General features: G+C 45.7%; 5 protein-coding genes and 1 pseudogene across 6 annotated transcripts; 1 reads left to right on the forward strand and 5 right to left on the reverse strand.

The window, feature by feature from the left end:
• Positions 1–6049: 6049 nt before the first annotated feature.
• Positions 6050–10491, reverse strand: LOC136551731 (cyclin-D2-1-like). Of its 2 annotated transcripts, none has more exons than XM_066543272.1 (6): positions 10007–10491; positions 9702–9788; positions 7665–7763; positions 7336–7540; positions 7113–7243; positions 6050–7030 (listed from the first exon to the last, which is right to left on the reverse strand). In XM_066543272.1, the coding sequence occupies exons 1-6, from the start codon at positions 10262–10264 to the stop codon at positions 6833–6835; spliced, it is 978 nt and encodes a 325-aa protein (XP_066399369.1). In that variant the 5' UTR covers positions 10265–10491; the 3' UTR covers positions 6050–6832. The 2 variants fall into 2 exon arrangements, with proteins under 2 accessions (XP_066399369.1, XP_066399368.1); XM_066543271.1 differs by having other exon boundaries at positions 7665–7766.
• Positions 10492–24411: 13920 nt separating this feature from the next.
• On the reverse strand, positions 24412–26065 carry LOC136549804 (protein PLASTID REDOX INSENSITIVE 2, chloroplastic-like). The gene is made up of 3 exons (XM_066541209.1): positions 25689–26065; positions 25476–25577; positions 24412–24752 (listed from the first exon to the last, which is right to left on the reverse strand). The coding sequence occupies exons 1-3, from the start codon at positions 25917–25919 to the stop codon at positions 24564–24566; spliced, it is 522 nt and encodes a 173-aa protein (XP_066397306.1). The 5' UTR covers positions 25920–26065; the 3' UTR covers positions 24412–24563.
• A 210-nt stretch (positions 26066–26275) lies between these two features.
• LOC136549805 (succinate dehydrogenase subunit 7, mitochondrial-like) lies at positions 26276–30926 on the reverse strand. The gene is made up of 3 exons (XM_066541210.1): positions 30723–30926; positions 29388–29490; positions 26276–26521 (listed from the first exon to the last, which is right to left on the reverse strand). The coding sequence occupies exons 1-3, from the start codon at positions 30843–30845 to the stop codon at positions 26478–26480; spliced, it is 270 nt and encodes an 89-aa protein (XP_066397307.1). The 5' UTR covers positions 30846–30926; the 3' UTR covers positions 26276–26477.
• A 799-nt stretch (positions 30927–31725) lies between these two features.
• Positions 31726–38159, reverse strand: LOC136551732 (mitogen-activated protein kinase kinase kinase 3-like). The gene is made up of 17 exons (XM_066543274.1): positions 37518–38159; positions 37382–37423; positions 37227–37292; positions 37040–37150; positions 36875–36955; positions 36694–36771; positions 35810–35892; positions 34681–34762; positions 34507–34607; positions 34340–34379; positions 34196–34255; positions 34058–34101; positions 33818–33956; positions 33051–33266; positions 32649–32971; positions 32443–32510; positions 31726–32357 (listed from the first exon to the last, which is right to left on the reverse strand). The coding sequence occupies exons 1-17, from the start codon at positions 37956–37958 to the stop codon at positions 32275–32277; spliced, it is 2058 nt and encodes a 685-aa protein (XP_066399371.1). The 5' UTR covers positions 37959–38159; the 3' UTR covers positions 31726–32274.
• A 21973-nt stretch (positions 38160–60132) lies between these two features.
• Positions 60133–64109, forward strand: LOC136551733 (DEAD-box ATP-dependent RNA helicase 22-like). The gene is made up of 7 exons (XM_066543275.1): positions 60133–60561; positions 61381–61668; positions 61982–62104; positions 62413–62840; positions 63050–63377; positions 63580–63732; positions 63822–64109. Exons 1-7 carry the CDS (start codon positions 60232–60234, stop codon positions 63903–63905), a joined length of 1734 nt encoding a protein of 577 aa, XP_066399372.1. The 5' UTR covers positions 60133–60231; the 3' UTR covers positions 63906–64109.
• Positions 64110–64591: 482 nt separating this feature from the next.
• Positions 64592–65092, reverse strand: LOC136548649 (uncharacterized; annotated as a pseudogene).
• Between the last annotated feature and the right edge of the window lie 4713 nt (positions 65093–69805).

Here is a 69805-nt window from a genome sequence, read left to right on the forward strand (position 1 = left end):
AAACACCATCTATCTGTTAGTGTAGTTGGTTCACGGTTAGTTGTTATGATGATAGGCTCGTAAATTCTAATTAGAAAGCTTGGTATTATGTAGATTCATATTTATAGGAATATTTGTGGATAATTGGTGACAACTATCGACATAAAAATTTTACAATAGGTTCTCTGGGCCATTATGTACTTGCTGTAAATTTTGTAGCCTTAGAATGAGTTGTTAGATAGAGTAGCTATTACCTTTGCTTTATCGTATATTGCGTAAATTAGCATTAGGAGTAAGAATACATGTAGTTGCTATAAGAATGAATGTCACGTTTCATACTTGTTAGTGGTGATGGTATGTAGCTTAGCCTTTAGTGGGTAGACCTCACTTAGTAGTCTAATCGATGTACTTTTATTTTAAGAATTTTGGTTGCCGTATTATTAAACGTTGCACCATCATTTCATGTAGATCACAAACTGGTAGACTTCATGTCCGTCGGCGAGCCGGAGTACGACGAGGTGATCGAGGAGTACGAGGAGGAGATCCTCGTGCAGGAGGAAGCTCAGGAGCCTGTTGGTGCTGACCCTACTGACCCGGCGCCTGCCCAAGGCAAGCCCCGGAGCATAACCCATATTTTTATGATCACTATATATATATGTGATGTGCATTTAAGTTACAGGCATTTTATGGAAACTACCTGCATAAACTTACTTACCCATGAGTCCGACTAGTACTGGTGGGTGTAAGGAGTTGTGTCCTGTAGCCAACAGGGCATGACTTGGTTACAGTTTTTCTCTGTCCGTGTCGATTAAGGACCGGTCGTTGTATATGGCTCTAAGCAAGTCACAGATTTATTGTCCCGAGTGCATACTTGGGTATGGGCACAGGGAAGACTTGTTGCTCTCTTATCACAGATCCAGCTCTTTCCGGACCGACTGATTGGAGGCGGGGATGGTGGAGGTCCTTGCACCACACGGAGTCCGGGACTCAGGAGTGGGGGCTTGGAGTCCTAGTTTGGACGGAGACCTGGACACCCGGGACAGGAGAGTGATGGGTTAGTCCTGCTTATGCCTAGGGCACAAACGGGGCATGTGTTTTCAGGGCACCTAGCTGGGCACATTGATTCGCGAATCGCCGAGAAATCCAGTACAACTTGTCTGCGGTTTAGCACCGTAGTAAGAACTGGAAGTGGAAAGGAGAAGAGATATAACTGATTGCTCAACTCTTACTTGAAAGTAGAACAGGTGCTTATATAGACTGGCTAGATGATAATTTAATACGGTTGATAATAATAATACATAAATAAGGACCCACTATTAGTATTGCTTTCTGCTAAAGAAATCAGCAAACCATAAAGCCTATCATATTCCTTGGAGTCGGAAAATTATTCCCATAAGTCGAATAAGTCTTGCGAGTACATTGTGTACTTAGGGTTTATTTACTCCTATTGCAGGTGATGCTTGAAGAGTACCTTTGTCTGGAGGATCCTTCTGGTGGGCTCAGACGGAATCCTCGCCCCTACCGCTAGATGTTATTTTTAAATTCTATTGTTATCTTTCCGCACTCTGGTATTTGGTATTATAATAATGTACTTTTTTAAGAAACTCTGATGTATGAAATGAACTGGTATTGTAACTCGTTCTCATTATTGGATCCTTGGGAAAAATATGGATCTTTCGGATTCTCCCTCGGGGTGCGCCCGATGGGCACCGCTCGCTGTAACCTGCTTTCGGGGTGCTTAGTGTCTGGTGGAAGACGAGCGCCTCTTAAGTATGTTGTTTTGGGCGGTTCTGCCACATTACACTAATGAACCGGCAAGGCCATCTAGGGTAGTCGGCCAAGATGACTCTGCTGTAGAGTAGCTGTCTTCACTGCGTTCCAAGAGTTTCGTTCCTCCATTTTGCGCACCGCTTCTTTTGTTGGTTTTCGATTGCGCTTGTGATCGTTTCTCAACTATCTAGTCACCCGTTGGCTTTGAGAGTTTCGAGTCGGGCTCTTGCTTCTTCGTGATAGAAGTGGAGAGCACTGTTTGGGGTTTTCAGTGTTGTGTTGGCTTCTTGGGTGTTGTGGTGCCCGAGGCCATTTGCAGTGTTCGGTGCTTTTGGAAGGTGATTTTGGGATAGTGGCCATTTTGAGAGAAATTTTTAATTGGCTCCTATTCACCCTCCTCTGGTCACCTTTCTCGGTCCTTTAGGATCAAGGGTTGGTACGATGTTGTAAGTTTAAGGACCTATATGACACTCAGGAGACAAGTTAAGGGAGAGGGGCTAAATTGCATTCGGAGAGTTTGAAAACCGAATGATACCATCTCGGAAACAAGTTTATAGTCCTCTCGTGTATTTTACTCTCTTGTTAACATACATCATTTATAATTTTTAAAGGCACAATCCACTCAATGGGCCTAAATAGGAGAAGTACCAAGGTTGTCAATATCCCGATCTATTTCCTGCAATCTTATGATCATGCCAAATTGAAATGATACCCATACTAACTGGTATCTTAAATTTTATATCCTATATCTAAAGGCTCCATAGAATCCTACATAAAATTTTATAGTATCCTAATACTATGATCCTACGATATTACACATGATAGTGGTCGCATGCCCTAGTCACTGATTCAATCAAAACTTACAAAAAAACCGATGCTCTCATCACTGAATAGACCATCGCCAATATGAGCTACATATCTTATCCATCTTTATAGTGCTGGCTTTAGTCTTTTTATATTATATACATATACACACACACACGATACGTTACGCCACAAGCATTTCCATATATGCTATGCTATACTTTAATCAAGATCTTCTTAATAAGTATTAAAATAATAAAAAAAACAAAAGAAGTGCTGCTGCACCCCGTGCTGCCGGATGGGGTAAGCTGCCTCCCCACGCCGCACGAAGGAAACCACCGCCCCCCGCTCCAAGTATTCTCCCATATCATGCAACCTTTTGACCACTCCATCGGTCGGACCCGGCGACCACACTCGGCACCACGCCGACGCATCGCCAGCCAGCAGCCACCACTCCCCTGCACCTGCACTGGCCAAAGCACGCAGCTCGTGCGATCGCTGCGACGGGACGAGCTTGCTCGACGCCACGGCCATGCCCCGCTCGTGAGCGCACGTATGCGGGACCAAAAGGAGCCAGCCAGCACTTCTTTTGATCCGCCTTTCCCAGCACCGCACAGCACGGCCTCTGAATCCTCCGATTGATTTTATCTGAAAGCAAAGGCGCATCGTCTTCTGCAGAGCTGATGATGCGCGCATTGTGCCGCTGCAGCTCTAGCACTGGCAGTCTCTGATTTCTGACTTGCTGCCCTCGCAGACAGGCCTGCAGATACCGTTTGTATAAAGGTCTGCGCAGCATTTGCAAGCATCCTGTGCTCTTCTCAGCTGTCCTCTGAAGTGAAATACAGTGCCTGGACTCCTGGAGAATGTGAAACTGAAACAGCATGCGCTGCCCTCGATCATTCTCTAGCTACGTTTACATACAGAGATCAGATCAGGGGTAGACAATAGTACAATACACATGTTTCTGCAATCTGAGACAGAGGCTTTCGTCGGTCCGTCTTTTTTGGGCTCGGACGGACGCTCGGTCATGGGATTCCAAAGCTGCCTGTGACCATGGCCTTTTCTTCTGCTGTGGCCTGGTGACCAAAGTGCAATGTTGAATCAGCAAAGCTGTGTTCTCAAAGCCGGGGCTCCATGCAGCAACAACACTGGATTCAGTCCTCGACGCCATCTGCACCGTTCGATCCGACCCGGAGTCCGCATCCCTGCATCTTGACCGGCCAATATTTTATTTTAATGAAATGATGAAATTCATTTCGAGCCCTCAAAGTCGCTTTCTTTTCTCTCCCTCTTTTCATGGGAGAAAGATGATGTTTTTTCACCCCTCCTGGAAAGTGAAGGACTCCTCAAGATCTACCCTCTGACAAAAGAGCAGCTGCAAAAAACTGCAGCCATCGCCGGTGTCTGTAGCAAAGCAAAGAAGTTGTCTGATACCAGAATTTTCTCCATCCTCCAGCCAGCCAGCCATTCAGCAAAAGGAAATAAGACAAACAAATACGCCGAGTGAGCGCATCACATTCACAGATCAGTAGATCACAGGCACAGCAGCAGAATGCAAAAAAACAAAACAAAAAAAAAGATTCGATGTCCTGTGTGGTGGGGCTCCAAGGTCATGGCCTCATTTGTACATTATTAGGGCAAAGTATGGCATGGCATGGCCTGCCACAGATCATCAGGTATTGGTGCCGTGCAGCACCCCCATGCCATGGCCATATGCAGCAACCCCTGTCTGTGTGCCTGCTCTTGGAGTTGGAGGTCCATGGTCCATGTCCATGACATGTTGCCTCAGACAGATCCAGCTTGCACATTGGTTGCTAGCTGTATTGGGTCTGGGTGGGTAACTCCCTTCCAGAAACACTGAAAAGAAGGATCAAAGGATATGACAAACTGCCCCTGTTAATGGGTACTAGCACAATGATTCCCATTAGCCACTACTGTTGACCACGATTCTAAATGCTGTTGAACAAAATGATGGGGGTTGTTTTAACTTTATATATATATATTGTGTAATTCTTCCTAGGGGGCAGGGAGTTTGCAACTTTGCATAGACTGGTGCCCTGCATGTTCTCAGGTTGTGGATATTGTATTCTATATATAGATCAGTTCAAAATGCTAATTCCCTCATCTTAAACGAAAGCATATAGGAGATCCTTATTAGCATGCATCTAGCTTAGCTAGCAGGAGATTTAGGTGGTGTTTGGATGCAGGACTAATATTTAAGAGGTGTCTCATCAGATATCACATGGGGTGTCGCATAGGGTGTTCGGATACTAATAAAAAAATAATTTACAGAATCGGTCAGTAATTCGCGAGACGAATTTATTAAGCCTAATTAATCCGTCATTAGCATATGTACTGTAGCACCACATTGTCAAATCATGGACTAATTAGGCTTATAAAATTCGTCTCGCAAATTAATCTCAATCTGTATATTTAGTTTCATAATTAGTCTATATTTAATACTCCATGCATGTGTCTAAACATCCGATAGGACAACGACTAAAGTTTAGGGGTGAAACCAAACAACCCCTCACAACAACTCTCTCTATATATTAATTGTCTAGATCAAACTTATAACAGGTAGAAAAGCAGAGTACTGAAGCATGATTGAGCGAGCAATTCTTGTGATCTTGTTGGGGGCAATAAATAATACGCAAAGTTGAGTCATTCCTCGCAGTGCATGTCTACTTCCTACTGTGCTTTTTATGCATATAGCGAGCACCTAACCTACTCAGTTATAAACTTTCAACAATCATGTGATGATGTACAGTCATTTGTTTGACATTGTGGCCTTGTTTAAGTTCCAAGTTTTTTCACTCTCTCTCCATCACATCAATTTTTGAACGCTTGCATGTAGCATTAAATGTAGGTAAAAAAAATAACTAATTGCACAGTTTAGTTGGAAATCACGAGATGAATCTTTTGAGCTTAGTTGGTCCACGATTGGACAATATTTACCAAATAAGACGAAAGTGCTACTATTCATCGGGTTGAAATTTTCTTCAATCTAGGCCTTGTTTAGATTGAAGAAAATTTCAATCTGATGAATAGTAGCACTTTTGTATTATTTGATAAATATTGTCCAATCGTGGACCAACTAAGCTCAAAAAATTCATCTCGTGATTTCCAACTAAACTGTGCAATTAGTTGTTTTTTTTTACCTACATTTAATGCTCCATGCAAACGTCCAGAAATTGATGTGATGGAGAGAGAATGAAAAAACTTGGAACTTTGAAGGAAACTAAATAAGGCCCTAAACAAGGCCTGTGTGTTCATTGGCAAGGGAATTTTCAGTGTCAGACAACCCCTTAGCCCCTCACTGTGGCTGAGGTCTTTTCTGTCACAGAGCGACAGTGGTAGTGACAAAAAAATATGTGCAAGTCTGACCAGCTGCAACCTCTGATCTGACTGAGAATAACGGTGCAGGAACACAGTGCTAAACCATACAGTACAATCCAGCAGCAGGTAAAGTGAAACACAAAAACTCTCTCTTCAGTTTTTACTCTCTTCTCAAGCCAATTGAAATGGCAAAATCTTTATTGATGCACAAACAAGAAAGAAGAGATACAAACAATTAGCAAGGGGCCCCCAAAAGCCCCATGCTTGGACACTGTTAGCTCTGGAGATGGACAAATATTTCCCTCCAGAGCAGCACCACACTAGGGCATATCCATGTGCCTCCCCATCACAGCAAATTAGCATGCCCCCTCAGCAGAAGTATCAACAAAATACAAACAAACCACTCGGAAAGAAACAATTTTTGCCCTCATGAATATGAACAGAACTTTGCAGGCAGGGCTGCATCTTGGCAGGAGCCCTGACCGTCCGGCCCTTTGAGCACCACATTTAACCCTACCAATCATCACCCATCCACCGCAACTCATTGCCTCTTTCCCCCTCTCCTTCTCCATCTGCCGCCATGGCTTCCTCGCTGACCAATCAATGGTTACTCTGCAGCTCTGCGTCGGGGTTGAAGAAGCCCCACAGATTGTTGCACAGCACAGAGAAACACGGATGTGTCTGTTGTAGCTGCCTTTCTCTCTCGTCACCTTCACGTACTGCATACTGGCTGGCGGTGCAGAGGCCAGAGGCCTTCATGATGGCCGAGGCGTAGAGATCCAACCCCAAAAGAAGAGAACAAATGGCAAAAGAAAAAAAAAGAAAGAAAGAATCACAAAGAAAAAACGACAACAAACTGCAAAGAAATCGATCAAACCCTGTTAATCTGCCCAAAAAAAAACCATGTAAATAATGCTATCTACTTGCGTCCTTCAGTGTTTCACGTGGCCGTCGTCGGCGACCTCTTCCTCCTCTTGGCCGGGGGAGGAGAGGAGGTGGTGGTGGAGGTGGAGTGCGAGGACAGCACCTCATCCGAGCAGCACAGGTTCACTGCTGCCATGGTCGTGCTGGCTACCCTTGTCTGGACGTTGCCTGTCACCAGCTGCCGCATCAGTCTGTAACAGCTGCTGATCCCTTCCTGTAGGCAGAAACAAAAATTTACGTACGTATATGCTTCCAAATTATAAAGTTACAAAATGACATGTCGTTGTATGGAGTACCTCTGCAAGGCCGATGCACCAGCTGACGGCAGCCCCAGGGCTGACGGACTCCAGCGACGGCGTCTCACCGGTGGCACAGAGCACGGCCGCTGCCGCCATTGATGACGGGCAGTGGTCCAAGAACTCGATGTCTGTGGCAGCAGTTCACAGTTTCGCAGTTAGTACATTGGAGGTTGGAACTGCATCATGCACTGCAGCGGCCCCAAGCAGTGCATTATATTACCATGCATTGCAGCCAGAATCACTTGCGTGGCCCGGGCAATAAGGCACCTGGTGTGCCTCCCTCCCGGATCGACCTTGCACGCGAAGAAGTCGATGAAGGTGAAGGGAGTAACCGACCGGAGCCGCCAGTTGAGCGCCGTCAGGACGATGAGCTCCATCCGGCCGACCGTCCCGGGGTCGAAGTCGTATCTGCTGGTGCCCTCCACCTGCAATGCAATGCACAATGTTCATCAATCTTAATTAAGAGGTCATGAGTACTGGGATTAAACGTGTAACCATAGGTGGCATGCATGGCAAGAAGTACTACTAGTGTCCTACTAATTGCCTTGCCTGTAGGTCCAGGAGGGAGGGCACGAGGGTCTCCTCCATCTTGGCAGCCAGGGAGAGGCAGGTCACGGCCAGCAGCTGCATCGCCCACCCGTCCTCCTGCTGCTGCGTGCATTCATGGACAAACGCACAAAAACACCGCAATGAATATGCTGGAGCAAGGATCCACGAAACCAAAGGACAGATTATGCATGTTCCATGTTCTTGCATTGCATCTCCTGTTCTTTTATTATGTGAAATTCCGAAATTATTTGTCTGTTGGCATGGAAGCAAGGACGCCTAGCTAAGCTAGGTCATACATGTAGGGCAATCAAGATTTTGACAGGGATGTTCACATGGCAACCACAGAGAGCAGTGGTCATGCGTTTGTGACCACCGCTCTCTGTGGTTGCCATGTGAACATCCCTATCAAAATCTTAATTGCCCTACATGTATGACCTCCCTTGTTTAAATCCAGGTGTAAAGTTTTGAGGTGTCATATCGGGTATCATATGGGTGTGTCGCATGGGGTGTTCGGATACTAATAAAAAAAATAATTTACAGAATCTGTCATTAACCCGTGAGACGAATTTAGTAAGCCTAATTAACTTCCATTAGGACATGTGTTACTGTAGCACAACGTTGTCGAATCATGGACTAATTAGGCTTAAAAGATTCATCTCGCAAATTAGTCACAAACTGGACACTAAGTTATTTTTTAGTCTATATTTAATTCTTCATGCATGTGTCCAAACATTCGATGGGACATGGAGTAAATTTTAGGGGAAGGAACTAAACAAGGCCTTACATATTCAGAGTCCTCATAAGAGTTATTATGCTATAATAACACGAGGAGACGGAGGACATCAGGAGCTAGTAGCAAGTTAGACAAGAAACACTGTTACATTAGCACTCTAACCAACCATTACCGTTGAGAACAAACACATATGTACGGCTTTGAAAAAGATATGTTACTTCCAACAAAGGTTAGTGAGGTCTTGAGTTTCAGTCAAAGCAGTCTGGATAGGATAACCCTATTATCTTAGTGTGAATCCCTGAAGTTTCAGAGGGTGACCTCAGCATGGCATGGCCCATGCTTGATTGCTTGCTTTTACAGTGGAGTCCTAGTATATATATTCTATGGTTGATTGTTGTTTCATCTAAACATACATATAAAAATCCAAGAGCATGTGTTCAGTTCAGGAAAACAGCAGCAGCAGACAGCACAAGGCAACAAAAGTCAGAAAAATAGTGCTGCAGTTTCAACCAGAGCAGGTGCTGCATATGACTTGGTGCCTATACAGTGAAAGATGCGTGAGTGAGACCACTTTGCAGTGTTTACAGCTAGCTTGCAGCAGCTTGTGTGTTCTTTTCCTCTCCTTTGGTTCAGATCAGAATGAATTCAGATAAACTACTCCTACCACCACACCCCGACGAAACCCCACAGCTAGCGCACAGTCACAGTTGCAAGTCTCGCTCACAGGCAGGGCCATGGATGGATGGATGGATGGATGGAATAAAAATGTGGATAGAATGGGACGAGGTGATGGATGGCGAGGCACAATGATAAGGTGTGTTCCACACACGATGATAAAAGCGTCAGGCTTGCGCTAAAGCACGGCTGGCGGCAAAGGCAAAAGAGCCCTCTGTCTTGAGTGCATAAACAAAATCCCTTGACTCCTGTAGCTGCCCCCCTAATTCATTCTGTTAGGGGTAGGAAGGTAATTATACAGATGCTTATAATTGATTAGTTAATCCACGCGGACACGCTCCTCCAAATCCTTTCTTTTTCCACACCAACATCAGCACTAGTGCACTTTGAGCATCGATCAACTTCCCACTGACAGCCACACTGTGTGAGTGTGTGTAGGTGACACCATATATTTCCACGGCCACCACCATGCTCATATGTATGAAAAATAAAGAATTATGGTGCTCGTGTGTTGCTAGCTGATGATATTTATAAGGAAGGATGTAATTTAGTAAATAGCCAGTGTGTCGTCTGTGGTGAAAAGAGAAACGGCGGCTGCGGCGGTGGGGGCCACAACGCAAGGAGCTTACCGGCAAACGGTGGAGGGAGAGGAACCGGTCCATGTAGTTGACGGCGAGGTAGGCTGTCAATGGAACAAATCCATAGTACTCTTGCACCTGATGGCGATGAAGAAGAAGAGAGACGAAATAACAACACGTATATAAGATAGATGATATGAGATTGCTTGCTGAGTTAATATATATACATGCATCTACAAACCAATAAGACTAGACTACTAGAGCATCACGAAGAGCATGGTGAGACATGGACAAAGCAAGCGAGAAAGCTATAGCATGCATGTGAGTGTGTATGGCCTCGCGACAGATCGCGTCACCTTGAGAATCCATGCAACCGACTCGGCCCTGACGGCCGGGTCGATGGACCTGGACCGGAGCCTGTCGGGGTAGTCCGGCCTCGGCGAGTACTGGGCCTCGCCGCCGATGAGCTCAGCTATCGAGGCCGCCGACTCCTCCTCGACCGTGGAGCAGCACCCGTCATCGTCGTCGTCGCCGCCGCCGCCGCCGTCCCCGGCGGCGTCGAAGACGAAGGCGGCTGCGGCGTCCTCGGCGCAGAGGTAGGCGTCGTCCGGCATGCCGCCAGCCCGGCGTGGCGGTGGGTCCGATCAAGTCACTGGGCGGCCATCGCTGCCTGTCGTACCCGAGGGGAGCTAGTGGGCGGCGCGCGAGTGGTGGCGCAGAGACTTGCAGCGAAGTGGAATGAACAAGTGATGAGGATAGTAGGAGGCAGCGTAGCGTCAGATCAGCGTGAGCGATCGATGTGAGAGCACTTACTACTGGTAGTAGAGGATATCTATTTAAAAACTAGCTCCCCTAGCTACTGCCACTACACTGGCTTAGCTAGCTATCGTGAGCCTAGTTTATTAGGCAACGAATAGTATTTTTCTCTTATACTAAACCAGTTAACGGTACTTTCAGTCATAACTTATAAGTTAAATCAGCCTAAACAAATAGGACGCGTATGTGTGCTGTGTATATATGGAAGTGCTCACCATGCAAGACAGCATGTATATATGGTGAGGTTTTGTGCAAATTTATCCTTGTGCGGTTTGTGCTAGCTGTATGGTACAAAGGAAATCGATCGACCGAATGCAGCCTGTTCGTTTTGGCTGAATTGGCTTATAAGCCATAGCTGAAAGTATTATTAGCACTAGTACAGAAACAAACTGTACTCCCGGTTGAAAAACCCCTTCAGTCCCGGTTTTTCAACCGGAAGTACGAATCCGGGACTAAAGGGCCCCTCCTTTAGTCCCGGTTTCTCGCCCGGGTTGGTAATACCAACCGGGGCTAAAGAGGCCTCCCGGCCTGGCCACGTAGGCCGGCCCTTTAATCCCGGTTGGTATTACCAATCGGGACTAAAGGTTTTCTTTTTTTTTGTTTCTATTTTCAATTGATGATTCGTTTTGGTTTTCGAATAGGTTTTTGAATACGCATTCTATGCTGCTAATAATATACGTATTCTACACGCTTATAATGTTCGAACATTTTATACAAACTAAAGTATGAAACTAACGTATATATTACATGCATATACATATATTGTACGTTATTTTATGTACATATAATATGTATATATATATTACAAATAAAGCTTGTATTGTATATTCTATCATATCCTTGGGATAACAAATTCACTCCATCTGATTTGGCTTTCATGTTTCGTTCATGTCATTGTAGAACTTGTTGGCGGGGTTTAAGACCTGGTTATTAAGAAATCCTGCTATGGTCTCTTGAATTGATTTCAATTGATCACATCGTATGATTTTTTCCTTCAACCATAGAGTCTTCAATAAAAGTTAAAAGAAAAATATTAATATATATATATATGTGTGTATTGGTCACGTGATTACTTATATATATATGAGCAATAAAAGAAATTATGAATATATGAATATATTTATATAACGTACTTTGAGGATCTCTTCAGGAGTTCTTTTTTAGTACGTCATGATAAACTCGCAAATATAGTATCCGCAGTAGTTGGTCCCATGTTCTTGCCTCAGAACCCACTTTTACGAGAAAAAAGATCCGGTGAATTGAAAGCATGCATGGTGTTAATTGAATTTTATATATAATATATATATATAGCTAGTACTTACTTTGTGTGCGATTACATCCAGTGGCGCTTTGTAATATTTTATGTGGTGTTCCTCAATGAAACTTTTCTAAACACTAAGCCCAATAAAATAAAAAATTAATTTAGCCTTTAATAATTATTGCAGTTAAGAGATCAGGGTATATATAGTTGCTAGAGAGACCAAATTACCCTTGGATAATATTTATCATGTCTTGATACTCTGTTTGCTCTTTTCTTAACGAGTCTAAGATGCTCAACCGACTATTGGCCATATCGATGACTATCAATATCCAGTGATTGTTGCATATATTTTTATACATAAATATGATCGACATTAACTAGAGTCAACATATATATATGGGAGATAACTTAGCTAGTAAGCAAATAATTGAACAAATGTCCATATGATCGACATTAATTATTTAACACTCACTTGAAATTGTAGGAGAAGAGTATGTCCTTGTTTTGTTGGTTCACTAAGAACCTCATGAGATTTTTTTTGAGTTCAGCTTTCCATTCAGGCGGGGGATTAGGGTGTTTGAATACGACATTTGGATCAACGAAACCAATAGCATTATCCTTTCTCTTTCTAAGTTCTGTCATCTCATATCTACATATATAAAAATGTAGTGTGAGGATATATAATTTATATATATACATGTAGCTTTATATATATATACTTTAATAGTAGAAAATAATCATACTTACAGACAATAGCAGCTAATGAGACTTTTGTCGAGAGAGTCTAGGTGGCATAGTTGGTGTAATTCTAAAACCTCGACATATATAACGTCATCGCCACGGAAGTAATGTTGGTTTCTAACTCTGACAGAAACAAAGGTCGTCTCTCCCCGTTCACACGCCGCCATGTACCACTTGTTTAGCAGGTACATTTGCGTACCCAGTTCACCTAAGGCCTTAGGGTTGTATAGACTCTTTTTATGTTCAAATTTCTTCCAAGGATCCACTTTCGAAGCAGATGGTCCTTCAGTGAGCACTTGAACATGGTCCAAACCAGTATCCTCGTAAAACTGAACCAGGTCCTCAAAAATCGACGTCCAGTAAGTCTAAGTTTGAACCATATTCATTACGAATGACAAGAGGGGGGACTGATTGTTGCGATTGCTGTTCGAGTTGTGTAATACCTTTCCCTGCTCTAGTCTTTTTCTGCGCCGCCTCAAATAACTTGGTGAGAGAGCGGTCGTAGTCCGATTTTAGCAGGGTCTTTTGAGATTCCCGCTTTTTCTGGTCCACCTTCTTTCTTAGAAGATCTGGAGGTAGGTAGAAGTACGGTTTCTCTGGGTTCTCCCTCGCTTCTCGTTGCTTTCTTACTTTTTCGAAGAAATTGTTCATATCTTTTTGTACTGCAATATTTAATTCCTTTTCACTTTTCTCGTAAGACAGCTTTTGGGGAATAACTGGATTAGAGGAGGCTTTCTTCTTTGCTGGCTGGTAGGCCAATGGCTTCGTTTGCGGGGTGGACCTCTTAGGAGCTGGCTGCTTCTTGGTCATCAAGGGAGGCGGGGCAGCCGTTGGAGACCTTGGAAGTGTTGGAGACCTCCTTGGATGTGGCGGCGGTGGCGGCATTGCATAATCATTGTCCGGAGCACTATGATGATCTAGAGATTGAATAATTGGACTTAGGTTGGTGGAGGCCCTGCTGTGTGAGTACAAAAAAATAATTAGGTATAAGAAATTATTATTATTAATCATGCATGTCAATAGAAAATTAGTGAAAAAATTATTTCGTTCACTTTTGTCCGCACCTATTGTCTGGCAGTTGAGGAAGCGGCGGTGGACTAGAGACCCCGGGAATAATGATGTAGCGCTTGCGCCATAGTATGAATGCCTTCTCTACTTCTCCTAGAGTCTTCTCCCCATCACCTCCTGGAATGTCAAGAGCCATATCACTAAAACCTTTGTTAACTCTATCCACTGAGACGCTAACATATCCAAGTAATATTATTACCCCATGGATTTTTGGTGTCTTAGTAGGATCTGAAGGAGAAAAAACACCGAGAGCCACCATGATTGTGGCATTCTCTTTTGGAATATGTAGCTCACATGATGTAAACGGTGCAGTGATGTCATCCATGGAGAAAATGTAGCATTGCGTCATTTTGATTTGGCAACTCCGTAGAAGCACAACTGCTTTTCAACTAATCAGGGGTGCTAATATTAATGTTGATTCCTGGATCTGATGCCTGCCTTTGGGTACTCATTTCTATTTGCACTTGCTTTATGATTTCCTCCTGCATCCTAGCTTGCATATCTTTTTCATGCTCCTATGCTTGAAGCAATACCTCCCATGACTCATGAACATATTCCTCTAACCTCCTGATCCACACTGCTTCCTCATCCTTCTTTCTCTATCGGCTTCTGTAGGTATTTCTATCGTTAGGGAAACCATGTCCCCAAGAAATATTCTGTCCTAAATCTCTCGTTCGGCCACTGTGTTCAGCAGTCCTGATGACATATGTCAGTTCATCCTTCTCTCTATTGGGCCTAAACGCACCAATAGCTTTAGCTTGTAGAGCATAAGAAAATATTTGTGTTTCTCTTTTGAGTTTTGGGCCATAAATCAGCTTTCCGGTCTCTAGGTCCAGTCTTCCCCCATAAGCAAAAAAAAATAATTCTTCACGCGTTTGGGCCAATTGAGTGATTCTGGTGTGATACCCTTGGTAAGAATGTCCGCTTCCATTTTTCCCCACTTGAAAATAGCAGTCGCTTAGCCACCTGATCCCATGCCATGGTGGTATACCTTCTGTCGGGCATTCTCTTGGTTCCTTCTCACCCGTTTCTCATCCTCTTTCGATGTCTTGTACTGTACAAAATTATTCTAGTAGGGCCTCAACTTCGCGAGCGGGCCCTTAGTATTAAAATTGGGCGTTAGGTTCTTCTTGACATATTTCGTGTATAGGGATTTCTTCTAAGTCTGGAATTATGTGGCCATCTTCTTCATAGCCCACTTTTGAACTAGCTCCTTCAATTCATCATCGTTGATATCATCATAATCATTCGCTTGCAACGTGAAATGTTGAAGGATATCATCCCAAATTAAATTCTTATCAAGATCAGAGACAAAACTAACATGAGGCTCGTTGATCTTTTGCTTCCATTCACGGGCACTGATCGGAAGTTTGTCCCTTACAAGGTACCCACAGTGTTGCACGAATTTCGTTGCATGTGGACCAAGTGGTTCGCCTGTCTCGATATTGAATTCCGATATTATGTAGTGCCTCTCCAATGGCTTTTTCGGGCCTCGAATATTTTTGCTTTTTGCCGTTGTGGTCGTCGATTCAGAGGGCTACGTATAAAAAAAGAATAAATAAATATCATGTGTACACATAATAGATGATAGATATTCAAATATATATATATATATATAATATTCAAATATATATATATAAATATATATACCTCACCAGTATTTTCTTGCACAATATTTTCTTACTTATTTTCAAGAGCCAGGTATTGACTCTCGTCATCTACATCCTGCTGGTTACCATCGGCAAATTGAGTGCCGGTGTTGATAATATCCATCATTTCTTCATCCATATCTCTCGGGGCAACCATCTAGCTTTTACACCACTAGATATATCTATAAAAAATAAAAAATATATATCTATAAAATAGATCGAGTCGTGTGCTTAAAATTAATTAAATAACTACACTCAAAATTCAAGTCTCCAAAGCATAACTTTGATTTCTTATTTTCTAGAAATATTTATTAGCAAGTGATATATATAACAAATTTATATATATAACAATATAAATTTAAAACTCTCTAATATATATAACAAATTTATATATATAACAATATAAATTTAAAACTCTCTAATATGTATAACAAATATATATATATAACAATACAAATTTATAACTCTCTAATATGTATGTATAACAAATTTATATATATAACAATATAAAATTATAACTCTAATATATATGTATAACAAATTTAGCTATATAACAATATAAATTTATAACTCTCTAATATAGATGTATAACAAATTTATATATATAAAAATACAAATTTATAACTCTCTAATATATATATATATATATAACAAATTTATATATATAATAATACAAATTTATAACTCTCCAATATATATATAACAAATTTATATATATCAATACATAGTACGGGGCCGACGACATTGGTGGCGGCCGGCGTTGGTGACGGTCGGCGGCGTTGGGGCGGTCGGCCGGCCGTCGTGGAGGTGGCGCACGGGGTTCTGTGGCGGCGTTGGTGGCGCGTGGGGCAGTCGGCGTTGGGGCGGGCGGCCGGCCATCGTGGAGGAGGTCGGGTGGCACGCGAGGCGGCCGGTTCTGCGGCGGCGAGAGCCGTGCGGCGTCGAAGAGGTGGTCACGGGCAATGGTGACGAGGGCGGCGGCGGCGGCAATGGCGATGGGCGACGCAGATGAAGAGTGAGGAGAAAGAAGAAACGGCTGCCTTATATAGGGAAGGGACCTTTAGTCCCGGCTCTTGTAAACGCCCGGGACGAAAAGACCTTTAGCCCCGGGTGGTAGATCTATCTAGGACTAAAGTTGGGCTGCAGTTTCACTTTCCACCTATTTCAAGCTCCATTTGTTTTTTTATATATTTATTTCTATAAAATGTTAAAGTCTTGTTAATTGCACATTAAATTAAATACAAGGCATAAAATTGTTTTAAAAGAATATGGATTTACTTTTGTTTTATTGCACATAGGAAAATTGTGTGACCTAAATTTTTTTGTTTTTTCTTATAAATATTGAAACATAATGTCATTAATAATTACTATTTCATTAATGCAAAAATGTAGTGTTTAATTTAAATCATTAAAACTTTTGTTTTCGATTGGAAATTTGTTTTCACATCATTTTAACGTAAATCTTTTCATTTTTTCATCACTCATTGTCCAAAAGCGACATGGAAATCCCACCATCAAACACAAATTTAATCTGAACATAGAAAAAAAAGAAACACCTAATAAACATCTCTGAATTCACAATTATTACACAATACCTCTAATACACACTATTAAACATCACTATATATATCAAGCGGGCACAGTAGTGAACTTCTTCTTAACATATATCCTTTGGTTATAATCGCGCTGTAACCATAGAGTGTCCTCATCATTTAGCTGGATGCTTGGGTCTTTGTTCACTGTGAAGGGTGGAATTCGGTCATCATTTTTATAATCTTCTAATATGTCTGACTTATCTTCAATTCCGACGATGTTTCTTTTCTCTGAAAGAACTATGTGATGCTTTGACTCATTGATTGGGTCGTTGTTGTTTTTTCCTCTCTTCGGTTTTATAGACATGTCCTTGACATAGAACACCTGATTCGCATTCTTGGCAAGGACGAATGGTTTGTCTTTGTACCCAATATTATTGAGGTCCACGGTTGTCATTACATACTGGTTGTCGACTGCTACCTCGCCTCTAGTCACCTTTATCCATTAGCACTTGAACAAAGGTACCTTAAAAGTAGGTGCATAGTTTAGTTCCCATATCTCCTCTATGTGGCCATAATATATTTGTTTATTTCGATTAAGGTCGGTGGCATCTATGCGGACACCACTGTTTTGGTTGGTGCTCCTTTTATCTTGGGCTACTGTGTAAAATGTATTCTCATTTATCTCGTACCCTTTGTATGTGAGGATATGCCACGATGGCTGCCTAGCCAACAAATACAGTTGCTCATCAATACTCTCATCACCCTAACATTTTTTTCGCAACCCGTCACTGAAAGTTTCCATGTGCTGACGTGTAATCCAAGCTTTAGACTTCCCTGAAAACTTGGATCGGAGCAACTCTTTATGTGTCTTGATATACGGATCCACCAAGGAGGAGTTTTGCATAATTGTGTAGTGTGCTTTATTAAAATAATTGCCCTGCGTACCAATATATGGTTTCTTCCCTAGTGTCCCTTTTCCACTTAGTCTCCCCTCGTGTCACGATTCAGGAACACCAATTGGGTCAAGGTCAGGAATAAAAGCAACACAAAACTCAATGACCTCCTCTATTCCATAGCCCTTGGTGATGCTTCCTTCTGACCGAGCACGGTTGTGAACATATTTCTTTAGGACTCCCATGAACCTCTCAAAGGGGAACATGTTGTGCAGGAACACAGGACCGAGAATGCTAATCTTCTTGACCAGGTGAACTAGGAGGTGTGTCATGATATTATAGAAGGAAGGAGAGAACATCAACTCAAAGCTGACAAGACATTGAACTACATCATTCTATAGTTTAGCTAGATCCATTGGATCGATTGCCTTCTGAGAAATTGCATTGAGGAATGCACATAGCTTCACGGTGGCTAGACGTACATTTAGAGGTAGAATTTCTCTTAATGCAACTGGAAGCAATTGCGTCATGAGCATGTGGCAGTCATGGGACTTTAAGTTTAGGAATTTCTTCTCTGGCACATTTATTATACCCTTTATATTCGAGAAGAATCCAGATGGTACCTTAATGCTTGCTAGGCATTCAAACATGCTTTCCTTCTCTTCTTTGCTAAGAGTGTAGCTAGCAGGACTTAAGTAATAGCATCCATCATCTGTCTTCTCTGGATGCATGTTGTCTTGTTCTTTCAAACACCGTAGGTCCTGTCATGCTTCAAGTGTATCCTTAGGCTTCCCATACACACCCATGAATTCTAGCAGGTTCACACAAAGATTCTTCATCAGGTGCATCACGTCGATCGTGCTATGGACCTCTAGGACTTGCCAATAGGGTAGCTCCCAAAATATGGACTTCTTCCACATGGGTGCATGACCGTCGGTGTCGTTCAGAATAGATTCGCTGCCATATGCCTTTCTAAATACTACTTTCACATCATTGACCATATTGAGTACATCCTCACCAGTTCGGTTGTCCGGCTTGGTCTGATGGTCTGCCTTACCTTAAAAATGCTTGCCTTTCTTTCTTAGGGGGTGATTCGTAGGAAGAAATCGATGATGGCCAAGGTATACGACCTTTCGACATTTTTTCAAGAATATACCTTTAATGTCATCGAAACAGTGTGTGCATGCATTATATCCCTTATTTGATTGTCCTGAAAGATTACTTAGAGCAGGCCAATCATTGATTGTTACGAACAACAATGCTCGTAGATCAAAGTGTTCCTGTTTGTGCTCATCCCACACACGTACACCTGGTCTATTCCACAAAAGTAGAAGTTCTTCAACTAGTGGCCTTAGGTACACATCGATGTCGTTGTCATGTTGCCTTGGGCCTTGGATAAGCACTGGCATCATAATAAACTTACGCTTCATACATCACCAGGGAGGAAGGTTGTAGATACATAGAGTAACAGGCCAAATGCTATGACTACTGCTCTGCTTCCCGAAAGGATTTATACCATCCGTACTTAAAGCAAATCTTAAGTTTCTTGCATTATTTATAAACTCTGGGAATTCTCTATCGATTGCTCTTCACTGGGACCCATCAGTAGGGTGTCTCAACATATTATCTACCTTACGGTCTTCTTTGTGCCATCACAACAACTTTGCATGGTCTTTATTTCTGAACAGACGTTTCAAGCATGGTATTATAGGAGCATACCACATAATCTTGGCAGGGATTTTCTTCATGGGACGTTCACCCTTAACATCACCAGGGTCATCTCGCCTGATCTTATATCGCGATGCATGACATACCAGGCATGCATCTAACTTCTCATACTCCTCGCCACGGTAGAAGATGCAGTCATTAGGATATGTATGTATCTTCTGGATTTCTAATCCTAAAGGGCAGACTACATGTTTTGCTTCGTACGTAGTGACGGGCAATTCGTTATCCTTCGGAAGCATCTTCTTTTGGATTTTTAGTAACTCCCCAAATCCCTTGTCAGATACATCATTCTTTACCTTTCATTGCAGCAATTCCAGTGTGGTACCTAACTTTTTCTGCCCCGCATCACAAGTTGGGTATTGCAATTTCTTGTGATCCTCTAGCATGCGCTCGAACTTGATCTTCTCCTTTTTACTTACGCATTCTCTTTGTGCGTCACGAATGGCCTGACCAAGATCATTAGCGGGCTCATCTTCTGCCTCTACCTCTTCTTTAGCTTTCCCCATTGCAGTATTATTGAAGGCATCATATTCAGCAATAATGTCATCATCGTCCTATTGTTCTTCTTCACCTTCTTCCATTACAACCTCGGTTTCTCCGTGCTTTGTCCAACAAATATAGTTTGGCATAAAACCCAACTTCAACAAGTGTGAATGAAGACTCCTTGAGCTAGCATATTCCTTCAAATTCTTACATATGGCACATGGACAGCATATGAAACCATCACGTTTGTTTGCCTCGGCCACACGTAAGAAAGAATGCACGACCTCAATGAACTCTTGGGAGCGGTGATCAGCATTGTACATCTAATGCCGGCTCATCTGCATTACATGACATACATACCATATTAAAACTTAGAACATAATTAGTTAATTATACGACATGCATACCACCACACAAGGTATTAATTTATGAAAGTCTCGCTACAATATAGACAATCCCAACTATCACTAAAAAACTAAAGCTAAAATGCACTTCAGCAGCATAAGGATTTCGCGACCAATCCCAACTAAAACAGATAGATCATGCGTTTGTTCAATATCTATGGGCTTCTTCCACAGGATCACTGCCTCATCAGCCGCCGTAGCCGCCTATGCAAGAGAGTTTTGCACGTGTTCAACATACGCTTCCTCCCAGTACTAGCCTGAACATCCAGTGCCATTCCACTGAAATTAAAACAAAAAATTAGAACTTTAATCACAATCATCATGAAAATAAGTATAAATTAACCATAATCATCAAATACGACAAAATAACTCACATTGCAATCCGAACACTTGTAGAAGATACGGTCCTTGTTGGGACACTCATTTCTCATCCGGTACTCTATCACAATCTTCTCCTCACACTTGCCGCATCAATGAGAGAAAGGTCCGACCTCAGTCGCTTTGGAACCCGATGAGAGGCCGAGGACCCAAAAGCAGTTGTCATTTACTCTCTATACTCATTTTTAATATAATATAAATTTCTTATTTTATAAACAAATAAAATTAAAAAAAACTCTAAAATTCTCTATATCTCTAAACCATGAAGTGCGCTATGCATGCTAGAAATGAAAGCTGAATACTAGTTTTAAATAACTACTTTAACCTTTCTTCATCCAAATATGCAAATTTTAAAGTGATTTTGAGCTTAAATGTCTTACAAATAAAAAAATCCATCATAAAAACCACATATATCTAATCCACAAAATGAGATATGCTACTGATAAAACGTGAGAGTATAAAGTTGGTAACCTTTAGAACCGAAAAATCGATGGAGGAATTGAAGAAATCTTGTGATTACCGGCAATGAGGAAGAAGAGAGGCCGGCAATGAAGCAAGAACACTGAGCTCGAAGTGGCTCGGGTTTGGGGAGGAAGAAGGGATATGTAGGAGGGAATCTTTAGTCCTGGTTGGAGACAGCAACTGGGACTAAAGGTCTCTTTCTAGTCCCGGACGGAGCCTCCAGACGGGAGTAGACTTTTACTCCCGGTTGAAAGGACCAACCGGGAGTAAAAGTTAACCTTTAGTCCTTGTTGGTAGGTCCAACCGGGACTAAAGGTCCCCTACAGCAAAAGCCTGCCACAGTAGCCGTTGGACAGGGACCTTTAGTCCCAGTTGGAGCTATCAACCTGGACTAAAGGTTTCTCTAGTCCCGGACGCGAAAAATACCGGGACTAAAGTCAAATTTCGAAGTGGATCAAATTTCGAAGTGGATCAAAAGTCGTTTCTCTACTGGTATGGCTTGTTTGATGTGAGAGAAAAATATTGTTTAAGCCGTTGATTATAAGCCAGATATAAGCGAATAAGCCGAAACGCACACGCTGACGATCGACGGATAATATAAGCAGGGAATGATGGGTAAAAGGAACCGTGTCATCCCCCTCTTATACATGTGCACGTGCCATCCATCCTCTCTCTCGAGAATTTGCCAACCAAAGGCCCCGCATGCCAGTGACGCCGCGATCAATGACAGTTCCGAAAGGGAATAAATAACAGGGGACCCAGTGGTGGTGAATTATATCTTCCTGTCGCCGTTAATCCTTTCTTTCCAGACAGACGTTGATTTTCGCGAGCGTGACCGCTGCCTAGCTCTCGCGACTTTGATCGATGGTCGTCGTCTGGTCACATACACGGAACAGCATTCGCAGACGAGCGAAATTGGGCTTCTCTCCTGACTCCCAAGAATGTGACATGTTGTTGGGGCCAGGGGTGAGGGTTGGCATGCCTGCCGCCTGCAGGCTGAAGCGCGGCGGCCATGATCATGATTGGAGCACGGATGGTCAAGATCTACTCGAGCCAGGGGGGGAGATCCGATCTGATCCATCGTCTGTTGGGTTTGTCGATACGGCCGGCCTACTGCTCGTACCATAGGAGCAGACGAGCAGTACTTGTACCGATCCATATCCATCCGTCCGTCCGATCGGCCCGGGCTGAGGAACAGGAACAGAGAAGGATAAGACACAGTCGCAGCTCACAACGCAGGGAGGGGAAATGGGGAATGATATGCTTTGCTGGCTCGCCGTGTCGTATACATGGCAGCAGCATGGGAACACAAGGCCTCCGATCCATGTACGTACTAACGCCTGCGGCCTGCCTCTGCACAGCACACAGCACGGGTCCTCGATCAGTTCCTCACTCCGATCCTCACGGATTTCATATGAGCAGCTCAGCTGTAATTCAAGTGTATGACAGTATGTACAGAGCAACAGATACACTTGACTGATGTGAACTTATTATCAGCTTAACCCCAACACGGGCTTATGTATGCGTATCAGCGTATGTATGCGGTATGCCCGTGCAATCGTATGACTGATGTGGACCAACGAGTATTCACACCTTTTTCCTCCGATTCCTTCCTAGAAATATGTCCAGCCTTTCGCTGGTTGGTTTCAGCTACGGCTTATCAGTCTGTCAACTGTGTTTTTCTCTCACACCAAACCAACACCAGTCAGACTTATCAGCTCAGAAACCAACCAGCAAACAAGCCAGTCTACTCACTTATTATTCGCAAAATGTTTGTCAGGAGCTCAGGGCCCGAAAAGAAATGCAGGATGAAATGAAAGTGCACCAGGCAACCCATTTACAGCTACTGTAGATCCACATCCATACGAACGGACGGAGTGGTCACCAAATATACGGACACAGAGGTACCTTGTTGGGGTTCAGGTATGCTTGCGATTTTGCGAATTTATGACTCTGCAATGAACGAACCAGCCAGTATGTTACATAGGAGCCTGTACAAATAAATTCACGTGCCCTAGCCCTACCACCACGTACCAAGAACGATTCAACATCAATCTCGCGTAGCCGGGCATGAATTGCAGCCAACTCTGGCCGTCGATCTCCGAGAACCGACTATCCACGGCACAGATGCGAAGAATAGAAAAGGGAAAAGTGGAGGACCATGTCTGCACGTATATCTTACCGTCACGTACACGGGCCCGGGCCGCCATTAGACTATTTTCGACAACGTCACCTAAAATACAAGACACATTTTATATTTGGGTAGCACTACAGGCAAAGGGTTTAATACCCATTTTTTGTTTTTTTCAGCAACAGGACCAAAAGAGAATTCTTTCTGTAAATGAGTCTCCAGGAGAGAGGATACTTATATTTAAGTTGTGCCTCTGTTGTAATCCAAAATGAATCTCCCATATATGTATTATATTGAGGCTAATATAGTACCATCCACGACCTATTTTAGATTAGGTTTACGTATGGGTATGGGTCATCGGAGACCGTCTTTATAACTGTTCACAGGCCACGGCACGGCACGCCATCTCCAGGCACCAGAGCTGCCCAACACGATAGCCACCCGCCATAACTCACTCCATGGATCGTGAAGCTCCGATCCGGCCAACGCACGGCCGATCCGTCAGGCAGAGGCAGGGCAGAGCAGGGAGGCGGCCATTTTCAGAGACGCCCCCGGTGCTTCCTCTACCTCGCATCATCATTCAGCTTCCAGGCCCTTTGATGGCATGGACCCGGCCGCCGGACGGCCAACCCATCCTTCCGCCTCCGTGGCACCGCACCAACATTGAAGCGGACGCCATGGTCTTCAAATCTCCGGCTCCATCTCCATCTCCATCCCCATCTCCATCCAGTGAACTGTGAACACGACCCTTTTGCAGTTTGAACAGGCGTTGACCCGGTCAGCGGCTGTCCGTCCGTCCTGGTCCTGCGAGGGGCAGCATCCAGAGTGAGTTAAGCGAAGGACCTGTGGAAGACATCACCGGGGATTCCCGTGCTTACGTCGCAACAAGGAGTGACTTTAATTTTGGATTGGTGGCAGGCGCCATCTGCAAGCTTGCGATTCTTGTGACCTGCGTGCAAACGTGAGATGGCAAAGGATCAAAGCCGGCTCGTTTCGGCTGAAACGATCGTGGATTATTACTGCTGGCTGGTTTGGTGTGAGAGAAAAATATTGTTCTGACTTATAATCCACAATCGTTTACGATCAAACGAACAGGCTTCGAGTGGTCACAGTGGTAATGGCAAAATGGCCTGCCTGCCACATTGGTAAATATAGTGTGTGCAACTAGTTACTGGAAAAGTTTCAATCATGCACTTTCAGAAGAGAAAAAAAAAAAGGAAAACCACGGCTTCATCAGAACAAGGGGGACCAAAATTTTCTGTTACACAAGAGCTTGGAATGACTATCTAGAGTTCTACACCTCTTAAGTCTACAGTCAAATGGTGAAAGATGAAAGGTACAGGCACACCCAACAAGAACTAGTGCTAGTATTCTCCAGTCCAGGCCTTCCAATCCTTGTCGATGTTCTTTTCAGCCCATGCTATTGCTGCCCGTGCCGCTTGAGGTGCGCCAGGGAGCCCCCTCTCTTTGATCTCACCCTTCATGTCCAGGAATGGGTGAACCAGGAGCGTCCCAGGTCCACAGTAATCATTCTCCAAGAATGTCCCTAAGATCTGGCAGTGAGGGTAGCCATATGTTAGTGCTTTGCTATAGTTTTAACTCGTGTACAAGTGCAGTGTTATCATATCTAGTAAGATGAAGTTGTTCTGTTTCCTAGATAAAAAAAAAATTGACGAACATTGTGAACACAAACAGTTCAATGATTTAATCTAAATTAGGTTGTAATAACTGGTGAATGTGCCTCATTCTTCTCACATGAATACCGTAGCTGCAAACCATTAACTTACAAACAGTTGCCTGAATTTACATGCCTAACACCATATAATTTGCATGCTTCACTGTCTATGTAATCTGCAAAAGGTCTTCTACAGTTTGATGGAACCTAAGCAAAGACTTTTTGGACTGCACTAAACCGCCAATATCTAGCACAGAAGTAAAAGAAACATATTATGCATACAATTCTGAACTGCGAACTGTCATGGACAAACAGTTTGCATCCTTCAGAGTTCAGAGACGATACACCGACTTTTCATGCCTCATTCCACAATTAACTCAGGAGATCTCTAAGGTCCTCACTAATTTCCCCAACACATTCGTTCGTTTCGATGCTAATTCGTGCAAGCAAAATTTGTGATTCCAACTCCTGACTCAATTCAATTCATATAAAGCAAGAGCTCTAACTCCTGACTCAATTCAATTCATATAAAGCAAGAGCTCTCGCCATTTCTAAGAATCAAACCAACTATGCATTTGGAATTCAGGAATTGGATACATGCCTCGGTGCAGATGTCAACGATCTCCTCGACATGGTCCCCGAAGTAGTCCTCTTTCTTCTGCTCCAGCCGCCATGCCATGTGCTCTCTGAACTTGCTCGTCTCCTGAAACGCCCCCACAAAAGAATGTTAGCCATGAGGGAAAATAGCAGCAGCAGCAGCAGAAGTCTTGGTTCCGACTCAGTTGGAGGAAGTGGAAGGGCATGAGAGGCTGACCTGCTCGGCGAACTCCGGGATGGGGTCCGGGAACTTGTAGTCCTCGTACCCCGCGTTCTTGGCGCGGCGGCACACAAACTTCCCCGGGCGCTGCCGGCGGCTGCGCAGCCGGAGTCCCATCGACGCCGAGCGCTGCGCGTGGGAGACCGACTGCGCGGGCGAGCAGGAGCGGTGAGGCAGGAGTTGAGGGTTCAAGGCAGCGGCCGCGGCCACCCATGCCCTCGTCGCCATCGCCGGTGAGCGCCCGTGCTCGCTTTGGCTCCTCCCCGAGGCCCCCGGACACGGTTTGCACTCCTTATCTGTTCGGGGCGTTCCTTTACCGAGATGTTGATTGGGCTGTGCCGTCAGATCCCCAAATGGAAGGCTGGGATTGCGTCATTGGACTACTGTAACCTGTCTGCTATAGCTGGACACTTGCATTTGGGCGAACACACATCAGCCGAGACTGCAAAAGGAGCTAGAACACAAATCCGCCCAGTTTTGTTCGGTGTGCAGTTCGACAAACCACGTCTGTTATAAATTTATGATGTGCGGCAGAACGCACTCCTAGGTGATAAATAAAAGCAGGCAATGCTCATTCATCACGATATGAAATGCTTCTGACACTTTGTTTGCAACTAGGCCAAAATAGAAATGCTATTTGCCAATCAAGGTAACCTAGTTTATTCTATTTTACATGGTACGATTAATCAACAAACGAGGCTAAAAACACGAAGTGATAGAATGCCAGTTTATGCTGATGGATCACTTCCCGGAAACGACTGTGCCCCCACATGATTGTGTTTTCCTTCATTTTGTGCTTGTCGCCAGCACAGCAAGCTCGTAGCTGCAAGCTGCAGTCACACAAACATCAGTCAGCATCTGTTAAACACAATAAACAACAACAACAAGAAGAGCCTTTAAGGCCCAAATAAGTTGAAGTAGGCTAGAGTTAAAACCCAACAGAAGCGTTCAGACACGTGAATAACTGTTTTTCAAGCACTCCTATCTAAGGCTAAGTCTTTGGGTATATTCCATCCTTCCAAGTCTCCTTTTATTGCCTCTACCTAAGTCAACTTCGGTCTTTCTCTGTCTCTCTTCACGTTACTATCCTGGCTTCGGATTCCACTACGCATCGGTGCCTCTGGAGGTCTCCGTTGGACAAACCATCTCAACCAGTGTTGGGTATGTCCAAACCATTTCAACCGGTGTTGGACAAGCTTTTCTTCAATTGGTGCTACCCCTAATCTATCACGTATATCATTGTTCCGAATTCGATCCCTTCTTATATGACCCCAAATCCAACGCATCGTACATATTTCCGTGACACTTATCTGTTGAACATGTCGTCTTTTCGTAGGCCAATATTATGCACCATACAGCATAGCAGGTCTAATCGTCGTCCTATAAAACTTGCCTTTTAGCTTATGTGGTACCCTTTTATCACATAGGACACCAGATGCTTGGCGCCATTTTATCCACCTGCTTTGATTCTATGGCTAACATCTTCATCAATATCCCCGTCTCTCTGTAGCATTGATCCTAAATATCGAAAGGTATCCTTCCTAGGCACTACTTGACCTTCCAAACTAATATCTTCCTCCCCTGAGTAGTAGTGCCAAAGTCACATCTCATATACTCAGTTTTAGTTCTACTAAGTCTAAAACCTTTAAACTCCAAAGTCTCCCGCCATAACTCCAGTTTCTGATTCACTCCTATCTGGCTTTCATCAACTAGCACTATATCGTCCGCGAAAAGCATACACCAAGGGATATCACCTTGTATGTCCCTTGTGACCTCATCCATCACTAAGGCAAACAGATAAGTGCTCAAAGTTGACCCTTGATGTAGTCCTATCCTAATCGGGAAGCCATTCGTATCTTCATCACTTGTTCGAACACTAGTCACAACATTGTTGTACATGTCCTTAATGAGCCCGGCGTACTTCGTTGGGACTTTATGTTTGTCCAAAGTCCACCACATAATATTCCTTGGTATTTTATCATAAGCCTTCTCCAAGTCAATAAAACCCATGTGTAGGTCCTTCTTCTTCTCCCTATACCGCTCTATAACTTGTCTTATTAAGAAAATGGCTTCCATGGTTGATCTTCCGGACATGAAACCAAATTGGTTCATAGAGACCCGCGTTATTGCTCTCAAGCGATGCTCGATAACTCTCTCCCATAGCTTCATAGTATGGCTCATCAACTTAATTCCCCGATAATCAGTACAACTTTGAATATCTCCTTTATTCTGGTATATCAGTACCAATATACTTCTCCTCCACTCGTCAGACATCTTGTTCGATCGAAAAATATGGTTGAACAGCTTGGTTAGCCATACTATAGCTATGTCCCCGAGGCATCTCCACACCTCGATTGGGATACCATCCGGTCCCATCGCCTTACCTCCTTTCATCCTTTTCAACACCTCTGACCTCAGATTCTAGGATTCTCCGCACAAAGCGTCTATTCGTGCTATCAAAAGAGTCATCCAACTGAAAGATTGTGTCCGTATTCTCACCATTGAACAATTTATCAAAATACTCTTGCCATCGATGTCGGATCTCATCCTCCTTCACCAAGAGATGCTCCATTTCATCCTTAATGCACTTAACTTGGTTGAAGTCCCGTCTTTCTCTCACGAACCCTAGCCATTCTATAAATGTCCTTCTCTCCTTCATTCGTACTCAAACGTTGATAAAGATCCTCATACGCTCTACCATTTGCCACACTTACAGCTCGCTTTGCAGTCTTCTTTGCCACCTTGTACTTCTCTATGTTGTCCACACTCCTGTCATGATACAGGCGTCTATAGCATTCTTTATTCTCCTTAATAGCCCTTTGGACTTCTCTTTCCACCACCAAGTACTACTTCTGATGCAAAAGGCACTTCAGAAGAATAGTTCACATGCAGCTTTCTGATGAGGAGATGCGTTATGACAATTCATTTTTTTTATTAAAAAAAAATCTCAAACGCCATTATATAAAATAGAGGGTGTATAAAGGATAACGCTGAAACCTACTGCTTACAGTCTAGAAGTAACTGCAGGTACTATGACCAATTTATCAATTAATTAGTCTAGAAGAATAAACATAGCAAAACCTCGTGTTGGGCATGCAGAATGCTAAAATGCAAAATAGTATCCTGATGTAATGTCCACACACTGCGCCGCTGTGGTAGGCAACTAATAGTAATATGGATACCCAATGAAAATATGCCTTATGATATATTATATCCCAATGTTCGTAAATGCAACTGGGTGATAACTGATAAGCATTGGTCATCCACCAGAAACAACATTGGCCACTACCAGGTGGTAACTAATCACGTGTACCAGAGACAAGAAATCAAATGGCAACCCACCAAAAACCTTAACATCAGAAACTAGCAAACGAATCTGTTGGTAGTGGAAATCTCAATATATAGGATAAAAAATACTGGAGATTCAATTCAGTAAGTTGCGTATCGAATTGTAAAGTAAGAAATATACAACTATCTCCTACCAATATTAACTTCCAGCTAGATTTTTTTTACTTCAAAGGTATAAAATTCACTAGGCACAACTTTAACTACATCCTTGTATCACTGAAATAATAAGAACACAGGTATACACCACTAGGAGAAGCAGTCAGCATGAATTCACATGGTGCATCAATAACTTTGTACAGGCCCCAAAGATTTAAAAAACTGAAACCAAAATCAACTACAAAGACATACCAAGTACAACAGCAAAAGTGAGAGCATTCCCAATCTTGGAGACCTGTTTCACACTGTTCTTGTATGATTTGAACCTCTTCAAAGCAACATCCTCCTCCAAAAGCTGCCAAATAGCAATGCAATGTTAAAATACTAAAGATGAGAAATAACATGCTTCAAGATAGTAAAAAACTAAAAAAACACATATAACAAGGAAACTCAGACAAAAAATATGACAATGAAACAGCGGTATGGTGTATTATAATAAGCTAAATACTCATTCCAAGGTGTAACATGAAATATCTAGCAGAAACAACAACATTGCACAACCTCGATCTAGAACTCTTGTATCTGAATGGTTGATTCCAACATAATTGCAAAAGCCAAATACATGAAGACATAGAACGCGATCAAAATCCACATAGAAATATGATATTCACAAAAGACTCAGGGTATAAGTACTGAAACCCTCCATCAAATGCCTCTCAAAAAAAAGAAACCCTCCATCAAATGTACTCCCTCCCATCCCAAATTATAAGACGTTTTGGCTTTTCTAGATACATTAATTTTACTATGTATCTAGACATAGTGTATATCTAAGTGCATAGCAAAAGTAATGTATCTAGAAAAGCTAAAGGTCTTATAATTTGGAATGAAGGGAGTATATACTGGTTTCACTGTCTTTTAAAAGAGATGCGAATTTCACCATGATAAAGAACACTGTAGGCAGTAAGATGTCAACTTCCCAGCATCAGAATTCTGAGATAGACATTATCAGCACTTATGAAGCTACAGCCTACAGTGACTGGAAACACCACGCAAGAGATGAAGTATAACACCTATGCCCCATATCCATCTGAATTATTCACAAGGTATAAGCACACCAAGACACTACCCCCCTTTAATCCACATGATCTGATGCATCTGCTACCTAGTAGTATGGCTTGCCTCAGTCCAGCAAAGGCCACATTTGGACGATCCTCATATACTAATGGCAGGGATTGCAACCCTAGCAACCATAACCAAAGCAACGCAAAGCACCTCGAGGTCAGCCATCCTGGGCCAGAGGCCAGCCGCAACTTCTATACACGATCTCCAGTCCCACGATAACCAGCACCCACCCCACGTTTACAGGAAAGCTCCGAATCACAGCACCTACGCCCACCCGTCCCACCCAGATCGAGCCGACGCAGCTCGCAACACGGCGAGTGCAGATCAGACCTAGAGGCGCGATCTAACTCCACAAACCCACGAGTTACGACGAGAATCCCTTCTCCCACAAGGCCACCACACGACCCCGCGATCGAAGTACCGAATCAAGGAGGAGATGGCGAGAGAGTGGGGGGAAGCGCTTACCGCTTTCTCGCGAGCGCCGAGCTCGACGTGGTAGCCGCGGCTGGGCTGGAGGCGATGGTGCGGCGGCGGCGGCGCGGAGCGGAGGCGGGAGCGGAGGGAGGAGAGGAAGGCGGGCTGGGCCATGGCGGAAGGAAAGAGGAGATGGGAAGGCAGGCAAAGGCGGCAGGCGCGGAGCAAGGTTGAGAAGTTGGTGCGAGGAGATCGACGCGACGCGACTAGTCCAGGCCAAGGCTATGTGTTTTCTCGGTTTGGTCCCTGAGCCCCCGGGTAATTTTGCGTTAATCCATGTTCGTTGCCCTTGATGGTGTGTACTGGTGTCATCTGCCCGTATTGGGACAGCTGAGGTCCATGTATTGGAAAAAGATTATTTGTGATGTGCCGAAGTATTCCCCTAATATTAAAAAAAAACACTATCGGTAACTATCAATACCATTTTATTGGAAACGAATTATTGATAAGTTGCTAGAGATGCTATAACTGAGCTGTGCGAAACAGCAAACTACCGAAGGGGATCCTTTGGCCTCTTCGCTTTGACTATATCCATCCATACGGGTTTCCAAACCCTTTCCAACGAATGCACCAAGAAGATGCATGCAGATTTAACTGAGTATTGTGGGAGCATCCATTTCCCATGCACAATAACCATCTGGAAGCATACATGATTCATACACCAGTTACCAAAGATTATCATTTTTTCATGGCCAAACTCGCCTATGTAGTTTTAGAGGATACGTTATGTAAACCACAATGAAGACATGAAAAAAAGAGAGGCAAGACCTTAAATCGTAACCAGCATGAACAACATAATTATAGAAGGATCCAATCCTTCAACACAGCTACTAGAGCGAAGCAACGAGATAAGCAACAGGAACATCAGCAGCTTCGGTACAGTAACTGTACAGCGCACAAGATTCACGATTTGCACCCTGTTCGCTGATACTGAAATTTAGTTTATACTGATGTTTATGCTGAAATGTTGTGAGAGAAAAATATTGTTCCATGGCTAAAAAGTAGTTCTGAATAAGCTCAAACGAATAAGGCCTTGATTGCAAATATTAACTGGGATTCATTCAGCAAGCAGAAATGCAGAATGACCCGTAACTCAGCATCGCTATCTTATTGCACACTTTCACAAACAAATTCCATACAAAACCAAGCCCCACACCAATCTGGGCTTACAAACACAAAAATTTTACAACACTTTTTTCTCAATATAAACCATATATAACCGAAGCCGGACGTATAGCACTGCATCGAAAAGAATGAGAAATGCGGCCTTAAAACCTGGAAACTGTCTGCACGACGTCCTCCAGGCAGCAGCAACACTGATCCTGAAACGAGCGTGATGAGTGCCCTCTGTACCAGTCCACTTCAACGTAAATCTGCCACTTGTACCAGATGGTTCTGCAGTCATAGCTTGGCTAATACCGCCAATGGTAAGGCGCTGCAGGCTGTACTGCTGTTGCTGCCAATCTCTGGCATTGTGTAGTTACTATCAGCTGTTGTGTCTTCTGTGGGATGAAATAAAGAGACGATAAATGCCGCTGTCTGTTCAATGGTCAGCATGACACTCCTTTTTCACGTTGGAACCTCTATTTGGAGATGGTGTTTTGCCACAGCCTGCTAATCTCATCACTGTAGGAGAATTCATATATAACTTTTTGTATCAGCATGGGGAGGAATTATCAATAGTGCATAGATAATGAAAACTTATGTTTACCTCTCTCCCTCTCAAGTTCCTGGTCCAACTCTTCTTTCCACTTCCTCTGCCTTTCGGTGAAGCTGATGCTGTTAACAGAAATACTTCCAATTAGATCATGCACAGGCCTTGGCACAAAATAAACGAGACTACAAGTGCTTCAGTATTGGTCAGGATATTGTGGAATAAACTCAGTTCCAAAACATAGTATGGCATAGCAAACAAACCTTGGGCTATCTTGGGCATCAAGATGGATTTTGTCCACAGACTCATTAAGTTGAGGAGAAGCAATTTCTCTCAAAATTCGGCTGCTCTCCACCACACTGCTTCTTGGAAATTGCTTGTTGCAGCTTTCGGGAGCTGTGTTATTCAAAGTATCGCATGCACCACCGCGTGTCTTACTTGGAGGTGACTTTCCTCGAGGGGGCAATTTTGGACTAATTGGGAGTTTTCCCTTGGAAGTTTGATCAGCTCCCTGACAACTCCCTCGATGCACAGTGTTGTAGAACTCCTCATACAAAGGTGTTTGTAGCTTTTTCAGGTCAAGAGCCTGCAAGAAAAACAGCAAACAGCATTTAAGCACTAGCAGTGAACAACTGAATTTGTGCAATCTAATAAATACTAATTACCTTCTCCTCAAGAAATGCCTTTATTTTTGACTCCGTAAGTACATCATCATCTTCACAACTTCCCTCAACAGGGAACGTAAAATCATTCTCAGTTATGCTGCTTTCAGCATGTTTGGCCAATTCACCAAGTTCCATTGGTTGATGAGAATTTTGCTCTGGGCTTATGTCAAACTTGTTTTCCCAGTTATCAAATGGTTCTGACATAGGATTATAGCTCTGGAATTGACAAAGTGGGAAGTCAACACGAGGATGTAACATATTTGATTAACAGCAAAATTATGGAAAATTCCCAAAACCAGCCCATTTGTATTTTGAGATACTACCCCATATGACATTTTGTTGCAAATGGCCACCTGCCTAGTTCACTTGTTGCAAAAACCACACCACTATACATGTGCGTAGCGAATTTTGCTTGTTTTGGCCAACGTGGAGCCACCATGATCCATGGTTGTGGAGTCAAGTTTTTCTAGTGCTTTGATTGTGCTTACTCATCATGCACGGTGAAGAAATTTTGCAAACAACAAAAAACCAATGTGATCATGCTTAAGTTTTGCATCTGTGATAGTGGAAGCTCTTAAAAATGTCATGTTTGTACTTTTATAAGAATCTAGCTTTAATAAAGACTACATTAGCGGTTGTACAGTGGGGTGGTTTTTACAACAAAAAAAACATGCAGGAAGGCAGTGGAAAAAGCCACCCCATATGCACATCACAACAAATGTGGAAGCAATACTTTGAAAAGCCAATGGCTGAAGAAAAATTCTTACAGATCCAACTGCTGCATAGTCATCCTTGTCAGCAAACTCACACATGTCATCATCATCACAGCTACCCTCCCATAAGGGCTTGATTTTTGATGATTTATTGGAGTTCATAGTGGACCAGTTGGAAGAATGATTCAAACCCCTGGAAGCAGTTAAATAATTCTTAAAGCCATAGATGGAAAAAAAAAAAAGAAATAGATGGTGAAGAATCAAGTGAGCACATGAATTACAGAATTCACTTACAAGCCATTTGGCATATCATCTGCAGGAATCTCATTAAAAGAGTCCTGTGTCATTGTTTAGATGAAGTTATTAAGTTACAAAAGTGAATGGAAGTCCAGAAAAAGAGCAGGAAGCAACATCAGACATGCTATATCAAACCTTGTGTGCAGCATGATTGAGTGGCTGCAGGTCATCCAATTCTCCAGTGACAAAAGGATGCTGCAAAAAAATGTTTCAAGAAGTCCAAATTACCACGCACAATCAGCATAGACTTGCTATGATTCAGAATTGGTGAAAATATACCTTTAATAAGTCTGGTGCAGTAGACCTCAGCTCTGGTTCCCTAAAAGAACAGAGAATCAAGGCACCAGACAAAACATTAGAAAATTGGGTTTTCATTTGCAGGAAGTTTCCAAATACTTTTGGAAGACATATTAGTGAAGTGAAAGTTATAACAGTAATAGGCATACTTCTGCAGGCACTTCAGCAGAAAATCTTTGGCTTCTGGCGATAGATGTTCAGGTATAGGTGGATGCGACTTTGTGGTTCCAACATGAAATAGAAGAGCAACCTGAAAAGATTTTCTTAGTGCATGAAATAAGAGTTTTCTTGAATTTGCTTAGGGTTTATGTGATAAAACTTACCTCTTGATACTGCTGACTCCATGGTGGTTTGCCGGTGGCCATTTCAATGACTGTGCACCCTACACTCCATATATCCGCAGAGCTGAGAGAATGGAATAGTAAGGGTGGGTGTGCCAAACAACAACAACAACAACAACAAAGCCTTTAAGTCCCAAACAAGTTGGGGTAGGCTAGAGTTGAAACCCAGCAGAAGCAATCAAGGTTCAGGCACGTGAATAGCTGTCTTCCAAGCACTCCTATCTAAGGCTAAGTCTTTGGGTATATTCCATCTTTTCAAGTCTCCTTTTATTGCCTCTACCCAAGTCAACTTCGGTCTTCCTCTGCCTCTCTTCACATTACTATCCTGGCTTAGGATTCCACTACGCACTGGTGCCTCTGGAGGTCTCAGTTGGACATGTCCAAACCATCTCAACCGGTGTTGGACAAGCTTTTCTTCAATTGGTACTACCCCTAATCTATCACGTATATCATCGTTCCGAACACGCTCCCTTCTTGTATGACCGTAAATCCAACGCAACATACGCATTTCCGCGACACTTATCTGTTGAACATGTCGTCTTTTCGTAGGGGGTGTGCCAAACAAGATTAATAAAAAGAACATGGTTCTGTAGTTTTCAATTTCAAATTACAGTACATTACTTTCTTCCTTGGTAAAGGTCATACATCTGTAACAATGAATCAAAACAGTAGAGGATTGATAAATCTTAAAGTAATAAATACTGTTGCTGTTTCCTGCCACTTTTCTGTATTTGGACAACAGAAGTCGCATAACTAGTCATTTAGCAAATTTGATTGGAAGTGATATTCAACTCGTACTGGGGACAATCTGTGTAGTTCAGGGAGGACATTTAACATATATAATCCTTACCGGCAATGTTTTTATTCTGTCCTGGAAAACTACATATTACACATAACTTAAAGCAGTACTAATAGTAGCATATTTTCAAATCAGCTCCACGATTTTCTTTAAGAAAATGTATTATGTTTCCAAGATATAAGTGAGGCCTGAACATTCTTAATTCTAAACAAGATATTATTGTTGATATATCATTATAGCAAAACTAAAAAATATGCCTTATTTAAATCCGGAAAAGCGATAACCAAGGTAGTGGAAGAGTTTTAGACATACAAGCTATGCCCACTCCCAACAATGACTTCAGGTGCCATCCAATACGGTGTGCCTTTCATTGTTTTGGCTGCTGTCACAGTAGCCTGACAAAGCATGGCATATTGTTGTAAGTGCATTCACATAGGAAATTAGGAATATCTTGAAGAAAGAAAAAACATAGTAGCATCATATATTCAAATAGAAAAGATGCAGCAGGAAATCATGTTAATACAGAAATGATACAAGAAGTGAGAATGAGTATTGGCAAATGCTGATTGTTGTGATAAGACAAGTAGAAATATGATGATCAGATGGGTATCGTTTGCTATTCTGAAAATAGACCACATCAGCAACAGACTAGACTGCCTATTTTCAGTAATTTAACAATGCCACTGCCCACTGATAATAACAACAAGAAGCACTTTTGTCCCAACCAAGTTCGGGCAGGCTAGAGATAAATCCTAGGAGAGCCTTAGCATTACGAATACAAGAATAGAGTTATGAGCATCCACACTTTGTTTTGCAGGCCTTGCTACAGACCTACAGTCATATGGTTCCATTCCATGAGATTGTTACATCCTACAGTATTCTAGGATTTCCATGATTGCCTGGTCTTTCCCTAACTCACGTGTCAGGAGCTCTTAGCACTGGGTATACCTTTTCCCCTCCTAGCACATGTTTCTATCTCTACTGTACTCAATTGCAACTAGTTTGGCAAAGGGGAAAAACAGGTGACTCCCTAATCTAGCCTTGCATGGGATTTGCTCTTCCATTATTGATGAGATGGAAGACTCTAAGTTTCTCTTCTGACTAACCCAGTCTTATTGCCCAAGTTTGCTAACTTCCCTCGATTACAACTACCTTAAGAGCACACTGACTCACTAAGCATATTATTTTTATCTTACCAACTTCGCCACTTGCTTAGAAGCCCCAAAATCAGCAAGTTTGATGCACCCTTTATTATCAACAAGAATGTTTGCACCCTGAAATTTGGCAAGTTTCCAGGTTCAATAGAATAAGCATTGCAACAGAACAAGCAAGGCTAAAGATCTGCCATTATATATATTAAGGCTTCAGTGTTCATACCTTTATATCTCTATGTATTATTGCATTGCTATGCAGATACTCCAATCCTTGCAAAATTTGCTTAGTGTATTTCTTAATGACCTGATCAACAGATATAATGGATAAGTTCCTCTTCCACTATGAACTCACCAGCATTGCAAGTTACACAGTTTGATGATTACTTACAGGCTCTGGGAATGAACCGAGCTTCCCCAAAAGTGACTGAATAGACCCTCCAGGGACAAATTCCAGCAAAATGTTTAGTGTATCTTCCTCTCGAACAGTCCCAAGATACCTCTTTTCGACCAAACAGAGTAAATCAAACAACAACTTAATAATTACCTAACGAAAGCAAAAAATTGCATCCACTCACAACGATGTTGGGGTGAGACAGGTTCTTGAGCAGCTTCACTTCTTCTTCGAGTTCTTTAATATGAGCCTAGCCACAAAAGGCACATCGTATCAGACAAACTCACAAAAGCCTCAATACTCTAATTCCCTGACAAAGTAAAAAAAAATGCTACTCACTTGGGCCTTCTCCCGTGTCGCGTTGCTCCTGCCGATCAAAACCTGCAATGAGTCACAGGAGCAAGTCACTGATCCGAATGCCACCAAAATTTTAAACTGTAAATTCATAATAATCCCGCGCGCCGAACCCCCTCACCTGTTTGACAGCGAGGAGCTCGCCCGAGTCCAGGTTCATCCCGAGGTAGACCTGCCCGAACGCACCGGCCCCGATGAGCTCCCCCTTCCGCCACCGGATCGGCGGGTTCTCCTCTCCACCTCCGCCTCCGCCTTCGCCTTCGCCCCCACCCCCTCCTCCGCTGCCGCCGCCCGACTCGCCGGGCACCGGCGGCAGCATGCGGCGCGGTGGCGAGGGGCTTTTGGTGATGAGACCTAGCAGCCCCATCCCCCGCGACTTCCGGAGGCAAGAGCTGATCCGCACGCCGATCCCCCCGGCCCCCGCGCCGAATGGGCCCACGGGGGCTTCCGGGGCGGCGGCGGCGGCGGCGGCGGCGGCGGTGGGCCGGAAGGAGATGGAGCGGCGCACCGAGTCAAACAAGTCGTGGAACCCGGTTACGCCGCCGGCGTCGTCCCGTCGCATGGCTTGGTTCTAGGGCTCCGCGCGCGTCCTCGTCGTCTGGGGGCGGCGTCAAGCTGGATCGAATCGAGGAGGGGATCGAATGAGGAATGGACAATGGAGACGTCCGCTCTCGAGTGCGGGGATTTTGAAATTTTGGGGGTTTGCGGGGCGGCAGAAGGACGGGAATGCCCCTAGCAACCGTTAGCGAGGGAGCATTCCAGAGTGGAGTGGTTCGGCTTTAGCGCGGAAGTGCGTGTGGACGAGTTGATTAATGGGGGTGAGAGTATCTCCAACAGCAACGTCTAAAATATCAGATTCATTCGTTCTTTGTATAGTACTATAGTCAAAAGTTTAATAATTATTCGGTATCTTCTTCAACAATAAGATCCACAAGAGAATTCTTTCTGCAAATAAGTTTTCAGAAGAGATGATACCCATATTTAGGTTGTGTCTCTCAATTAACTTAAAATAGGTCTACCATATATGTACTTTATTATAGGCTAATTTTGAGTCTCTTACTATCTATATTGAGTTTGATGTCCATATGAATTTCTTCTCGGAGACAGTCTGAACGCGTCAAAAATAGGTTCCAGCCTCGCAGGTAATCAATTCGTTGACACTTTAGGGCCTGTTGGTTTCTTAGGGATTCATGACCTGGATTTATTCCACCCGAGATTGCTTTGTTAATTTATATAGCATATTATCAAATGGAACAATTGCGGATGGATTTCACCCTAACCGAACAAACCCTTAATAAGTTGATCTGAATCTACAAAGATTCACAACGAACAGAACAAATTTTGTTAAAATTATTGATTCAACCTTGTGTCCAAACTTCCACTTGAAGGCTTCTTAGGGTGTTTTTGGCATGGCTCCTCCTGAGAGGTTTCTTCGCAGGAGGCAGAGCTGTTTTGGAGGAAAACGGCTTCGGCTCCTCTATTTTCCACTAAAAACGGCTCCTGCTGCAAAACATTTAGCATAGCTTCTCCAGAGGAGTCGGAGCCGAAGCCGTGAAGAAGCTCTACCAAACATGTCCTTAGTTCTTACACTCGCATGTCTCGTCCTTGGAACAATTTATAGGTCTACATTATCTATGCGATTGATGATGTTGCTCATTTGGAAGATCGAAAGACAATAAATATTATTGGTCTTAGAGTTGATGCTTTACCTTATTTTGTCATAGACTCCGGTCTCAAGTTACTTCAGGTATGATTTTCTTCTATCATATGGTGTCTTTAGAAAACTCATAATGTCACAGGTGCAACAACTTGAATTGATCGGTTATAAGAGTTTTACACGAGTCTAGGTCTATTGATAGAGATTAAGAATATTGTCGGTGTTTTGGACCGGCGAGCCCTCAACCAACTAGTGAAAAATGTACTGCGTGCCCCTAATCCCGGATGATGATGCAAAGAGACACAAGGTTTATACTAGTTCAGGCAATAGGTGCCCTACGTCCAGTCTGCGAGATCGATCTTGTATTCCTTGCACCGAGGTGCTTGTAGTAGGGGTTTACAAGCTGGACGAGTGAGGGAGCTAGTCCCAGGTCTCTGCGTGGAGCGATGTGGGTTGCTTGAGATGTTGATCTCTTACGGTGAGGAAGTGAATGTGTGTGTCCGTGTTCGTCTATCTCGTGAGTTCGTCTGTGCGTGTGGGTGTCTGAGTTTCGTGAGTGTTTGCGCTCGTGAGCTCATGTGCTCGTCTGTCCTCCTCCCTAGAAACGGCCCCGGTCACTCCCTTTTATAGTTGAAGGGGGGTCAGGGGTGATACACATGTTTGCTACGCGGTGGTTCGTGAGCGGAGGTGATATGCCTAGCCCTGCGGCTTGTTACTGTGGCGGCATGGTCGACGGAGCGGTCTTGTCCTTGATGCACTGGAGCGATGCGCCGGTCACGCCTGATCCTGTGCGACGTGGGAGCTCCAGTGATAGCTTGATGCAAGGCATGGCGGACGATGTGCCGGTCGCTGTATGGCGATAGCGTAGAGAGCTGAGGCTCAGTCGGTGCAGAGGCTAAACTATCGTGGGGGCTCGGCAGGCGTGAATCCCGAGGCTACCGAGACCCTGAAGCGGATTACCGAGGCTCGGAGGGAGTAGTTGGTCCTGTACACTGATTCTGAGGCTACAGGTACCTAGACTTGACTCCCCACGCTGCGCTGTCCTCGGAGCATGGGTTAGGTAGCACAGTGCAGTACGGGCGTCAGTCATGGGCACAGTGCCGAGCATAGCGGCCAGTAACCCCTGCCCCGTCCTGTCTCGGACGGCATGGTGTTGATGCGACTCCCTTCTCATTGGTCACTCCGCTGTGTCGAGCCATCGTCTGGCTGACGTCGCGGGAGTGGTTGGTCGCGTTAGTTGGATGTGACGTTCTGTTAGGGAAATCGGTCGAGGCGGAGGCGATGGGGCTATCGTCGAGCCAGCCTCAAGCGAGGCGGAGAATCGGCACCTTGTCCGAGGCTTTACATGCGGGGCCTCGAGCGAGACGGAGAATTGGTACCCCGTCCGAGGCCTTACGTGCGAGACCTCAAGCGAGACGGAGAATCGGTACCCCGTCCGAGGCCTTACGTGCGAGGCAGAGAATCGGTAGCCTCGGACAAGGTGGAGGTTAGCCAGTAGTTGTCTCTTGGCTTTGATTTTTACAGGGTCTAAGCGATTTTTTTGGTTTTTGCTTAGCAGCCCCTTTTTATGGTACTCGACAATAGCCCTCGAGCCTTGGGGAGAGTGTGAGCGCTCTTCCCAAGGTTTTGACAAGACTTGGCTCGCGGCAGCTCCTGGTAGGATGGTGTTTCGTACTCGAGGCCTCGGTGGGTGTGCGCGAGTGCACCTGCTGGGTGTAGCCCCCGAGGCCCTAGAGGAATGGATTTATTCCTCCAGGGGCTTTTCACGTGTTTGAGCGAGGGGTTTAATCACGTTTGTCGAGCCCACGAGTGCGAGTTCGGGTCGCTGGGTCTCGGTTTGGTTGCAGGAAGGGCCCCCGAGCCTCTGCGCGGAGCAAGAGGGCGATCAGGAGTTCTCCTATCTTTTTTGTGCGGCCCTCATGCATCCTTTTCATTCAGAAGGAGGGGTGGAGTATGCCAGGCTACCCTCGGTGGGTACGAGCAGTGACACCTTTGGTGAGCTGTTATCGGGTAGTCCGAGTGGAGGCCCATGCCCCATTCGATAGGGGTCGGCTGGTGGTCCAGAGACGCACTCCAAAAGTACCAGAGAGCTTCTCTAGTGGGTCCTAGGGCCGTTCAATTAGCCCCGGGGGCTCGATGCCTCCCTTCGGTGGGATCCCATTCAGAGACCTCCCTGCTGGTCTCAGATACGACTTAGGGCATCTCGAGCGATCGCTTACTCGGGCCTCAGCCATGTACGGGCTCGCCCATAGTCATCTCTGACTCTGTTGTCCTGGGGCGGCTATCGAGACCCTCGGAGGCCCAGCCTTCGAACCCCTAGACCGTAACAAGCTCGATGCCCTTTATCGTATTTTGCCAAGCCCCCGAGTGCGAGATCGGGTTGCTGGTCTTTGACCTAGTTGCAGGAAGAGCCCCCAAGCCTCTACTCGGAGCAAGAGGGCGATCAGGAGCTTCCCTATCTTTTTTGTGCGACCCTCGCGCATCCTTTTTGTTCGGAAAGAGGGGTTGTTTGCTGAGCCCTTGAGTGCGAGTTTGGGTCGCTGGGTCTCGACTTGGTTGCAGAAAGAGCCCCCGAGCCTCTGCACGGAGCGAGAGGGCGGTCAAGAGTTTCCCTATCTTTTTTGTGTGACCCTCACGCATCATTTTTGTTCGGAAGGAGGGGTAGAGTATGCCAGGCTACCCTTAGTGGGCGTGAGCAGTGACACCTCCGGTGAGCTGTTATCGGGTAAGTCTGAGTGGAGGCCCATGCCCCATTCAATAGGGGTCAACTGATGGTCTAGAGACGCACTCCAAAAGTACTAGAGGGCTTCTCTAGTGGGTCCCAAGGCTGTTCGATTGGCCCCAGGGGCTCGATGCCTCCCTTCGGTGGGATCCCATTCAGAGACCTCCCCCCTGGTCTCGAACACAACATAGGGCATCCCGAGCGATCGCTTGCTCGGGCCTTGGCCATGTACGGGCTCGCTCGTAGTCATCCCTGACTCTGTTGTCCTAGGGTGGCTGTTGAGACCCTCGAGGGCCCAACCTTTGAACCCCTGGACCGTAACGGGCTCGATGCCCTTTATTGCGTTTTGCCGAGCCCCCGAGTGCGAGCTCGGGTTGCTGGTCTTCGACCTAGTTATGGGAAGAGCCCCCGAGCCTCTGCTCAGAGCAAGAGGGCAATCAGAAGTTTCTCTGTCTTTTTTGTGCGACCCTCGCGCATCCTTTTTGTTCAAAAGGAGGGGGTTGTTTGCTGAGCCCTCAAGTGTGAGTTTGGGTCACTGGGTCTCGGCTTGGTTGCAGGAAGAGCCCCCGAGCCTCTACACGGAGCGAGAGGGTGGTCAGGAGTTTCCCTATCTTTTTTGTGCGACCCTCGCTCATCCTTTTCATTCGAAAGGAGGGGTGGAGTATGCCAGGCTACCCTTGGTGGGCGCGAGCAGTGACACCTCTAGTGAGCTTTTATCGGGTAAGTCCGAGTGGAGGCCCGTGCCCCATTCGATAGGGGTTAGCTGGTGGTCTAGAGACACACTCCAAAAGTATTAGAGGGCTTCTCTAGTGGGTCCTAGGGCCATTCGATTGGTCCCGGGGGCTCGATGCCTCCCTTCGGTGGGATCCCATTCAGAGACCTCCCCGCTGGTCTCGGACATGACATAGGGCATCCTGAGCGATCGCTTGCTCAGGCCTTAGCCATGTACGAGCTCACCCATAGTTATCACTGACTCTACCCTGGGCGGCTGTCAAGACCTTCGGGGGCCTAGCCTTCGAACCCCTAGACCGTAACGGGCTCGGTGCCCAGCTCCTTTGTCTGAAAGGAATCGGGTGGGCGATATTCCTCTCCCATCGGCTAACAACAGCAGGTGCACCTTTTGAGGCGGTTTCTCGAGGAGACAGAACGGTGTCTGTCGTTGCTGCGGTCGGATGCGACGCGATGTCAGTAGATGAGACATTACTGTGCTTGCGCGATTAATAAGGAAAAGCTGGGCATGTGGGCGATTTAATCGGATCTAGATTAACCGCACCAGATCTGAGGGAAACTTCCTTGGTTTCGTCGCTTGTCCATTTCGCCCCCTTCCTGCATAAATACATGACGAGCCTCGCCCCTTTCCTCCTTACCTTGCCCGCATTAGCCTTTTCTGCCTTCGAGCCATTGCTAAGAGCAGAGAGCGCTGAGGAGAAGAAAGGAGAAGGGCGAGGAAGAGAGAGAGAGAGGGAGAGTGAGCCTTACCGTCGTAGCCGCATTCTCCACCGCACCCATGGCCGGTGGCGCTGTTGTCCTCTCGGTGTATCCTTGGGGTCTGTCCGATGTGTCCACAGAGACGTTGCAGTCGCTTGTCGACGACGGCCTCCTCCGCCCGGTTACCGACCCCAACAGACTGGAGTGGATCACTCTGGGGGCGAGCCGAAGCTGAGGCCACACGATGGCTACATTGTGAGCTTCATGGCCTTCCACGAGTGCGGTCTCGGCCTACCGGTGGATCGGTTCATGCGGGCGCTTCCGCACTACTATGGTGTGGAGCTCCACAACTTTAACCCCAACTCCATCGCGCAGGCGGCCATCTTCGTCGTCGTCTACGAGGGGTACCAGGGCATCGCCCCCCACTGGGAGCTGTGGCTCCACCTCTTTTGGGCAGGGCTTACCACCAAGCCAACGGGCACGACGGGCACGTGGAAGGCGATGAGGGCCAGCGGCTGCACTCTCCAAGTGCGCCAAGACCGGCAGCTCATCTACATCCTAGCCCAGCTCACATCGTCCAATCGTCGTTGGTATAATAGCTGGTTCTACCTCTGCAACGATGATAGTGGGCTCCCCCCTATACCAGGTGGGTCGTGGAGAGCCAGCCGGAGAAGTGGAGGTACGGTGTCCCGGTGGTTGATCAGCCCAAGCTGCGGCCGCGGCCTTACGGCTGCCGTGGTCATGGCGGTCTTCCACCACCGGAGGGTGTTGCCATTGATGGCTCGACGATAGCGCCTATTCGAGATGACACTGGATGAGCCGATCGATGGTGTCCGGATGTCCATCGTTGCCCTCTTCGACGAGGAGATTCTGTGTTGGGTGAGAGAGACGGTGGAGGGGTGGCTGAGGAGTAGTGGTCTGACCCCATTTGCGATGCGCCCGTTGCAGGGGTACCTCTCTCTGGTAAGTCATGTGCCGCTACGGCCCTTGAGGCCTCCTTGCTCCTCGCATTTTCCTGTTCCCTTATTTGTGTTCGTCGTTCTTGCAGGGGATGAGGGATGTGCATGCCTCCCCACCGCCCGTTCTCAAGGACGCAGAGCGGCGAGTGGTGAACCAGGCGCACGCTGAGGCACAGAAGAAGCGGAAGGATGTCGAGGAGGCAAGGTGCAAGAGGAAGAACCTTGAGCGTGAAGAGCTGGAGAAATGTCGCCGGCATCAGAGGCATGTAGGTCTCCCGGTGGAGCCATCTCCATCACTATCGTTGTCGGATTCCTCGAGCGATGACGATGAGAGCGAGGCGGGGTGGGGTATCCTGGACCATCTCCCTAACATTAGGGGGATGGCATTTGGGGCATCAGCGAGTAGCCCAGCATTTCTAGGAGGAGGAGAGGATGCCTCGAGGCCGGCGATCGCCTGCCCCGGGGCCGAGGCCAACGTGCCCAAGGCACGGGTGTTAGGGAAGCGCGCCGTTAGCCCGGTGGGCTCGACGGTGGAGGTGGTGCAGGCAGCGGTGGGGGCGACGCAACCACCTCCACGAAGGGTCGAGGGGGCGCCGAAGTCCATTAAGGGCCGATCGGCACTGGTGGCCATGGAGGCTGTGCCGCCGCCACCGCCATTGAAGAGGATGAGGGACGCAGTGCAGAAGCGGTTGTGTCCCTGTTCGAGGTAAGTGTTTGGCTAGTGGAGTCGCCGCACCTCTCGCTCGTCTCTTGGTCATATGCTAACCTTGTCGGTGTTTGCCTTCAGCCGAAAGCGTCAGGCAGAAGTGCCCGCCCTGGCGCCACGTAAGGTGCTCAAGGTGAGCACCAGCTCCACCGCCCAATGGGTGGTAGAGGTGCAAGCCGCCATACAACGTGGCACGGCATCGGCGAGGGCTGACCCAAAGGAGCCGGTCGCCTAGGGAGAGGCTACCGAGGCGGTCGTGGAGCAAGTGAGGGATGAGGCGGCTACGTCCCTCAAGGCCAAGGCCCACGAGTCAGATGGGGCCGAGGCGCCCTCAGTCGCTGAGGCCACCGAGGGCGAGGCCAAGGCCCCTAAGACCTCCGAGGCCAAAGCGACGGAGGCCGGGGCATCCGGGACCACTGAGGCCAAGGTGGCAGAGGCCAGAGCCCCTGGGACCACCAAAGTCGAGGCGGTGGAGGCCGTCGTGGGTGCGGTGGAGCCAGCAGCCTAGGAAGCAGAAACAGAGGCGGGGCAAGCCTCGGTACCGCCCTTGGTCCAAGGCCCGCCCGCCGCCATCATAGGGGAGCGCCCGGGAAGCGGAGGTTCATTTGATCTCCTCCGACAGTGCTTCCCGGGGGAGGGAGGTGGCAGATGTTGAGGCGGCTAGCACCGCAGAGCAGCCAGCTCTGACTTCTGGTGAAGGAAGCTTGGCCCTCATATGGGTACAACCCGAGCCCCATGGGTGGGATCACCCACGTGTCTTGTGGCGGAGGTAGGACGACCCTGAGGGGGAGCCTCTATTCACCCTCAAGGACACGGCCGAGGGGGGTGCTAGAGCTCCTTTGAGCAATACCGCCGTCTGGTGGAGTGGTCGCTACAGACAGCGCTGTCCATTATGGCTGATGATCTGCCTAGCGTTGCCTAGGTGCGCGCTTTCTTTTCTTGTGCGGTGTCGTCTTTTTCCCGAGTTTTCTCGCAGTGCCTAACGTCTGTTCTACCTATCTAGGAGCTTGAGGCCTGGTCCCTTGGGAAGTCGTTGTTCCTTCGGTGGGAGAGGGACGTCTAGGACCAGCTCCAGCGGCAGAAGGACTTGCTCGCCCATGCCAACGAGCTTCTATCGGCGTGGAGCACAGAGGTGGAGGACCTCCGCCTTCGCTGTGCTGATATGACAGCCGAGGCAGCCATGGCTCAGGAGTAGGCCACCCCTTTGGCAGCGTGGATCAAGGAGCTAGAGGAGGAGCTGACCCGGGTGGCCGGCACGCGGGACACCTTTAGGTCCCGGGCTAAAGAAGCGACAGCCTCTACCAAGGCCATCGCTAGGCAGCTGGGAGCGGAGCAGGGTGCGCACCTACTGATAAAAGGCACCCTAGCAAAGGCCCTCAAAGTGCCCAAGGCCTCCCAGGTCGAGGCCTTGGGTTGGAAGGAAAAGGCTGAGGCCTCTCGGGTCGAGGTCAAAAGCTGGAAAGAGAAAGCCGAGGGTGAGTCCCGTAGGCCTTTGCCCCTGTTTGGCTTATTTCCTTTTGTGCTTAACCCCATCCTACTTATCTTGACGTAGGGTTAGAGAAGGAGGTCTCCCAGGCAGCTGAGGCCTTTATTGAAGTGCAGGCGGTGCTCGAAGTTGAGATTGGGGAGCACAACGTGCTACAGAGCGCCGCCCGTACCGCCTGCAAGGCCCTAGAGGTTGAGGGGGTCGAGTCGGGCAGCTCCCTTAGGAGCCGCTTGACCGCGTTGAGCGGCCAAGTGCGCGAGTGACCCTGAGGGGCGCTGCATATGGGTGTCAAGCATGCCCTGGCCATCGTCTCCTCGCACTACGCCGGCATCGACCTCAAGGCTATCAATGACGGCTACATCTTGGCTGAGGATGATGAGGAGGCCGATGAGGAGGTCATGAAGCTGATGGAGGCGGCTGAGGGCCCTGACACGGCACTGGCCAAGCTGTTCGAAGAGGAGGTGGTTCCTCCCACGCCGTCCGCCGATGCTGGTGACCCTGGGCCTTGACCTAGGCCAAAGGGGCCATGTAAACAGATTAGGATTATTATTGTACCGTAACGCTTGTGGCCATCGAGACCTTTTTAAGTACTTATGTGTCTACACTTTTTAATCGTTTTTATTGTATTTCCAAGCCTCTGCCCTCCGTCTCGTCTCTGAACATATTTCTTGCAAAAAACTTCCTCGAAGCCTAAGCTGCCCCTCGAGCAAAAGGTGGTGAGGGAGTGCCATAGCCTGGAGGCGTAGGCCATCTCATGGCTCGGCCGGCCTTTTGGCCTTGAGACAGTCTTTTGGTCCTTAGGTTTTTTACAATCGATTTGTCAGAGCACGCTAGAGAGTTTGGCGTAGAATTTTTTTTTGAAAGAACGACTAAAAAAGAGTGTCTGGGACTTAGGGGGGTCCCCCTTTCTAGACCCCAAGGGAGGCTCGGTTCTATAGAGGCAGAGCTGAGTCTCCTTTGTAGCGTTATCGTAACGCCGATCCCCCATCGATAGGTTCGGGGGGTTTCTTGAAAAATTAGAATAACTAAAGAATGCTTTTTTATTGTATTTCGAGAAACAATGTATACAATGCTTGGAGATTTAAGGGTAAAAGCGATGTAGCTGTTCTATGTTCCAAGCGTTGGTGAGAATTTCACCCTTCTCGTTGGCTAGCTTGTAGGTTCTGGGCTTTAGTACTTGGGCGACGATGTACGGCCCTTCCCATGGCGGGGTTAGCTTATGGCGGCTCTTGTTGCTCTACCTCAGTCTCAGCACCAGGTCGCCCACCTTTAGGTCTCGACTTCGAATGCGCCGGGCTTGATAGCATCGTAGGGCTTGCTGGTACTTGGCCGAATGTAGCAACACAACATCTCGGGCTTCCTCTAGTTGGTCGAGGGCGTCTTCACGGGCAGTGCGGTTGCTTTGGTTGTTGTAGGCCTATAGCCTTGGGGAACCATACTCCAAGTCAGTGGGGAGGATGGCCTCGGCTCCATAGACCAGGAAGACCTGAGATTTAATTGCTTTTCAAGGCACAAAAGACAGGGCTTCCCCCATGAGTTCGACAGCCCACTTGGCTATCCTACTTGAGGCCTCCTAGTTATGGACTATCTCTCCTAAGGGGAAAGATGACACCACGGTCACCGGGTGGGACTCGAAGTAGTGACGCAGCTTGCGTTAAGCCAAGACTACAGCGTAGATCAGTTTTTGGATGTGGGGGTAGCATGTCTTAGTCTCGGAGAGCACTTCGCTGATGAAGTAAATAGGTCATTGGATGGGTAGAGCATGCCCTTCTTCCTGCCTCTCAATTACTATGGCCGCGCTGACCACTTGGGTTGTTGCGATGACATAGAGTAAGAGGGTCTCGCCCTTGGTTAGCGGTACTAGGATGGGAGGATTGGTGAGCAGTGCCTTGACCTTGGCGAGGGCTTCTTCGGCCTTGGGGGGTCCAAGAAAAGTGTTCGGATTTCCTCAAGAGGCAGTATAGAGGCAAGCCTTTTTCGCCAAGGCGCAAGATGAAGCGGCTTAGGGCCACAAGGCATCCTATAATCCTCTATACTCCCTTGAGGTCTCGGATTGGTCCCATGTTGGTCATGGCCGAGACCTTCTCCGGGTTGGCCTCGATGCCACGTTCCGAGACTATGAACCCTGAGAGCATGCCTCGGGGGACCCCGAAGACACACTTCTTGGGGTTGAGCATGATGCCCTTCTCTCTAAGGCATTTGAAGGCTATCTCCAAGTCGCCGATGAGATCACTGGCCTTCCTAGACTTGACCACGATGTCATCCACGTAGGCCTCGATGGTTTGCCCGATGTGCTTGCCAAAGACCTAGGTCATGCACTGCTGGTATGTGGCCCCTACATTTCTGAGGCCAAACGACATAGTCACATAGCAGTACATGCCGAATGGTGTGATGAAAGAAGTCGCGAGCTGGTCAGACTCTTTCATCTTGATTTGATGGTAACCAGAATACGCATCAAGGAAGGATAGGGTTTCGCATCCCGCAGTGGAGTCAACGATTTGGTCGATTCACCGTAATGGGAAAGGGACTTTTGGGCATGCCTTATTCAAACTGGTGTAGTCTACACACATCCTCCACTTCCCATTTTTCTTCTTAACTAATACAGGATTAGCTAACCACTCTGGATGGGACACTTCCTTGATGAATCCGGCCACCAAAAGCTTCTGCACCTCCTCACCGATGGCCCTGCGCTTTTCCTTGTCAAAACGGCACAGGCGCTGCCTCACTGGTCTAGAGCTAGCCCGGATGTCCAAGGCGTGCTCGGTGACTTCCCTCGGTATGCCCAGCATGTCCGAGGGACTCCACGCGAATACATCAGCATTCGCGTGGAGAAAGTCGATGAGCACGGCTTCCTATTTGCTGTCGAGGGTGGCGCTGATCCTCAGCGTCCGGTCGTTGAAGCCGGTGGGGTCGACCGAGATGAGCTTGACGGCCTCCATGGGCTCGAAAGTCCCGGCGCGACGCTTGGAGTCAGGCGCCTCGCTACCAAGCCGATCAAGGTTGATGATGAGGGTCTCGGCCTCCACGAGAGCCTCGGCGTACTCAATGCATTCGATGTTGTAGTCGTATGCATGCTCGTACGTGGACTCAACAGTGATGATGCCGTTGGGACCCAGCATCTTGAGCTTGAGGTAGGTGTAGTTGGGGATTGCCATGAACTTGGCGTAGCATGGCTGCCCCAGGATGGCATGGTAGGTCCCCTTGAACCCAACCACCTCGAAGGTGAGGACCTCCTTGCAGTAGTTGGAGGGAGTGCCAAAGCAAATGGGCAAGTCAATGCGCCCGAGGGGTTGCGTGTATTTCCCTAGCACGATACCGTGGAAAGGCACGGCATGACCCCGGAGCTACGACTGGTCGAGCTCCAGGGTGTTGGCATAGAGGATGTTGAGACTGCTGCCTCCATCCGTCAACACCTTGGTGAGCCAGGTGTTGCTGATGATTGGGTCGACAATGAGTGGGTACTGCCCGGGGTTTGGGACATAATCAGGGTGGTCATCCCGATCAAAGGTGATCCCCTCCCAAGACCAGTCGAGGTATTGGGAAGTGGCCACCTTAACCGAGAAGATCTCTGGGCGTTCCCTCTTTCACTGGCGCGCTGTGAGGCCCGCTGAAGGCCCGCCAAAGATCATGAAGGTGTTGTGCACCTCGGGGAACCCATTGTCCTTGTCGTCGTCCCTATCGCCGGCGCCCCTCTTCTTGGCCTCATTGTTGGGGAGTTTGAGCTTGGCATAGTAGTGCCGGAGCATGGTGCACTCCTCGAGGGTGTGCTTCACCAGGCCCTGGTGGTAAGGGTAGGGCTTCTTAAGCATATCATCGAAGAGCCCAGGGCCTCGGGGGCCTCGGGGATTCCTACGCTCTGTGGCCATAGCTAGGCTAGCCTCGAGGACCTCCTGCTTACCCTAGCGACCCTTTTTCTTTTTCTTAGGGAGGTGGGGAGTCGAGGCCCCAGGGGCCTCATCCCTCCGCTTATCCTTGGCATCGTTGTCGGGGAAGATGGCTCTGACAGCCTCTTTGCCTGAGGTAAAGTTGGTGGCGATGTCGAGGAGCATGGCTGCCGAGGTCAGCACATTTCGGCCTAACTCCTAGACCAGGTCTCAGCAGGTGGTGCCGGAGAGGAAAGCCTAAACAATTTCCGAGTCACCGACACTGGGCAACTTGGTGCATTGCTTGGAGAAGCATCGGATGAAGTCTCGGAGAGACTCGTTCGGCCCCTGGCGACAACTCTTGAGGTCCTAGGAGTTCCTGGGCACACATATGTGCCCTGGAAATTCCTGACGAAGACCTTTACTAAGTCACTCCAGTTGTGGATCTATGAGGGAGGGAGGTGTTTGAGCCAGGCTCGTGCCGAGTATGATAGGAACAACGGGAGGTTGTGGATGATGAGCAGGTCATCGTCCGCACCACCTAGCTGATAAGCCAAGCAATAATTGGCCAGCCAAAGCTCAGGGTTGGTCTCACCGCTATACTTTGTGAGGTTGGCCAGTTGCCGAAATTGGGCTAGGAAATGAGCACCGCGGATAGCTCTGCTAAAGACTCAAGGGCCAGGTGGCCCAGGAGAAGGACTACGGTCCTCCCCACTGTCATAGCGACCACCTCGGTGTGGGTGGTAGCCTCGGGTGGGCCCCTTGTTATCGTGGCGCTGTCGCCTACTGACCACATCATGGTCGCCTTGCGCCTCACATCGGTTGCTGAGGCGGTCGTGCACCGAGGGGACCCTGTTGGCCGTCGGTGCCCGAGCGGGCTCGGGATGAACCGAGGCCTCCCTATCCTGCTAAGGCAGTGCTGTGGGAAGTTTTGAGGCACCTCCGCACCGTCGAGAAGACTGCTGCACCGTGACAGTCTCGAGGAGGTCCCGAAGCTCGCCGCGGGCCCATCACCCCTCCGAGGTAGAGGGCTCAAGCATCGTCTGGAGTAGCATTGCCGCTGCCGCGATGTTCTAGCTAGCGCGATGGAAAATAGGGGGTTGATCGTCCCCTTTGTCATTATTGATGCGGCGGTTGACGTCGCAAGCCCTCCACTAGGCTGCTCCGCCATCACCATGACCCTGCTGCTCTTGCTCGAGAGTGTCGTGGAGCCGTTGTAGAAGGAGTCAGTCTTGTTCAACCTTAGCCTAAAGCTCACGGAGCTGCTCTAGGTCCAGACATCGAAATTCCTCAGGGGTAAGGTCCTCATTCCGCGCAGCCCAAGGCTCAACGCGTGGAGGTGCGGCGCTGCCCGCCCCCTCAGGGGGTGGGGAGCGAGAACCTACCCCTTCGTCCTCATCGCCCATGCTCGGCATTCCGAGCTCGACGTGGAAGCACTCACGAGTGGGGTCGTAAGTGCCTTCATCATCAGAGTCAGAGTAGCCGAAGCAGTAGTTGCTCATGGCCAGGAAGTGGCGCATAGCTTCAGGGTCACGAAGCTTAGAGAAGTCTGCTCCGGCCCACGCCTTGTCCTCCTCTGTGGAGTCAATGTGGGTGTGGGTCGAGTTAGTGGCGTCGAGGTCGAGGGCAAAGCGTTGGTGGCGTCCTGAGGGCTTCGCATGAGCGGAAGCGTAGGCGGTAGCATAGGTGTGTAACATCTCTAGTGTTTTGACCTAGCACTAAAACTTCACATGTCATCATGTGCATTGCAAAGCATTCATAAAGTAGAAAAACTTGAATGCATTCACTAAATAAGCTTTATTTCATAAGTTGTTATTTTATATGATGTGATTCAAAACTTTAAATAAAGATCATGACCACAAGGGTCAAATTTCATGTGATCATGTGAGGCCATATGTCATTTGACTCAAATAACCCTAATAGGTCATGTTACTGGTCAAAAATCAAAGTTAAAGTAAAAAGGTAAACAAATCAAATTCAAATTCAAATTCAAATCATAAAAGTTCTTTTTGCCCCTTTTGTCTAATTCAAAATCCATTTGGAATTTGGTGTTGTGACAAAAAGCAAAGTTGAAGCTTATTTTATAAGGATCAACTTTGGTATTCAAAGTTTTTCAAGTTTACAAATAAAATTTGGAGTAATTTTGAAATGATTCAAATGCTCAAATGTACCTCATATTCAAATTTCAAAATAGAGACAGAATTTGAAAATATTCCTTGAAGCAAAGTTGTAGAGTTTGAAAAGTTGAGCAACTTTCATTTTTGGAGATTTTCAACTTCTTTAGAAAATTTGTGAGTAATTTGCAAAATAAACGCAGTGGCAATTCTATAAATACTTCAAAAATCAAAACCCAGCCGAGCGCCACCTCCCTGCTTGCCGTCGGTGCCACGCAGCTGCCGCCGCCGATCGTTTTCCACCGCTTTCTCGCGTGGTGACACACAACAAGCTCCGTGGCGAGCTCGTGCGTGAGCTATCGACACCAGACGCGCTCTTCCTTGCTATAAATAGGAGCACCGCCGCCGTCGTCCTCCGTTTTTTCCCCTCTGCTCTGCTCCGCCACCGATCAGCTCCGCCGCTCGCCGTAGCCGCCGTCGAACCGTGTCCGTCGTGCCCAGCTACACCAGCGTGATCGCCTCAACCTTGCGCTCCTCTTCGACTTGCTCGCGTCGCTTGGGTTGGCCAGAATCGCCCGACGCAACACATTCTTCCCTGTGACCGGTCGGAGCTCTGCCACCATCGACCTCACCGTGGCCACGTTGTTCCAGACTGTCTCCGTCTTCACCAAGCACACCGGCGTGATCGTGGTGAGCTCCTGAGCGTGATGCTCGCTTTGCTTTAGCCTCTACTACATCATAGCCGTGGTTACCCGTGCGCCGTCATGCCCGCGCCGCCATGGCCGGCGTGGAGCTCCCTCCGGTGCGCCTGCTGCCGTTCTGAGGGTTGGGATGGATTCACGGGGTGGCATAGGTTGTTCTGGTGCAGTCCATCTCGTCGAAACCTCACCGCTGGCGCGTTTTGCTGGCCGAAGCAGACAGCGCCGCCGTATGCTCTATGTTGTGTCACTGACGAGTGGGACCGGCTGTCAGTGAGAGAGAGAGAACAGTAAGGTTTTGATATTTTCTGAATTATGAATAGTGCAGCAACTTTGGAAATTTATAGGAAATTAATTACAGCTCTAAAAATTCTAAAAATTTATGTGTATCTTCTGAACATGTTCTCTTATGGTTTAAAAATATGAAACTTGAATTTTGAATAAATTTTTAATGTTCAAAAATTCAGTCCATTAATTGATAAATGCAATTTCCATAATTTTTGTAGGCCACTGTATAATTCCAAAAATTATGAAATTTGTTTTGGTACACTAATTTGTCATGAGGAAGCTTACATAAAATTTTGAGGTCATTTGGAATAAGTTCATTTTTGGGCTTATTTCCAAATTAATTCAAAAATAAATAAAAGCAAACCATAAATGTTAGATTAGTGTTTGATCTTGTTTTGGTCATGTTTTGTGACCAGTAGGGTTTCAAGATCAATTTGGTCAAGTCACATGTGTGGTCCTTGATGGTAGAATTGCAAGTTGGTTTTGTTGGCTTGCAACTGTACCGTGAAGGACAATTGTATTCGAGGTGTTGTTATATTTTATGCACCATAAAAGCATCATGTTTACATTATCATCATGTTAAAGCATATGTTATCATTTCGTGTAGAATCCAAGAGTGATCCGATCCTAGTTGAGCAAGTTGTGGAAGGATCCCCGGTTGCCTCGGGATTCGATATTTGTGGTACTGATCCAGAACCTGAGATCGTCAACGAAGGTAAGCCCCGGTTTATGCATTAAACCATTACCTTGTTTACTTTGAAAAGTTTATCACCTATGTTACCTATTGCATTAAGTTGATTATTTCAAATGTCACCTACTTGATGCATTGCCTACCTTGTTAATTGTTTACCATCCTTGAAGATGATTTCATTTACAAAGGCGTAGAATGCTTAGTATGCTTTATGGTAGGCTTTCAAAGTAAAAGTTTCGATACAATCAAAGATGGCATCCTGGCCAAAGAAAGAAAGAAGGTAGAATGAACTAGAGACTAGTCGGGTGACTTATCTTGAATATTAGGTAATGTTGCCGACTATGTTGCTTAAAGGCCACTCATTGTGGATCTTCTAAACGAGACACTTTGTAGTACTGGTCACATACTCTGGTAAGCCTAATTCGACTAATCTGATACTAAGACGAATGCCCACGCACTAGGAGTGGAGAGATGGCGGGAGTAGCATGTACCCTCATGGCTGGAATGTGGCCAGATTGGAGGTGTGCTGTGCTCTCGGGTGGCGTGGAGATGGCTTAGTATAGGAGGATCCGGTAGCGAGGTTGATATATGCAAGATTAAGTTCTACATATGTCGTGTGTTAAGGAATCCCCAGCTAGGACTTGAATCAATTCGAATTGCCAATGCTCCATGGATATGGAGACTCGATTCATTACAGAAGCAATGCATGACTAGTGAATTACTAAAACATGAGAAAAGAATGGAATGAGAAGGATGGGAATATGGGAAATGTACATTTAGTTTGAGATAATGAACTAAAAGGACTTAGGGGTAAAACGTGAAAATAGGATGAAGAATAGTAAGCTTTTGGCAAAGAACTTTTGAATCTTGCTACATCCTTACCTTGCCCCAACATCTGCATCTTTAAAGTCTTTCACCCCCTGTTACGTCGGGTTAGTCTTGTTGAGTACTTTTGTACTCAGGGTTTGTTAACCCTTATTGCAGGTGAGTCACATGCGCAGGCTTGTTTTGGTCCCTACTACGTGTCTGTGTTTGAAGTCAATGACGATGAGGAGTGACGAATGGCCTTTGGACAAGGCACTAGTTTGTATGATAAATAAAGTTAACGTAATATTATCCCGCTACTATGGTTGTATGACACTTATGGTATTGTAAGTTTGAAAACAATTGGTTTATAAACTATGTTATCTTAAGACTTCCGCTATCTTTTACTCTGATATATATATTTGAATAAACTATTGTAATCTACAATGTCTGTGATGGGGATCCTATTCGAAAAAGAATCGTGGATGATTCGGGTTTCCCGAGGACATCCGACAGACCTGTTAAGTTGTTGGGAACTCATGTACGCTATCGAAGGTTTGTTGAGACAACGATAGATGCACAAGGTGCCATCGCTAGGCTTCACTTTGCCGGAGTCGACCCCTCAAGAGGTGGGGGGGCAGAGCTTGATGACGAGGCATCACTGCGTGCCACCGGCGTCTTTCCCTTGCCCAGGCTTAAGCTAGATAGGTCCCCAACCAGGGACTCTATGCCAGCAGTCGGGCATGGGATGCTGGTGGAGCGCGATGCGTCACCCTGAGCTTGCACAGTGTCGGGGTGGTCCCACCCGCGCCATGCCTAGCAAGCGCGACGAGAGTGACAGCCTGGGCGCCGCCTGTGCCTAGGCTGCTAGGGTATGGCATCATCATTGGTCGGTGGGGCTCTGGGTGAGAGGAGTACCATATTGTACTCATGTCCTAGAGACAAGAACTCTAGGCTCCCGAACCAGATCACCGTGCCAATACGCAGTGGTCACACGGGGTCTGCCATCCAGAACCTGTTGGGATGACGATGCTGACACATAGTAGTTCCCCTACCTAGCGTGCCAACTGTCAGTGTTTTGGACCAGCGAGCCCTCAATCAACTAGTGAAAATGTACTGCGTGCCCCTAATCCCAGATGGTGATGCAAAGAGACATAAGGTTTATATTGGTTCAGGCAATAGGTGCCCTACGTCTAGTCTGCGAGATCGATCTTGTATTCCTTGCACTGAGGTGCTTGTAGTAGGGGTTTACAAGCTGGACGAGAGAGGGAGCTAGTCCCAGGTCTATGTGGAGCGATGTGGGTTGCTTGAGATGTTGATCTCTTGCGGTGAGGAAGTGAATGTGTGTGTCCATGTTCGTCTATCTTATGAGTTCGTCTATGCGTGTGGGAGTCTGAGTTTCATGAGTGTTTGCGCTCGTGAGCTCGTGTGCTCGTCTGTCCTCCTCCCTAGAAACGGCCCTGATCACTCCCTTTTATAGTTGAAGGGGGGTCAGGGGTGATACACATGTTTGCTACACGGTGGTTGTGAGCGAAGGTGATATGCCCAGCCCTGTGGCTTGTTACTGTGGCGGCATGGTCGACGGAGCGGTCTTGTCCTTGATGCACTAGAGCGATGCACCGGTCACGCCCGATCCTATGCGACGTGGGAGCTCTAGTGATAGCTTGACACAGGGCATGGCGGACGACGTGCTGGTCGCTATATGGCGACAGCGTAGAGAGCTGAGGCTCAGTCGGTGCAGAGGCCGAACTATCATGGGGGGCTCGGTAGGCGTGAATCCCGAGGCTGCCGAGACCCTGAAGCGGATTGCCGAGGCTCGGAGGGAGCAGTTGGTCCTGTACACTGATTCCGAGGCTACAGGTACCCAAACTTGACTCCCCACGCCACGCTGTCCTCGAAGCAGGGGTTAGGTAGCACAGTGCAGTACGGGCGTCAGTCGTGGGCACAGTGCCGAGCATAGCGGCCGGTAACCCCTGCCCCGTCCTGTCCTAGATGGCATGGTGTTGATGCGACTCCCATCTCGTTGGTCACTCCGCTGTGTCGAGCCATCGTCCGGCTGATGTCGCGGGAGTGGTTGGTCACGTTAGTTGGACGTGACATTCTATCAAGGAAATCGGTTGAGGCGGAGGTGACGGGGCTGTCGCTGAGCCGGCCTCGAGCGAGGCAGAGAATCGGCACCTCGTCCGAGGCTTTACATGCGGGGCCTCGAGCGAGACGGAGAATCGGTACCCTGTCCGAGGCCTTACGTGCGAGGCCTCGAGCGAGACGGAGAATCGGTATCCCGTCCGAGGCCTTACGTGCGAGGCCTCAAGCGAGGCGGAGAATCGGTAGCCTCGGACAAGGTGGGGGTTAGCCAGTAGTTGTCTCTTGGCTTTGATTTTTACAGGGTCTAAGCGATTTTTTGGTTTTTGCTTAGGGGGGCCCCTTTTTATGGTACCCGACAAATACAACAATCAAAGATGATTATATGACTACGAAAGGGCATGTAGCTTAGTGATTACAAAAGCCTCAATAGCACTTTAGGTCTTGGGTTTGACTTCTCTTGGGAGCGAATATTTCAGAATTTAACAACGTTGTGCTTTCCAATGGTACGTGACGTTCCCTTGGGCAGCGAGACGTCTGTGGTGGCTTCGTCAATCTCAAGCCTAGTCTTCGAAGATGCTCCTAAGAATAGGGTTTCTGTGCGTGCGTTGCGAGTGTCTGCGTTGTACTGTGTAATCGAGAAAAAGGATGATTATGTGACTAATTCTAATTCACGTGCTACTACTAATCCTACAAATGCAAGTGTTATCCACTAGGGCCGTTTGGTAGAGCTCTCACTCAACCAAAAGGTTTCGACTTCTCTTTTGGCTTCAACTTCACTTAGCAGAGAAACGTTTGGTAAACCAACTTCTCATTGGACCAATTTTATATATAACCTTGCCTGTCATTAGGCTAACCCTTTATTCCCTCCCTCACCTTTCGCATCTCTCGCGCCAGTAACCTCTGAATCTCTCTCTCGACGACCGTCGCCCCCAAATTAATGCCCAAGTGGTCGCGTCGAGATACTGACACTTCTCTATGCGCTGGACTCCTCCATCGCCCACTTACCGATGTTAGACTCCACTGGCACCGCCCCCCTCCCCAAGCGCCGCCCCGTAGGTGGCACAACGAAGTGCCGATGTCGAGAGCAGCATGTGATAAGGCGGGGCCATGGCGGTACCTCCTTAGCTCTTCTAGCGTGTGAGGACGACAAGACTCATGAGAGCGAGATGGAGTTGGGTGAAGCTCGATTTTTTAGCTCCTTTGTCGCGTTCCAGCTTCAGTCGTCAGGTTTTGTTGGATTTTAGGTATGCGGCTATTTGTTGGGAAACCATTTGGTTGGTGGTGTGGTGAACGGCTCCTCAAATGGCAGGAGAATCGCTACCAAACACGCCCTTAATTAACATATAGGTTGGGATGCTCCTAGAAACTTTTGTGATACAAAAATGCTGCTGCAAACCAAATTGAAATAGGAATCTTCATATCACTCAACCTGCTAGAAGTATTTCCGATACTTTATTTTTTATATTGCGATTATAGAAAAAAACACTTCTTAAGAATCTCGAGTTTTGCTAGGTTTATGAAAAAGTATTAATATTTATATTTTCAAATATATTTGTTATGAACATATATTTCATACTTAGTCTAATCATATCTATTACGCATCATAAATATGAATATATATTTTTTTTATAAATTTAGCTAAATTTGGTATTGTTTGACTCCTAAAAAAGTGGAATTATATTTTTTTAGAATGAAGAGAGTCAAACTTAAATTTAGTCAGACAAATGATTTTCTAAATCTTTAAATATTATACGTTTCACAATATATTTTTTTTGCTTATTATAGTTCTACTATGTACACATATCAATACTGTAAACATCTTAGAATTGTGATTGGAGAGAGTAGTTGGCTAATCGGTGACTAAAGCATATATGATGCCAAGAGCATCTTTGGATTCTCTGTCTATAAAGTTTAGTTAGCTAAAATTGAAGGCTAAAACATTAGACCACTTTAGTTCACTTATATCAATATTAAATTACTAGATATATAGTAAAATGGATATACCGAAAAAGTCAAAGCGACTTTTAATTTGGAACAGAGGGAGTATAAGACGTTGAAAACTAAAACTTTAGAACACTCTAGCTGAACTTTAGTCAACACTTTCTTCTGTTTAGAGCCTTAAGAGTTAAAGTGGTTTAAAATTTAGTGGCTAAACTTTAGATCATTGATCCAAACAGGGTCTAAATAAAAAAGTACATTTTTTCTCTATATTCTAGGGGCCCATTTCATTGCAAGAATATGTTTTCTTTCTTACTTTATTTAGGAAAAATTGAAACAAACCCAGATTTGGGAGAAGCACTTTTATTTGATCCTGAAGTATTTTTTCTTGGAACACCTAGAAACATTTATTCGTTTTGAACTATGAAGGCAGGAGACTTTGGATTTTGGATCGTTGATTAAATAATTTCACCGACTATTGCAAAGCGATTGTGTTTCAATAGAGGAAAGTTTCCAAAGAGGAACTTATATATTTTTAGAAGAATCTGGATCCCTAATCAACGTGCTATAAAGAAATACTCCATCAGTTCCAAATTATAAGTCGCTTTGACTTTTCTAGTACATAGATTTTGCTATGTATCTATACATACATTATATCTAGATACACAGTAAAATTAATATACCAAAAAAATCAAAACGATTTATAATTTAGAACAGAGGAAGTATATGTTTGACTATGTCTTGGACTCTTTTGGCTGAAAATATTTTAATAGGAATTACATTGTACTATTTTTTGTTTAGCAAAATGGATGTACAAAAAAAAGTCAAAACGACTTGTAATTTGGGACTGGTGGAGTATAAGATGTTTTAGTTTTTTCTAAATATGTAGAAAGCTACGTATTTAGATATACATTATATGTAGATACATAGTAAATCATTGTATCTAAAAAACCAAACCAATTTGGAAGGGAAAGAGTATAATGTAAGATTTATGCTCTAAGCACTTTCGTGTAGTCATTATATTGTAACTAAAAGTTTTTTATATTCCGCAAAATAAAAGTATCATATATTTTTCTATGCCACATATTTATACTTGAAATAAAATGTCATGTATCCCATACTTGTACTTTCTCCGTTCCAAATTTTTTGACCTTTTAGATATCTTATTTCTACTATAATATTTATGTTATAATTTCAAATAGACTGAGTATATTACATTCATGAAAATCGAGAAGGAACCGTCTCATTCCACTTTAGCATCCAACCAGCATGGTCATCCATGATCCAACGACTCCGCCCTAGTAGGCTAGTACCCTACCCGAATGCGTCTGGACTCTGGAGGCAAGCCCATCCCCAGGACCCAGTACACCAGACACCACGCCACGTCACCGTCGCCATGGCGCTGCACCACCTCCGCCTCGCGCCGCTCGCGCTCCTTCGCGCCGCGAGCCTCCCGCCTCTCGCCTCCTCCCGTATCGCCGCACGCCGCCACCGCCACGTTCTCCTCTTCGCGCCGCCGTCGTGGCCGTGGCGCCTCCTGTCGCCCGCTGCGAGGCCGCGCGCGCTTGCCACCGCGGCCGAGGCCGAGGCCGAGGCCGACGACGCTGGCTCGGGCTCCGGCAACGGCTTCTTCGCCGAGAGCACGTCGTGGGGTTCACTCGGCGTATCCGAACGCCTCGCGTCCGCCCTGCGCGGCGCCGGGCTCTGGAGGCCTTCCCTTGTCCAGGTAAAGGCTCCGCGCGCTTCAGCTGCAACTGCAACACACGCGTGACACGCCACGTGTTCGACGAAATGTCGGACCTCGTGTGAACGTCTCATGCCTGTTTAACATGAGCAGTTCAGTTGATAGATGTACATTTTATATTTTTTTACTCTTTTGCTCCGCACAGGTATGGTCTGTGAATTGACCGGGCTCTTTAAGCTCTGTCTATTGTTGGGGACTTGGGGTTGGGAAGCTAAATACTTTCCAGTCCGTTTGCCTCTCATGGTGAACCGATGTCTATTCTAATTCCCAATGCTGTTACAATTTGCTTAATGAACATTGTAACTCCTTGCATCTTAAATCTAAAATTGCACGCACTTTATTATTTAGATAAGTAATACATTGAGCACTAGAGGATTCAGGTTACATGCTTCTCTCCCTTTTCACCTTTGTGGGATTAGTCAAATCAGTTCTGTTGTTAATGACCATATATATTTTCCTGTTGCAAACAATAAGAATGTAAATCCTTACCGCAACAACTGCAAACCTTTTTGGGTCCCAAGCAAGTTAGTGTATGTAGGCTAATTGTGCTCCAAATATACTAGTGCTGTCATATCTTCAAGACACTTCTCTTTGTTATTGTTTGATTCATAAATATGATTGGATTCAGTATTTTTTATATCCACCTTCTGAATAAATTTTTTGGTCTGATGATAGTTTCACTGGGACTTGTCCTAGTATATTTCCAAACACGTATATCCTAACTGTCTTGTTCAGTGCCTACTGTTGCATGAAACTATGAAAGATCAAAGATAATTACATAAAGTTTCAAACGTTATGCAGGCAACCTGTATACCACATGTTCTCATGGCAAATGATGTAATTGTCGCAGCAGAGACTGGCAGTGGCAAAACCCATGGTTACCTCGTACCTTTGATTGAAAAGCTGTGCTCCAAATCTTCTACCACCAAAGATGACAATTCTCAGGACACCACCCCAGGGGCACATGACATGGTGTTGGTCCTTTGTCCCAATGTCATGCTCTGTGAGCAAGTTGTTCGCATGGCTAATTCATTGCTTGACGAGTCTGGAGAACCACTTATAAGTGCTGCTGCTGTTTGTGGGCCAAAGGTATGCTCTATCTGAACACTATCTATGCTAATTAATAATATGTTAAACTCATCTTTTTCTTGTCCTACTTATAGATAAATATATGATTAGCCTATCACATTCCAGAGCCAAACACCCATTTTAATTTCAACTTTTCTGTAATGGAATGGCCTTTTTTTTCCCCTAATGTTGCGAGTGTGTTATCAACATGGGTCTTCATTTTAGTCTATTTACTTCCTATTTGTGGTTTTACTCATACAACAAACACCTCATGCTATGATGTAGTAATGCAGCTTATTGTGGTGATGTTTTCCTTATTTTTATTTCATGGCAGGGCTGGCCAGCTGTTCATCCTGATATTCTTGTAGCCACTCCAGCTGCTCTCTTAAACTATCTATTTGACTATGACCCAGAAAAGAGGCAAAGAGAGAGATTCCTGCGTAATGTAAAATTCGTAGTAAGTATTTGAGCAAAACATTTCCTTTTCTAGTGTCACCTTTGTATTCTTGTTTTATTTAATCAATTTTCTGAATCTGCTTGGCAAAGCTAGAATAGTTCTCTGTTTTTTTTTTTCATTTCCTGTCACCTGGATAAGAAATATCTGGAATAGTTTTGAGTTAAGATGTGATATTTATGTAGTTATCATGTTTGGTGCATGTCTTGAATCCCTTTCGTGTGTCTGTTCTTTTTTAAAGCAAGTATTTGAACTGCAGTACTTGATTTTCTGGCTACTAGAAAGTCCTAATAGTTGTATATTTGGAATAGGTGTTTGATGAAGCAGACATGCTACTGTGTGGAAGTTTTGAGAACCAGGTTATTCGTCTCATCCATATGTTGAGATTTGATGAAAAGCTACTTTCTAGAGCACAGGATTCTGGAAAGGAAGTACCACTTGGGAGTAATGATGAATATCATGAGGATTCGAGGTTTGAGACTGCTGAATTTAGTGGTTCTGATGAGGAAATTGAAGACAATATTGTGCAAGATAGACCTGTCAAGGTGGAGAATAGTCATGTTGGAGCACGCAAGGACTGGAGGAGAGTTAGAAAAATATACAGGCGCAGCAAGCAGTATGTCTTTGTTGCTGCCACCCTTCCTCAGAGTGGGAAAAAAACTGCTGGTGGTGTGCTAAAGCGTATGTTTCCGGATGCTGTATGGGTTAGTGGCACTTATCTGCACCGTCACAACCCCAGGTATGCACTTTTTCTTCACTATATAAGCTTTTGAATGCCCTCTGTGGTCGGGATTCTTCTTTTTAATTTGCTTGCTCATTTTATGGAATCCTCACTGGCATTACAATTAAATCTTGCTATTTCTCTTGTAATCCCATTTTTTTTTCTTTGTTACTTCGTATTCATGCCTTAAGTTTCACATGCTTGATATATATTGCACGCATATGCAGATTAGAGCGAAGATGGATAGAGGTCACTGCTGATACACAAGTTGATGCTCTTCTGAACGCAGTTAAATATGGCCTGAAGAGTGAAGTTCATGATGCTAAAGATGTTCCAAGACGCACTATGGTCTTCACAAACACCGTTGATGCTGCTAATTCAGTCTCTGATATATTGCGGAGAGTTGGTATTCCATGTATCTTGTACCATCGTGAGAGTTCCTTGGAGGAGAGGGCTAATAATTTGCAGTCTTTTCGCGAAAATGGTGGTGTGCTTGTATGCACTGATGCTGCTGCCCGTGGGCTTGATGTCCCAAATGTTTCTCATGTCATTCAGGTACCATCTTCCTCTGGTGTCAGTGTGAATACTTAAACAGTGCAACTGAAAATTTCAAATTTCTATAAAAAGGTTCATGCAGTTATGCATATGAAATTGTGATTTTTGTCATATTCCTTGAGTAACCCAGCTACAGTTGAATTTATTTGGGGGGTGGTATGATCTCACAAGAATCCTTATCAAATGATCTTTGCTTCTGTAGGCAGAATTTGCTGCCTGTGCTGTTGATTTTTTGCACAGGGTGGGCCGCACAGCCAGAGCTGGTCAATCTGGTATAGTGACCAGCCTATACACAGAGGCAAATCGTGATCTTGTAAGAGCAGTTCGTCAAGCAGAGGAATTGGCTCAGCCAGTGGTAAGACTCTTTGTTTTCTTCACCATCTGGAAGGTATAATCTTTTTCTGGAGAAGCACTTGCATAATAAAAATGTTAATGTTTATACAGGAGAGAGCATTCAGTAGGAAAAGAAGCTTTCGCAACAAATTAAAGAAGCAAGCATTGCAAAAACGTGAAGCACTGGTATCTTGATAGCGTGACTCACTATACTTGTAGTAAGGAGAAAACATATGTTTTTTTCTCCTTTGTTACTGTTGGTGATGAATGTTTTTGTAGTACTATATAGAAAGCTGCTACATATTAAATGGAAGTTATATTCAGATGGAATGCGTTGAAGTAATCTGACCAACATGTAGTCTCTTGGAATAATTATATTTTTGTGGCGTTTTTGTGGTATTCTTACTGCCTTATTGCAAGTGATTACAGATACTCTCTCTCTCGACAAACCCTCTTTCTGATACCGGCCATGAATATTGAAGATGCTGATTATGCGCGACGCCTCGCGCCATTAACGAGCGTGTGACCCGTCGCTTTTCCAATCGGTGCGCCACCCATCGCCTCGCTGCGCGGGGCGGTAGGGTCTCGCCGGAGTTCCATGGCGATCTCCTTCCCCTCCTCCCGCCGCTGTCATAGCCATGGTCGCCCCTGCCCCAACCCTGTCGGCTCACCATCGGGCCTACCTGCCTCCCCCAATCCCCTTTCTGTGTGTGAGAGAGAGTATTGGGCTGGCCCGACGTAGAGGCGTCGCACATACAACGAGAGAATATCTATTACCACATTCCTATTTGGTAATGTCTTGAAACGAATATATGTTTCAGCTATAATAAAGAGTAATAATAATATACAAGTCTATCATAGCATAGGCATATATATATATTTCAATTTCTCAAATCAACCCAGATACTGTAATCAAGTTTTATGGTCTCCCAAAACTCAGACGATTCTTGGTGTCCCAATCCACAAGTAAATATGCCGGTGCCAGTGCCACCAACGCATTGTGTCACGCTAGCCGCTGTAGATATCGGTACGAAGGCCACTTCACCTCCTCTCTCAACAAGGTGAACATGTAGCGTCTCCGGCCAATCGTATAGCCTCGGGATAAAGATCTTGTTTTGCATTCACTTAACATCGGTTTTAACCATCATCGTAGTGCGCGTACCGGTGAACAATGCCCGCCCTTGTAGGCTGCCCACCTTCTCCCACTGCATCTCTTGGTCATTGAGTTTGAGGACGTGCACTGGAGTTCCACGGCGTCCCATGAGCACCGCCATAAACTCACCTTCATCGGACTCGAAGAGGTAGGAATCATCAGAATCGAAACCAAACCCTTGAGGCTTGTCAAGAAGCCGGAGGCCTTCCTCGTGCGATTTTTTTAACATTTTTTTAAAACTATTTTTAATTCTAACACTGTTTGATTTTTTCTTCAAATCTAATACTTTTGGCCGCACCTATTTGTATGGCGCGGTGAAATCACATTGCCGCGCCATGCATGGGGGCGTGGTAGAAGCGGCGACGTGGCAGCGACCAGGGCCGCTGAACGCTGACGTGGCAGGGGCTGCCGCGCCGCGGATCTGGGTGCAGCATTGACGCGCCATGGCGCGGCAAGCTGCTTATTACTTCGCGGGAGGTGCAGCAGGCCTCACAATGATTAGCGGCTATAGCCCTGGCCTGACGTCGCTAGCTGCAACGCCGGCCCGCGTGAGGAAGGCGAACGGAGGCGTAGCGCGTGGAGTGTGAGAGTGGCAAAGTGAGCGAGGCGATGTGAATGTGAAGGGACGGGTGGCAGTAGTTATTTTATTAATATGGAAGGGACGCGCCAGTTCGGATCTGAATCTGAAGGGACGCAGTAGTACAGACGCGCCTTGACTACACGCGTCGGTAGTAACAACTACTCCATACGTGCCTTTACTACACGCGTCTGTAGTGATTAATTACTGCCGACGCGTGTTCCCAACACGCGTCTGCAGTAGTTAAATTGATAAATTCAATTTTAAATCTTCGAATACAATTTTAGTACAGTAAATGATCTAAAATGAAAATGTTGTAAACATAAAAGTTATAGAACTCATCAAGATCTACAACTTTTATTTTGAATTTTTTTTCATGTGACTTTGTTTGTACAATTCAAAATTTGAATTTAAAAAAAAATAGGAAGTTCAAACAAGATTTTGAAACATCAAATGATGTCAGATGAAAAAGTCATGAACATAAAAGTTATAGATCTCAATAAAATCTACAACTTTTATTTTGGAAAACTTTTCATGTGATTCTGTTTGAACCATTCAAATTTTGAATATAAAAAAGGTAAATTCAAACAACATTTTAAAACGCCAAATGAATTCATATGAAAAAGTCATCAACCACAAAGTTGAAGAACTGATTAAGATCTACAACCTTTATTTTGATCATTTCTTCATCCGAGAAAGTGGTAGTAACGTTACCACTTTCTCGGATGAAGAAATGATCAAAATAAAGGTTGTAGATCTTGATCAGTTCTTCAACTTTGTGTTTGATGACTTTTTCATATGAATTCATTTGGTGTTTTAAAAGTTGTAGATCTTGATCAGTTCTTCAACTTTGTGGTTGATGACTTTTTCAGCTGAAACCATTTATTGCTTCAAAATATTGTTTGAAGTTGCTATTTCTTGAAATTCAAATTCTGAATTGATAAAACACAGTCACATGAAAAAATGATAAAAAAATAATAGCTGTAACAACACAATAAATGGGTAGAGCAAGATTTTACAACAATTTGAGAAAAATCATTAAATTTGAAGTTAGTATGAGAGAGAAAGACTAGTTACAAGTTTTAGCCTAAGATTAAAAAGAAAAATCACACTTGTTCATCAATCTTTGAACCAATGGAAATTATCATGTACCCTATTTAAATTATTCAAACCACTTTATGTTCGAACTCCTTACATAACGCAATGGAAAGGCACTCGCTTCTAGGCCTGCAGGTCTTAGGTTTGATCCCTGGGTGGGACACAATTTTTTGACCTGCTTTTTTTATTGCTACAGACGCGTCTTGGGCACACGTGTCTGTAGTAAGAAATTTTATTTTGCTCGCCCTTTTTTTCCAAATTCTTTAGCCTTCCCGTATTCCCCAAGTCCATTCACATCCAACTTCTCACATTCTAGGGTTCCGTTGTCCGCTCCCCGCCGCCGCTGCCACATCTGTGTGCCTCCGCCGTCTTCGCCCCCATCCGCTCCCCGCATTCTAGGGTTCCACCGCTGTCGAATCCGCCCGCCGTCCGCATCCGCGAGCCAGCGTCCGCCCGCCTTCGTCTCCGACGCCGTTCGTCGAGGTCTGACAACCACCGTCTCTGAGGTTGTCCTCCGCCATTGTCTCCAACTCCATCCAACAGGGCACGACGCACCGTCTCCAAAGCAGCTGGGCATGGCAGTGGCTGTTCCAGAGGCACTGTGAGCAGAGCAGAGGCCGCAGGTTGACGACATCTTCCGTTTCTAGCAACCCCTTCGTCCTCTCCAACAGCGCTAGCCTCCTCCTTCGACCCCACCTGGTGAGTTCTAATATGGATTTTCTTTAGTTAGATGTAGCAGCTTAGTGATTTTGCAATAGCCAAGGATTTGTAGTAGGAAAGGCTATTATCGAGTCTCTATTTGTTTCTGGTTGAGGGATTTTTGGTGGATAGTTGTCAGGTATAGTAGATAGATAAGGAGCAGTAGATGGATTTTTGAAAATTAGAATGCCTAGTTATGCTTGTATGATTGAACCTAGTAGTTTTGTTCTGATTGAGTGGATTGAGATGTTCTTGTGCCTATGACATGAATGAAATACTAGACTAGTAGCATTGGTTTCTACAGCCTGAACTTGTACATTAATTTTAGTCTTATCATGTAGATGATGTACAATGGGTTGTAAATATTTATCTGGACTATTAGCTTTGCTATATTACTGAACACTTGCTCATACTCTACTTATGCTTGTTGATCAGTATAAACTCTTGTGGGTCATACTTAGCTGAGAATTTCAGTTAGTATTACATAACATTGTATTTTCTGTTGCTTCCTAAACTATTGATCTGGTTGTTGATGATCTAGTTGAGTGGATTGAGATGTTCTATAGCTTGCACTTGTAGATGTATTTTAGTCTACTCTAAATTTTCTATTCTGAATTGTACATCATCTCATGACATTTTTGCTATTGTTTTCACTGCATATGTGTCAAACATGGCTCTACGATGCTGTGAAAGGTGTCTGCACTGCTAGCTATTGACTGTTGTTACAGTCCCTATCAGAATGGTAAGATGCAGCTTTATGATATACTAACACTAGTTACTATTAGATGTCATTGCTCTATCATGTTCACTAACAACCTTGCTCACCTTTGTTTGATAGGCGCCTGATCACACATCAACGACATCATCAGCAGGAGAAGACGAAGAAACAACTAACAGTGGAGAGGAGGGACACATCAGAGATGCTAATGAAGAGGAGGAAGAGAGATGTGGATGCAAGGGACCAAGAGGGAGATGGTACAGTAGAGGATGAAGAGAGAGATACTAAGTAGAGGCATAGCAATATGAACCTCCTCGTAAACACCGGACAAGAAAGAGGACAATCACCTGGTGGCCAGATGACAAGCTAACCGTCATGTGGCTTACTCTGACTGGGTTTCCCATAGAGAAGAGGGCCTAGATAAGAATGAGGAGGCTGGTTGGTATGATTGCTAGACAAAGGATCTCCTTGGTACTGCCTTCATTCAATTCACTAAGTGAACAAGATAAGATGACTATATTTGATGAGTGTGTCTAGCCTTGGTTGGAGTTTCTAGAAGAATTGAAGGCTACAGCGTGTAAGAAGATAATGTAGATGGTAGCCAAGAGTTGGAGAACCCACAAAAGCGACCTTACACTCAATTTCATCAATAAAGGGTTGGATGCCACGGTGAAGCACACATACATTCCAAAAGAAGATTGGGCAATGTTTGTGAAACTGAAGGATAGCGAAGAAGCAAAGGCAACAAGTTAGAAGTACAAGAAGCTTCGAGAGAGGAACAAACATGACCACTACCTTGGGACAGCCACAAAGTAGGAGTAGGAGGACAGGGAGTTAGCTGCCCAAGGCATCAGTAATCCTTGGGACCAGTTTCTAGGTGGTCGCCCAAGGAATTTTCTGCGTGCACGAAGTACTTTGGGTAGGTCAGAAGGAAGTGCTAAGATTCGTTGGTTGAAAGATTTAGCTAAAAGTGTATCTAAGCTAATTTTAGAGAAGCAAGAAGCCCTTGAGTCTTCAGGGCTCTCTTTGGTTAGGGGAAAGGATGTGCTCACAGAGGCCTTAGGCAGCCCAGAACAGACAGACCGCTTGTCTAGTTACAGTGGTTGGAAGCATTGGCTGGACTACGCCGACATGTACAAAAAGAGGAAGCAATCAACAAGTGATGTGGATGTGGAAGTCATCAAAGAAGAAGTTAAAAGCCAAGTGACAGAAGAAATTACCAAGAAGGTCACAAATGATATCATGGCCATTCTGCATGACCAAGGAGTGCATTTGAGGTCACCTTCCAACACCCCTAGCCCTATAGGTGGTCGGAAGAGCAGCTATGCCTTAGCCTCGGATGCAGTCGAAAGAGACTACTTCAATGGACTTGAGGCAACTCTAGATCCATATACTGTGGACCTTCTGATAGAGCCAACACCGTGTAGCCTAGTAATCAACCCTGGAGGTTATCAGATAGAGGTAGCAAGGGGTTGGGTCTTCCCAGCGCAAACTGAGCTATGTTCACAACTAGTAATAGAACATTATGCCATTGTACATATTGACTATGTACATCCGGAACATGAGGACAGATCACTGAGTCCGCCCCTAAGTCCTGAGGTAAGAACTCTTGGACAGGCTCTATACAAGAGGGTCTAGTGGAGAAGAGGCCAGATTGTGGTATCAAAGGTGCTCTCTTCTCCAAAGTTATCAAGACCTCCACTGCCTATGAGCTCCAAAAGCAATCTAAAGGACTTTGTGATAGGCAATAAGAAGGCAAAGAGTAGTGCCTCTAAGAGTGCAACTGTTGACAAGGCGAAGAGTGGCACTACTGTAGAAAGAGTGCTTCAAAGGAGACTGATATAGCGCCA

This window comes from Miscanthus floridulus, chromosome 4 (assembly GCF_019320115.1).
Source record: "Miscanthus floridulus cultivar M001 chromosome 4, ASM1932011v1, whole genome shotgun sequence".
NCBI lineage: Eukaryota > Viridiplantae > Streptophyta > Magnoliopsida > Poales > Poaceae > Miscanthus > Miscanthus floridulus.

Excerpts from the sequence above, each read along its gene's own strand:
- LOC136551731 (XM_066543271.1), bottom strand. The coding sequence starts at position 10,264 with ATGCCGGACGACGCCTACCTCTGCGCCGAGGACGCCGCAGCCGCCTTC. Across the intron at positions 7,541-7,664 it reads CCTCCCTCCTGGACCTACAG|GTGGAGGGCACCAGCAGATA; the intron begins GCAAGGCAATTA and ends ATTGCATTGCAG. Across the intron at positions 7,244-7,335 it reads GATTCTGGCTGCAATGCATG|ACATCGAGTTCTTGGACCAC; the intron begins GTAATATAATGC and ends CTGCTGCCACAG.
- LOC136549804 (XM_066541209.1), bottom strand. The coding sequence starts at position 25,919 with ATGGCGACGAGGGCATGGGTGGCCGCGGCCGCTGCCTTGAACCCTCAA. Across the intron at positions 25,578-25,688 it reads TCCCGGAGTTCGCCGAGCAG|GAGACGAGCAAGTTCAGAGA; the intron begins GTCAGCCTCTCA and ends GGGGCGTTTCAG. Across the intron at positions 24,753-25,475 it reads TCGTTGACATCTGCACCGAG|ATCTTAGGGACATTCTTGGA; the intron begins GCATGTATCCAA and ends CCTCACTGCCAG.
- LOC136549805 (XM_066541210.1), bottom strand. The coding sequence starts at position 30,845 with ATGGCCCAGCCCGCCTTCCTCTCCTCCCTCCGCTCCCGCCTCCGCTCC. Across the intron at positions 29,491-30,722 it reads TCGGCGCTCGCGAGAAAGCG|CTTTTGGAGGAGGATGTTGC; the intron begins GTAAGCGCTTCC and ends GCTATTTGGCAG. Across the intron at positions 26,522-29,387 it reads CACTTTTGCTGTTGTACTTG|CTTGCAGCTACGAGCTTGCT; the intron begins GTATGTCTTTGT and ends GTGTGACTGCAG.
- LOC136551732 (XM_066543274.1), bottom strand. The coding sequence starts at position 37,958 with ATGCGACGGGACGACGCCGGCGGCGTAACCGGGTTCCACGACTTGTTT. Across the intron at positions 37,424-37,517 it reads AGCTCCTCGCTGTCAAACAG|GTTTTGATCGGCAGGAGCAA; the intron begins GTGAGGGGGTTC and ends GACTCATTGCAG. Across the intron at positions 36,772-36,874 it reads TAATACATAGAGATATAAAG|GGTGCAAACATTCTTGTTGA; the intron begins GTATGAACACTG and ends GCCAAATTTCAG.
- LOC136551733 (XM_066543275.1), top strand. The coding sequence starts at position 60,232 with ATGGCGCTGCACCACCTCCGCCTCGCGCCGCTCGCGCTCCTTCGCGCC. Across the intron at positions 61,669-61,981 it reads CTGCTGTTTGTGGGCCAAAG|GGCTGGCCAGCTGTTCATCC; the intron begins GTATGCTCTATC and ends ATTTCATGGCAG. Across the intron at positions 63,378-63,579 it reads ATGTTTCTCATGTCATTCAG|GCAGAATTTGCTGCCTGTGC; the intron begins GTACCATCTTCC and ends TTGCTTCTGTAG.